We start from the raw sequence: 70,084 nt of genomic DNA on the forward strand, positions 1-70,084 counted from the left end.
GAGCTGCTGGACCTGCTGCCGGGCTTGGCTGAGCTCTCCCTGAGTTTGGAGCAGTGCCTCTGACAAAGCCCTCTTCTCCTTCTGTTCTCCCAGCAGGATCTGCACAGAAGAAAAGAGCAGAGGGATTCACACTTCTCCTGCACCATGTGTGTGGCAAGAGGCAAAGACTGATGGGCTCACGCGCTCTCAGAGCACTCGGCTGCTGCTCCCGTGGGCCACTGCCTGCCCCAGGGGAGATACAGCTTCCCAGGAAGTGACTGAAAACACAGCCCAGAAGACATCTTCCTGAGCTGCTGCACAGCTACCCCAGACATGAGGGGAATGTGTTGCTTGGGGTTTTTTGGTGCTTTCTTGAGGAATTTTAGCACCCCAAGCCCCTTTTTGCACATCCCCATTTTTCAATTACATGTTAACTATGGCTTTAAGTGACTTCTACTTTTTCATATTATGCTTCTACTCAATTTTACTGAATTTCCTGAGACTCTTAAAGGAGTTTTGGCGGTTTCCTTTTGATTTTGCCACCTTTTAGTGCACCATCTGCCTTTTCCACCTTCCATTGTTTAAATGTAACAAAAATATAGCCTTGAGTATTTCATATTTATTCACATTTATTCCATTTTGTCCGTTTAGTTGAAATTACAAGGAGGGTTTGGATCATTTTGGGTACCCCCCCAGGCAATTCCTGAGGGGAGTTTGTCTGAGGCGGGAGCTGCCCCGCCATTGTCAATCACTGAGAGGGGCTCGGCTGAGGCAGAACTTCTCCCTGCCCACCCCTCACCGATCGCTCTCGCCCCTGCCCTGCTTCCAGTGGACCCTTGTGGCTCTGAATTTTCCCCAGCTGCCACAGTCTGTGCTGCCTTATACTGGTTTATTCTCCTCCCTCCCCCGGTAGTGGAGCTCCAGAGCCCTCCAGCACCACCCCCCCAGAGCATAAAATTCACATCGCTAGAGGTTTGTGTCCACAAAGCAGACAGAGGAGTCCTGTAAATGTCATGAAAGAAACAACATGAAGACACCAAGGTCAGTGAAATAGAAGTCAAGTTCCAGATGGGAGGAGAATGAGAAGATGCCTTAGTCTTTGGATGAAATTCTTTTATAAAGCCATTGTGATGGACATGATACACTAGAATATCCCTTTGATTCATGAAAAAAATATAGAGAGATGGAGTGTTCAAATTGCAGACATGAGCATAGGCATTCGTGCTGAAGCAAATAGATGTTGAAGTAGCTGTGATCTCATGAGAATCCTGAACAAAACAGAGATGAGAGTGATGAAGACCTTTTACCCCCAGGAAAAGAAGAAGAAAACCTTTGTTTTCCAAAATGAAGATGATCTCAGAGATAGATGAAGAGGACTTTTGCTTTTAAGCAGCTCATCCTTAAAATAGTACCCCATGAGTTTAACATGGCCCATGAACACAGCTGTGGAAAAGCTGCGTGAGATGGGAGGGACTTCACAACTGCAGATTCCTGGGTGGCTGCTATTCATGAGAATTTGTTGAGGGTTAAGTTTCCTGTAGAATTTTCCCCCCCACCCCATAAGTTGCTAGGAGACTAAATACTGATAGTTTAAGGGTGCTCAACCCGGACAAAGGAAGTTGATCACTTAGTTTTGGGGGAGGGAAAAAGCTCCCGGGAGCTGAGGGTGGTGGGCTCACTGCTCTTGGTTTTCCGGGGAGGACGGTCAGGTGACGGGTAGCTGCGTGGAGTCCACAGTAAACAGAGGAGTCTGGTCCTGGGAATTCTATCATCTGTTGGAGCGCCCAGGAATTCGGAGTTTCTTCGCTGCCCTGCTGGATTTTGGGGTCAGCCTGGGTCCAGCCGCTGCGGGTTCTCCGTCATTGCTCACTTTGCCTGCCAGGACACCCCCCTGCCTGCTGGGACAATCCACTGCTTTCAGCCATCAGCGCCGGAGTTTCCACCGTTTACCCCTCGGGGTTCTTGGTTCTGTTTTACTATTATTATAATTGCTGTTGTTGTTTGTCTGTCTTGTTATATTTACTAGTAAAGGACTGTTTTTCCTTTCCCCATAGCTCTGACTGAAAAGTTTTGTTGGTTTTTTTTTTTAATCTTCTGAATTATAATAACACGGAGGGAAGGATTTGAATTCCTCATTCCTAGAGAGACCTGCCTGAGGGGGCCATTTCGGGGGTGCAGCTCCTGCCAGCCTCCCCTGCAGGGGCTGAAGCCCCACAGGTCCTTGGTCAGGATGCCCCCACCAGCTCCCACCTGAAGACCACCAGGGTGTCCCCTCAGGCCATGGCCATGTGTGAGTACCAGTGGCACTGGGGGGAGGAGAGGGGGAAGGAAGAGAGACAGGGAAAGAAGGGTTTGTTTGGGGTCAGGGAATGTGATATGGGGTTTGGAGGGGGCTTTGCAGAAGTTATGGGGAGCTGGGGGGACTTTGGGGGAGTTATGGGTAGCTGGGGGGGTTGATACAGGGGTTGGGAGGTCTCTGGGGTGTTTCTAGGGGCTGACAGGAGGGTTTGGGATGGCTCTGTCAACATTCTGGAAGGCTGAGGGAGGTGACATGGGAGTTTGGGAGGCCCTAATTAGCTTTAAATCTGCCCTGGGCAAAGAAGTTAATATTCGTAATGCTGTTAGAAATGAAGTGACTTTTAGATACAAGGAAACGGGGACAAAGTTGTTGAAGCCAAAGAAAACTGTTCATTAGTACCGATTCAGCTGAGCCAGGCTAGGGTCTCCCTCCTGGGAGCTGAACACACACACACCTTCCGATAAAATGGGTACATTATAGCCCTTCCCAACCGGGGTGGTCCCTGTCCCCTTTCCCATTACCTGGATACTCGGGAACTGACATTCTCTCCGACCACCTACTTTTCTGTCCCCTCCCCTCTCATCCTACTGCGTTTTTAGTCAGGTCTTCAACCCCACCCCTCTCCCAGCTCACAGCAACATCCATCGAACCATCCAGAACATATCCAAACCACAAACAGCAAGACATAGAGTCAACAGCTTTCATTCTTTAACTTAAGAACCTTTTGGTCTCAGCAAAATATCACCCCATCCCTCACAATCCTATAAAGTGTTTGTCCTTCTTGCCAATGTTCAGGAGTTTAGCATGACCTTGGCTGAGGAGCAGTCCATGTCAATTGGTAAAGCTTACTAAAAAATATCAATTGATTTAGCTAGTTGCAATGATCATGGATCATGTGTTTTACAGAGGGCACATAGTAAGGGAGGACATGGATTGGCAGATCAGGAAGTCCCGGGTACCACCCAAGTACCTCAGGCAACGGAGAAAGGGAATGAGGAGAAAAGAAGGCTACTTGCTCCAACTAATTGAGAGAGACCCCATTGGACGCATGCCTTATGGACGCTGTCCTTTTGCTTGACTCAAGGTACTTTTATAGGACTCCTCTGTCTGCTTTCATCTAGCGATGTGAATTTTATGCTCTGGGGGGGTGGTGCTGGAGGGCTCTGGAGCTCCACTACCTGGGGAGGGAGGAGAATAAACCAGTATAAGGCAGCACAGACTGTGGCAGCTGGGGAAAATTCAGAGCCACAAGGGTCCACTGGAAGCAGGGCAGGGGCGAGAGCGATCGGTGAGGGGTGGGCAGGGAGAAGTTCTGCCTCAGCCGAGCCCCTCTCAGTGATTGACAATGGCGGGGCAGCTCCCGCCTCAGACAAACTCCCCTCAGGAATTGCCGGGGGGGGTACCCAAAAATGATCCAAAACAGCCTCAAAACCACCTTGAAATTTCAACAAAATGGACAAAAATGGAATAAATGTGAATAAGTATGAAATATTCAAGGCTATATTTTTGTTATGTTTAAACAATGGAAGGTGAAAAAGGCAGATGGTGCACTAAAAGGTGGCAAAATCAAAAGAAAACCCCAAACTCCTTTAAGAATCCCAGGAAATTCAGTAAAATTGAGCATAATAAATATGAAAAAATATAAATCCATTAAAGCCATAGTTAACGTATAATTAAAAATGAGGACGTGTAAAATGGGGCTTGGGGTGCTAAAATTCCTCAAGAAAGCACCAAAAAACCCCAAGCACCACATTCCCCTCATATCTGGGGTGGCTGTGCAGCAGCTCAGGTAGAAGACTCCTCTAGTAGCTCAGGGGAGGAGCAGCAGCCCTCGTGCTGAGGCACAGCCTGTGGACAAAGGGGTCAGTGGCCCAAGTTTTGGCTTTGGAAATCAGAGTTGGGTTCCTACATGCTGTTAGAACTCTCTCTAATAGCCCTGTGGTGGCTGAGGGATGTACATGGGAAGGGTTTTCCAGCCGTGAACTGAGCTTGTTGATCATCTGAGCTCTGTTCAGGGGCACTCTGGGAGCCTGTTCCTTTCCCCTTCCCCAGGGGCTGGAGCTGCAGGCTGTGTCTGCCCCAACAGCCAGTATCGCGGGGCTGCAGATGCTCTTGCCCCTGGTCTGCCCCTAGTGAGGAATCTTTGATGAAAGAAGCAACACTTCTGCCTAGAAGACCTAATGATACATTGTCAAAGACAGAGCAGAGGAAAAAAATGCACTCGTGGCTGTTGCAGGATTCTTAATCTATTTTATGAGCCTTAAACACTGCAGCTCTTGGGATGGGGGAAGAGCCAGGGACGGCCTGTCCAACAGCCCCCGGAATGCTGGGCTTCACACCCTGGCAACCGTCAACAGGCCATGGAATGTTGGAGGTTGGACCTTGGCAACAATCAACAGCTCCTGGCTATTGGGGTTTGGACCCTGGAGCTGTCAACAGCTCGTGACCATTGCGGCTTGGACTTTGCAAAGGCCAACGGCATTTTGATTGTGTGCTATTGACCCTGCAAGGGCCAACGACCTTTCGATACTGGTGTTTAGACCCTGCAAAGGCCAAGGGCCTTTGGAGATTGGGGTTTAGACCCTACACAGGCCTTTGGCTATTTGGGTTTAGACTCTGCCAAGGGACACATCCTTTGGACAACTGGGTTTAGACCCTGCAAAGGCCAAAGGCCTTTGAACAACTGGGTTTACACCCTGCAAAGGCCAAAGGCCTTTGGACACTTGGGTTTAGACCCTGCAAAGGCCAAGGGCCTTTGGACACCTGGGTTTAAACCCTGCAAAGGCCAAAGGCCTTTGGACACTTGGGTTTAGACCCTGCAAAGGCCAAGGGCCTTTGGACACCTGGGTTTAAACTCTGCAAAGGCTAAAGGCCTTTGAACACTTAGATTTAGATCCCTCAAAGGCCAAGCACTTTTGGACGCTGGTGTTTGGTCACTGCTCGTGTCAAGGGGCAGATGGAGACTCGACGGGTAAGTGAGAAAACCACTGCTCTCCTTGTCCCAAGCCCTGCGGGGGCCTGGGTGGGCCTGGGCTGGGCCTCGCAGAACAGTTCCCTTTGGGAATAGCAAGGGATCAGCAGCTGGCTGTTCCAGAGCTGCAGCAGCTTTGGTGCTCACCGTGGGGACAGGCCTGGGAGGGAATGGGGGCCTCCTGGCTATCCCAGAGCACCCCACATCTCCCCCTCTGTCCTTGTCCCACTGGAGGCCGTGGGCACGAACAAGGGAGCAGCTTTTCATTGCCTTCCCCTTAGCCCAGTTTACAGCACAGCATCAGTGCTTCCCAGAGGCAAGAATGGGTTTCTCCCAGGCATGTCTGAGATGATCCCCAGAGGCCTAGAGGTGGCCACTGGGATAACAGGAAGATGCTGGAGCACCTGTGCCAGGGAGAAAGGACACAAGAGTTGAGGCTGTCCAGATGGAGAATGTTCTAGGATGAACTTAGAGCCTCTTCCAATGCATGGAGTGGCTGCAAGAGAGCTCGAGAGGGACTTAATCCAGGAGCCTGCAGGGACAGGACAAGGGGCAGTGGTCTGCCACTGAGACAGAGCAGGGGTAGAAGGGATATTGGGAGGGAATTCTCCCCATGAGGGTGCTGAAGCCCTGGCACTGGTTGCCCAGAGAAGCTGTGTCTGCCCCTGGATGCCTGGGAGTGTTCAAGGCCAGGCTGGATGGGGCTCTGGGCAATTCCCCTTCTGGTGTTCTTAGAAGCGATGAGACACCTTCCAGCACGTTCATTTGTGCTGCTGTCAAACTACTGGGCTGAAAATATTCCCCAGGAGGGGAGGAAGAGCTCAGCTGGAATTGCTGTGCTCTGGGACAGGCTGGGAAGCACTTAGAGGCAACTGCCTCAGGGGCAGCCATGCAGTCTGAGTGTGCTCTTCCCTGTGCTCTTCCAGGGAGCTCGAGGGCTTTCTCACCGAGGACGCTCCTCAGAAGCACCTGTGGTGAGTAAACTGTGCTGAGCTGGCTGGGATTTTGAAACTGGTCCTCGTGGGATCAGAAGAGGCATCTCAGGGGTACTTTGGAATAGGAACAGAATACCTGATGGATAACAGATGGATGTGGGCTTTCAGGTGCTGTTAGACAACAGTGACAGCATGGCCAATTCCATCATCTGCACTGACAATTCTGGGAGCACCCTCTCAACTCTGGCATCCACTGATTCACAATATCCCTTTGAATAGATTCGCGAAGCCACAGAGAATTGTGAGCGCTTGCAGCAACGTTCTCAGCAAATGGAGGAGAAAGGCCAGACAGTCGGAAGCTACTGGGAGTACCTAGATTGTCTGATGGAGGAAATCAGAAGGTGAGAATTTCCCCTTTGTAATGGTTTTAATTCAATTCCCGGGCTGAAACACCAATGGATATAGTGGTTTCACATTCCTTAAATTCTGGTTGCCAAATTTAGTGTAGCGGTCTTAGTGTTCACTCTGTTCTTGTGGGAGAAAGATTGGGAGAAAAAGCAAAGCAGGCTCAAGCTTAAAAATAAACAAATAGTTTTATTAACACACACTAAAAGAATGGAAAATAATAGTTGGGAAAAAACTAAAACAAAACAGCAAAACAGAATGAGACTTTTAAACCACTCTTCTCTCCACCTACCAACTGCTAACTTTCCCACAAACAACATAAAGAGACAAAACCTGTGATTTTCTGACAATTTCACCATTTAAAAATAGTCTTTCATCAATTCTTTAGGAGAGGAGTGTCTCTTAGAGTCACAGATCCCACTGACAACCTAGAACTGTTCTCTTGTGGGTTTTAACTGTCACAAAAACAGCTGCCCAGGGAAACCTGCTTTCGTGACCCCTCACATTAGCAGTTTCCCAAGCGGCTTATGGGTCATGGGTCTTAGACTTTTGCAGATTGGGGTGTCAGCTTTTAAAGATTAATAACTCCAGAGGCAAAGGATTCTTCATCTCAAGGAACAGAGATATCTTCTCACTTCTTCACTGGCGCAGCGAGCTTCTCATCTCCATCTCTGAGCATCTTATGGGATTAATATCACTTAGTCTATCACAAACACCTTTGCTCAAATCAAATCTAAACAATCATCTCCCCAAATGGATATATTTTCCATGATTTAAAGGGATAATTTACATACAAAGTTCATTTCCATGGCTCAAGAAGAAGTCCAGCCTAAAATGGAATGGCAGACTCCTCAATCCCTTGTCCCAATAGTCCTTTCACTCTCACTCCACTGACTTCATGCTGTTTCTTCTCTATGTTCACTCTGTCCCTTTCTTTTCTCTCAGGGAAGGGTTAGGCCTTTTAGGCTTCATGTTGCCAGGAAAGGATTAAATCTGCCCAGGCCTGCAGTGGCCATGTGCTCTCTGCCAGCAGCAGGCTCCTTCTCTCCCCAGCTACAACTAGGCCAGTCCCTGGTTTCCTCCCTCCACTCTTTTCTTTCTCAGTCTGGAATCACCAAGGCAGGGGGGGCGGCTGGAAACTCTGCCCACCCCTCGGTGACAATCGGGGCGGCGTCGGCCTAAACGGGGCCCATAGCTTTTATCAGGAGCCTGACCAGGCCTCGGGGCCAGCTTCCAACCCCAAAGGGGGGGCGGGGGGTGGGGCAGCAGGCCCCAACTCGATGTTACCCGTTATGCCAACCAGGGGGAAAAGGGCTGACCTGCCACAAGTCAGGGTTTATATACGGGTACTGCCCAAAGTCGCATTTGATATTCTCAGTCGCCAAAACAGATGCCAATATCCCAGACTAGCCTTCTGATAGATCCCTGTCCATTCTAAAGCAGTTCCAAGGATCTGACAGGGAAAAACATTCCTCATTCCTCCCTAATTAAAAACTAAACTGTGCCAACCCAGGACAACCACTCGTCCTCCTGCATTCTGCAGGAAATCTGCTTCCAGGTCTGGGAGTTCAGAGGTGTCCTGGGTGAAGTCACCCATCCTGCCATACGTAGTCCTCAGTGTAGCTCTCAAGCATCATCCTGTCTGAGTTTTTCATGCTCTACTGTGACTCTCAAAGCTGTCTGGGAGGTGCACAGCCATTTGGAATTGAAGACGCCTTCTTCTCGCCAGTCTGCTTCCCTGAATTCTGTTCTTTGTGTGCCCCTGCCCAGCCACTGCTTCTCACTGAAGGAAGGCAAAATCCTGCCTTCCTTTCCCTTTGCCTCTGGAGGATTTCCTTGGAAGGGAAAGAGCAAGGTCTTCCTTAGCCCACTGCCCCCTGCTCCATCCTGGAGTGCTGAAAATGGGATTGGCGACTCTCCAGGCCTCTTTGTCCTTCTGACTGAGCCTTGCCTCTGCAGTGACTGTGAAAACTTAGAGAAGAGCAAGAAAATGCTGCAGCAATGCACTGGAATCCCAGAGCCAGGAGCCTTGTGTCTGCATCAGAAGAACACCAAGCAACGGAAGGAAGCGACAGCCCAGGCAGAAAAGGCAGAGCAGCAGGACAGGATGAAGGTTGGTTTTGGAAATGAGACTGGTTTTCTGTTGGAAACTTGTCTTGCCCCTTCTTGTACAATGGAGGACTTGGCTGCACTCGAGGGAGAAGATCCACAACCGCAGAGCGAGCGGGAAGTCAAGAGGCAGACCTTGGAGGAATTGCAGCTCCCACAGGATCTGCTGGAGCAAGAGAAGGATGCTATTACCATGGCTCTGGACACCTTATTCCTAGGCAGCACCTGTGGGACTGGGAGTTGTGCCAAGCAGATCAGCCCAGATACTGTTCCTGGCAGTAGAAGACAGGGACACTGCTGTGCACACCAGGCTCAAGATGACATATGCATTTCTTAGCCAGGGAAATGCATGTTCCTGAGCAAAGTGTTGTCTGCTTCTGCAAAATTTGTTGCTCTGGGCAGCCACAGAGCCTCTAAAACAGGGAAGGGAGCTGGGGATGGGTCTGGAGCACAGGTGTGATGAGGAGCAGCTGAAGGAGCTGGGGGGATCAGCCTGGAGAAAAGGAGGCTCAGGGGCACCTTCTTGCTCTTTACAACTCCCTGTGGCAGGAAGGTGCAGCCAGGTGAGGGTCAGGCTCTGCTCCCATGGGAACAAGGGACAGGACAAGAGGAAACGGCCCCAAGTTGTACCAGGGGAGGTCAGGATTACAGGATAGCTGCAAGAGAAGGGTTTGTTTCTGATGGTCTCTGTCAGACAGTCTCAGTTCTGGGGTATGTGGTAGGTTTGGCAAGTACACAGCAGAGGTTTTGCTTTTGAAGAGAAGAGCTGAAAAACACGGCCTAGTTCTCAGGCTTGAATACCAGCAAGGCCATTAGTCACCTTCTTTGTGTAAGACAAGAAAGCGGTCTTGTTGGTGTGAACTGCTGCACAAGAAGAGTCTGCATTGGCCACATCAGCCAGGCTTCCATCAGTCACTAAAAACGGACTTACCACAAGAGCCTTTCCCTGCCAAGCATGCCCTCATTGCAGAGAGCTGGTCTGAAAAATGGAGGAGGTGACATTTGGATGTGGCCCTTGTTCTACAAGGGGAAATACTGTATAATTTCCCTTGCTTCATAAAGCAAAATCCTTTCCCCAACCTTCCTGAAAATGTCCAGCACTTAAATAGATCCTGATAGAAATTTTGGTTTTTTCCAAGTGAGAGTTGTGGAAGATGCAGTAATTTGGGGTGACAAGAGGGCGTTTGGAGTAGGGATGTCTGTTAGGAAGGAGCTGTCTGGTCCCAGGCAAGCCAGCAGGGCCTGACACAGCACTTGCAAGGGAACAGTGCCTGGTGCTTTTAGAGCCCAGGCTACCTGAGCTGCATAGGGCACATGCTGTGAAACTTGGAGCCCAGAGCACAGGTGCTCCTTGTCCTCTGGCTGCCTGCGAGGTGGCACTGGCTGGCTCTGCCCAGGGCTCCTGAGGAAGGGCTCCAGCTGTTCCTTATCCCACTTCCAGGTTTCCCAGGAGCAAGAGTCATTGAGCAGGGCTCTGGAGCAGCTGCACCAGGAATGCTCTGGCCAAGGGCACGCACTGGCCCAGGTGTGCAGAGAGAAGGAGCTGCTGGGCCAGGAGAAGGCTGCCCTTGAGGGCCAACTGGCAGCCATGGAGCAGCAGCAACATGACCTTTCCAAGCAGCTGGCAGAGAGCAGGTAAAGGCAGGGAGCAGACCCTTTTCACATGTTTTTACATTCCCTGGACAGAATATGGAAGAGTCTCAAGGGAAAAAAAACCAAAAAGACACAATGTGAAAATTATTTTTCTGACATCTGAAGCCAGCAAAGCTCTCGCCAGCCTTGGGCTCCTTTTGTGCCACTGAGCACACTCCTGTGGGAAGACAAAAGCAAGCCACGCAGCCCTGAATTGAGTAGTAGTTAAACCTTGCAGATGCTGAGTGAAACCTCAAGTTTCTCTTGGGTTTGGTTCCTTCTTTGGGCCATTGAACATCCCTCATTCCTTACAAAGTAGCTTGACATGATCCTGATCTTTGGAACTGAAGATTCATCTTCAGCATTCCAGGCTCTTACCTTGGGATGTTGGGAGTAGCACCAAGCCAGAGGCTGCTGCTGAAAATCTTGGCGGCCTTCTGCTTCCAAGCACAGTCTTGAGAAGTGTGGGACAGGTCCTCGAGATGGTTAGAGAGCAGCCGGGAAAGCTCTTTGGAATTCTCAAGAACCTCTGAGGATTCTTGCTGATTGTTGATGGGCACCCACCTGCCAAACCTGCCCAGGTCCCTCTGGATGCTCCCTCTCACTCTGTAAAGGAGGTCGCCCAAGTCACTTGGGCGACTGCCTGTTTAGCCAGCAGTGCTAAAATAAAGGTGGCAAGCCTACTCCTTGACCTTGCAAGAGTTTGAGCTGCAGTCTCAGCATTCAGGTAGTTGTTGTTCAGACAGAAATCACTCTGTTCCAACTTTTGCACATGCTGCCATGACCATGAGATTTTCCTGTATCATGCCAAGTTGTTCTGAAATCTTTTAAAGACAGGGTGTCAGGAAGATGATGTACCTTCATGTCCATTATCAAGAGCATAAAAACATCAGGACTCAGCCAAGAAAAGAATCTGTTCTGTCTCCCTCCAGAGCAGCTTGGAAGCTCTGATTAGAGAAGGGCTGTGAGCAGGGGCGGGGCTTTTGTTCATGGGCCCAGCCTGTTTGGGCACAGCTGTCCTAGGTCAGGAACAGCAAGTGAAGGCTGAGCTGTTGAGGTCCAGTTGGGCTGGGCTGCCTGTGCTGTGCCAGGCCATGAGGAAGGCCTGGGCACTCCCTCAGAGGGCCCTGCTTTGCCATTGAAATGGCCCAAATGTGTCTTCTCTGGATGAGTTTCCATGTGCCTCCTTTTCCATCATACTCAGGTGTGGGGATCTTGAGCCATGTTGTCCTGGAGTAACTGCCCGTGGGTGTCAGGAGCAAGCAGGTCATGTCTCTCTGTATTTGCAACTTGTAGGTCAGCAAAGGAGAGCCTGGAATCCAGCCTGTTTGCTGCTCAGCAGCAGATATCTCAGCTGGAGATCACCAGAAACCATCTGGAGGCTCAAGTGCTCACGGTCATGCAGGCCAAGGAGGTGATAGAAGGTGAGAGCGTCGTGTGCTTTGTTTGTGGTGCTGCCCCTGCCTAGGCAAGCTGCTGTAAAGCCACCTCTGTACACAGGGCTTGTGAGGAGTGGTGGGACTGGAGCCACTGAAAGGGCCTGAGGTCAGTAAAGTCAGCAAAGACTCTGACTTTTGCTGTTGGTCATGTTTGTAGGACAAGTGAAGCGCCTGCAACATGAGCTGGAAGCAGAGAGAGCTCTCAGGAGGCAGGAGCAGGAAGACACAGCTCAACAGCTCTTGCAGGCAGAGCAGCAGTGTCATGAAAGCCTCAGGCTTCAGGGAGCTGCTCAGCAACTGCAAATAAAGGAGCTCATGCAAGACCTGGTAGGGGACAATACGCTTCTGAATTGTCCAAGCCGGTTCTGTGGGTTCGTTTAGCACAAGCAGAGCCTGAGGATGTTAAAGGGCAGCAATCCTCTGCCAGAGGCCTCCTGCTGCTGGGCCAGGCAGCAGAGCCAGCAGCTCGCACTTGGTGGCGCCTGAAGACTGTCAGGATGGTCCTGGGACAGTAAATGCAGCCATGGAATCAGTGAGGGTGAAAGGAGAGTTCCAGAGCAAGTTGGGCACTGCCCAGCCAAAGCGAGGCAGCCCAGGGCAGGATCATCCCCGAGTCCCACCTCCCACGTGGAGCAGATGCCAGCATGGAGCAGAGACCAACAGTGCTGCTGACTGCGGGCCTGGGAACAGGGTTCCTTTCTTGCTGTGCTTCCAGGGTGGGCACATGGATCAGCTTTGGGCTGGAAGCAAATGGAACAGGCCTCTTGTCCCTGATCCTTCAGTCCTTGTGACTGGGACATGGGAGAGGGGAAGGTGACACCTCCTTTTCGGAGTGGTTGGACTCAATGCCTGGGAAGGTCTTTCCCATCAGAAATGATTCCACGAGTCCTTGATTCATGCACGTGCTGAGCCTCCTTTTGAATTCCCTGACAGGACATGGTTTCTGGAGGGCACAAAGGCAGTGCTGTTGTCTTTTCAGGGTGGGGTTCGTGGGAGGGATGAAGCTTCACCTTTTTCAGCAAGGAGCATGCCTGGGACTTCATCCTTCAAATTTCTCCTCCCCTCTTCAGGCAAGTGAGCGTGAAAGGCACCGTGCAGAGATGCAGGGGATACTGGAGGAATGGGAAAGAGAGAAGGCCGAGAGAGAGCAGGAGCACGAGAAGGTGCTGTTGGAGATGAGGCAGAAAGTTGCCACCTCGCAGGCCCAACAAGAAGAGGAGAAAACTAGATTTGAGAATGCCAAGCAAAAGGTAATGATAGTGAAAGGAGAAGTGGTGTGATTTTTTGCAAGGCTGGAGCTGTGGGAGATGGCAGGATATGGGGCTGTGTGGAGCATGCCCTCCGTGTCTTCTGCATTGAATCTGGGGAGGTGAAAGGTGAACGGGGCTCTCTTTGGGACCAGGAATGAGCCCCCTCACAGGAAGCCAGGGAGAAAAACATCAGCTTTCAGTTGAGATTTGTGTGCTGCTCTTGTGCTCTGTTTTTCCAAGATTTACTTCAGAGTATCTTCACTGCTATCTTTCCTCTCCTCTTTTGGTGTGTACTGGTAGGTGTTCAGAGCCAAAGGGAGTTTGTAGGGCTTTGCTTTTGTGGGCACAGGGAGGGCAGAGCAGGAATGCTGACAAGAGGAAAAATCTTCTTAAAGACTCATCTGGAGTATTTCTGAACCGTAACCCAGAGATGTCTTCTGGGCTGTGTTTTCAGTCACTTCCTGGGAAGCTGTATCTCCCCTGGGGCAGGCAGTGGCCCACGGGAGCAGCAGCCGAGTGCTCTGAGAGCGCGTGAGCCCATCAGTCTTTGCCTCTTGCCACACAGATGGTGCAGGAGAAGTGTGAATCCCTCTGCTCTTTTCTTCTGTGCAGATCCTGCTGGGAGAGCAGGAGAAGAGGGCTTTGTCAGAGGCACTGCTCCAAACTCAGGGAGAGCTCAGCCAAGCCCGGCAGCAGGTCCAGCAGCTCAGGCAGGAGGTGAAGGAGCAGCAAGAGAAGGGGCAGGTAAGCCTGCGTAGCAGGGAACAGAATGCAGGGCAGGGACAAGGGCACAAAAGGCAGCTCCTGGGAATGAAGGAGGCAAGGGCTGCTTCAGGCCCTTGGGAGCACAGAGCCTGGTAAGCTCCAGAGCTCAGCCCCAGGAAAGGAGACTTGCAGTGGAAGCAGATCTGGGGAGAGAAGCCAAAGGAAGTAGCTGAAGGAATGGGATTTTGAGACAGCAAGTGGAAAAGGCTGAGCCTGAGGGCACGTCTCCAGAAGTTGCTCCGCATTTTGTTGCCAGACCATCAAGGCAGAGCTGCAAGGTGAGCTACAGGAAGCTTGGAGTGAAATCCAGGCAGCACAGAGGAGGCACAAGGAAGAACAAGAAGGCATCAAAGAGGAAATGAATCTCCTCCTTGAGCAGAGGGAGGCTCTACAAAAGCAGGTGAGTGAAACAGCAGTGGCACTGCCGTCATCCAGCAAGGGGTCTGTGCCCTTCTTGCTTTCCCATGGCAGAGCAGCAGCTGATGGGGTGATCCATCGTGCTCTGGGAGCTCCATGGCAGCTGCTCTGAAGGACACTCAGGGCTCTGCTGCATCTCAGCTGCTGCCCTGGACAGCTGGGCTAGTCCTCTGGGCTGTTGGCCAGCAACCATCAGCATGGATTCCTTCTGGCCTCCTCTTGAGAGCCTTGGTTTGGAAGGGCTGTTTCAGGTGCCTTTGGGGGGGGGCACTTAGAGATTGAAGCAAGTTGTCCATATCCATTGTGAATCTGGTGCTCTCAGGGCAGGGAGCAATGGAAAGTTGTCTTCTGCCTTTCAAGCAGCCTCTGCTGTGCCTGACAGTGACAGGCTGTGGCTGTAGCCTCTGATTGCTGTGTTCTGTTTGACTGGAGGTGGGAGAGTTGACATCTCAGCTGGCAGCCTCCCGAGAGTCCCAGGAAAGAACTGTCCAGAGAGCCCAGCAAGAAGTGAATGAGGCCCAGGAAGAGTCAAGGCAGAAGCTGTTGGAGGTTGAGCATGTCCAGAAGATGCTGGAGGAGGCAGAACATCAGAACAAGGAGCTGCAAGTGCACCTGCAGAACTTGGAGAGGGAAAGGAGTCATTGGGAAGAAGCAGCACAGCAAAATTCAGAGCTGCAGGCTTCCGTGAATGCCGTAGAGAGTGAAAAAGCCAGGTAACTGAAAGCCTGTGGGACTCTGCATTGTGGTGAATGGATTCCCTCTTTGCCATCTTGGCACCTGCCAGGGGCTCTGGCAGCATTTCTGAAGTGGCAGATTCTGAACTCTCCGTGCAGACACGTCTCATTGTCTGGATGTTGTGTTTCATTTTCTTGCCTTTAAGCCTTCAGGGAGAGTTTTCCTGCAGACCAAGACTTTTGGGGTAGCTCTTTCCCTCTAGGGTGTGTGTTGTGTTGTTAGGTTAGGTGGGTGCGTTAACTCTGCCCAAGCTGCAGTGTATGGAGCTGGATCCATCCATCAGCTGCACCTTGGCTCCTGTGACTTGAAGCCTTTGGTATCTGGATCAGCCTGGCATCTGATGCCTTTGCTAGCCAGAACCGTCCTAAGGCCCTGATTGCTGACCTAGGCCAGATTGTCCTCAGAGACAGCCAAGAAACAAGAATGTCTTTGTTGCATTGTTCCTCATAAAATATGCCCGGGTGCCTGGAGGGGGTCAAGCAGGGTCCCTGACACCCTCCACAGTCACAGGCACTACTGACTGTGCAAAGAATGCCACAAACAAGACCAAGGTTAGGGAGGCTCCTCCAGCTGACCATGTCCTGCCAGTCTTCAGTGCCGCTGCATTCTTCTTCTAAGAAGAAGACACAGGAGAGGCAGGGCACTCGTGCTTGCCTTCTTGCAGGTTTCTGCATCTTCCATCAGGTTGTGCTGCAAGCCTCCATTGCCACTTGTGCCTTTGGCCTTTGTTTCTCCTGCTGAAAGTAGGATGGGTGCTGGTAAATGTTAGGGAACTTCCCAGAGATCCCCTGGCTGTAGGGTGCTGCTCCTCCTACCTGGACATACAAGATGGGGCAAGGAAATGTCTCTTCCATGTAGACCAAACCTCCCCCCGTTTTGGAGCATGGTCAGTCAGAAGAAAATTGTTCCTCTCCCCTAATGTCTTCGTGGCAAGACTTTGTTAGGTTTGTACTCACATTCCCATCTGGAAAAGAAGGTGAAGCGTGTTGGGAGAAACTCCCTGTTCCTTCAGGAACAAAAGCAGAGTGGGCACATGCTGGGCTGTGACTGCAGGGGGAACAAACAGCCAAGTTGTTTTGACAAACCTCATCAGACCGAGCAGTGCTCCCAGAGGTGGTGCAAGTCCTAAGAGTTTATAAAATGTGGTATCGTGTAGTAATGACTTGCATGCTTCCCTTCTAGGCTGATTCTGTCTCTGGAGGAAAAGGACCTTCGCCTCAGAACGCTGGAAGAAGAGAACCTGGCACACAACAGTTGGATGTCTCAGCTTCGTTCTACTCTTCAGCAGGCCCAACAGACCTCTTCAACTCGTGCAGGACGACTGCAGGAGCTCAACACCCAGGTCAGCAGTGCACTGGCATCCTCTTCTGCCGTGACACACAACACCACCTTTGGCTTGGAGGCCCCAACCTCTTTCCCCTCCCAGCAGCACCCAGCAGCATCCAGCAGCATCCACTGCCGCTGTGTTCTGCCTTGTGCTGCTGCTGCACCCTGAGGCCAAGGCTGGATCTGGTGTGTGCTGCTGATGTTTTCCCCCATTGTCTGCCGGGTCCCAGCAGGAAATCTGGGAGCAGAAGCAGCAGCAGCAGCAGACTCCTTTGGAGCTCCTCTGTCCCTCTGTTAGCAGTGTTGTCCCAGACAGAGTTGGTGCCTGTGGTGGGCACTGAGCAATGTGGGGACACAGACGTGGCTATGGCAGGCTGGGGAGGGCACTTCCAGCACAGCCAGCTCAGCCGGTGTTCAGAGCTGCAGCCTCAAGGATGCCCATTGCCTCCCTTTCCCTGTTTTCTCTCCCTTTGACTCCATTGGAATCCTTGCTTCTGGGCCTTCTCTTTCCTGTGTGTTTTTTGCTTCAAGTCATTTCTCCTTTGTTGCTCTCCCTGCTTCCCACTCAGCAGCCTCAGGAGCAGCCTAGTCCCTGAGGTTCTGTGCATCCCTCCTGCAGATCCAGGCCCTGCAGGCCGCAGTGCAGATGGTGGCTTCCCAGGCAGCTCGAGAGAAGCAGCTACTGCAGGAGCTAGAGAAGTCCCGAGCAGAACAGAGCTTGAAGGACTCTGTGCATGCGCTGCAGTCTGAGGTGTCCCAGCTACGTGTGACGCTCCAGAGGTCGGTTGTCAAAGCTGTTTCCTTGGAGATACAGTGTAGATCCTCAGAGCTGGAGCTGAGGAAGACACGGGATCAGATGGATATCCTCAGGGCCCACAATCAGGAGCAGAAGCAGGAATTGGGGAAAAGTGAGCAAGGTACAGCTTTGTCCTCTTCCATCCATTGCTTGTCCCATCCTGTTTTGCCAGCAGGCATCTCTGGTCCCATGGGGAGGAAAAGGGCAGTGCCCAGAGATGGCAGAGGGGAAAAACAACCAGTTGGAGATTTATCCATCCAAGTGCCAGTGAAAGCTTTTTCTCAAGAAAGATGCTGTGGCTGGCAGTGCCATCTGGCTGTGCTGTGGCTGACCCCGTTCACAGCTGGTGCCTTTCAGGTGCCCTGTCTGTGCTAAGGAGCTGTAGCTGGATGCCTCAGCTCAATTGCCCCAAACTCCAGGCCCTGCCAGAGCCTCCAGGCTATTGGCCTCTCTGCAGCAGGGCTGTGCAGGCATCCCGGCTCCTTTGTCTTTTTGGATTGCTCCCTCTGCACAAGCCCAAGAGCAAACACATGTTCCTATTGCTCTGAACCTTGCCCCTTTCATTCCTGCTTTTCTCTCTGCCTGGAAGTTTCCTTCACTTCTGTCAGTTTTGGAGTCCTTGTGGGTTTAGGGCCTGGCAAACACTGGCAGGCAGAGAAGACAGTGCTGTTGTGTCTGCAGGATGCACATCAGTTTGCCTTTACTTTACTTTTCCCCTTCTCCTCCTTCCCCTTTTCTGCTGCAGATTTGTGGAGGGCAGAAAACAAACACACCACTCAAGAAATTGCCCTGAAGGAAGAGGCCAGTGAAAGACAGGAAGAGGCTGTGACTCTTTGTCAGAAGGTGCCATCCGTGAAGAGGAAATTGGAGAGCCTGGAGAAAGAAAGGAAGGATGTGCAGGTGAGATTGGCAGATGCCACAAAGGGCCATTTCCTGGCTATGATTGGACCTTGTATTACCAGTTCTAAGGAGCACCTTTTTCCAGTTTAACTTGTCTAATTTTATTGTTCTGATTAAGGGGGAAAAGATGTTGTAGTCATGACAAGGCCAGGTAGTGCTGGGGCTGCTGATTTTCCTCCATGACAGAGTTTTGTGCCCTAGGAGCTTCAGTTCTAAATGTCTCCACTGTCTCTCTTGACATTGAGAGATTTAGGCAATTCATCGTGTCCAAACCCATGTTCATATTTCTAAATATCTGGACCTGGAAGGAGGAGTGAGAAGATCAAGTTTGCTGTTAATAGAAAGGTGTTTGGCCTTGGCCATCAGAGAGCAGCCAGTGGGGAGAGAAGAGAGGAAAGCCAAGTGCTGATCCAGCTTAGGACCTGTGCGTGCAAAGGGAGAACTCGTGCTGAGTGGCAGCAGAGAATGACAGACTGATCTGGCCATTGCTGCTCCGAGAGGGCAGTGGGGCTCTCAGCGATGGTGCCATGGAAACTCTAGTCAAAAAGCACTGCTGTTGGCCCAACCCCATGGAATGAAGTGCTGGGGCTGTTTGCTCTTCCCTTCCTCCCTGATGGAGAGCACATCCTCACGCCACTGCCTAAATCCTGCTTAGCACAGACTTGGAATCCTGGCTGCACTTTTGGCAGCTCCTCCCCAAAGGAACACGAGTGGAGCTGCAAGGGGTCATGGAAAGGCAGAAAGGAATCTGGGAAGGGCTGAGTGATCTGGGAAAGATGCAGCATCAAGGGAGGGCCCAGCAAAGGTCTGCAGCATCCTGAGGGGCAGAGAGAGAGGGGCAGCGCGTGCCTGCCCTGCAGCAGAAGTCCAGATCTGGTATGAAAAGCAAACCCAGAGAGGGAATGAGTGACCCTTTTTCTCCTTGTTTTGGCAGCATGAATGGGAATTGTACCAGCAGCAGATGAGACATCTGGAAAAGAAGGATGAAATGCGTGCACCCCACATTCCTAGTTGGAATGAAATAAGCCAGCCAATGGCTGGAATGGAGAGGGAAGGCATGCAGGAAGACTTGGAGCATGGGGCTGCTGCCACTTTGAAACAGAGAGGAAGAGGAGAACTCGAAGGAAGAGAGAATGCTCAAGTCCTGAGTGCTGCTCTGTGTAAGAGTGAAATGGCCAAAGGGACTTTGAGGAAAGATTCAGCAATCCTGCAGGGAAGGGATCCTGGCACAGGCATGGGCCAGTCTCATCTCCAGGTAGGCACTGGCAGTGACCTTCAATCCACAACAATATGCCTGGATTATCCCAGTGATGTTTCCCATAGAGAGGTGGGACTCTCTACCCCTGTCAGTCCAGGCCTGCTCGGGCAAAGCAGCCTGGGCTGCAGCAGGCAGCCTTTGTCAGTGTGCCTGGCTCCAGCCACAGACCACTGAGTGCCAGATTGTTTCCTGGCATGCCTGGAATGACTGATACAACTCTGGAGCTTGCTGCTCAAATCTGCTCCAGGCCAAAAGGTGGGCATGGGGAGCTGCTTCTCCTGTGCCCACACGAGGGGTGGCGACATGTGGCGATTTGGTATGAGAAGGAACGGAGCAGGTGAGCAGAGTGATGGACTGAATGCAGCAGAGTTTTGGACTACGGCCTGAAAAGCATCTGCCCTGCTGGTGCTTACAGTAGATTGTTTTGGCGTTGGTGGAAGATGCAGTAATTTGGGGTGACAAGAGGGAGTTTGGAGTAGGGATGTCTGTTAGGAAGGAGCTGTCTGGTCCCAGGCAAGCCAGCAGGGCCTGACACAGCACTTGCAAGGGAACAGTGCCTGGTGCTTTTAGAGCCCAGGCTACCTGAGCTGCATAGGGCACATGCTGTGAAACTTGGAGCCCAGAGCACAGGTGCTCCTTGTCCTCTGGCTGCCTGCGAGGTGGCACTGGCTGGCTCTGCCCAGGGCTCCTGAGGAAGGGCTCCAGCTGTTCCTTATCCCACTTCCAGGTTTCCCAGGAGCAAGAGTCATTGAGCAGGGCTCTGGAGCAGCTGCACCAGGAATGCTCTGGCCAAGGGCACGCACTGGCCCAGGTGTGCAGAGAGAAGGAGCTGCTGGGCCAGGAGAAGGCTGCCCTTGAGGGCCAACTGGCAGCCATGGAGCAGCAGCAACATGACCTTTCCAAGCAGCTGGCAGAGAGCAGGTAAAGGCAGGGAGCAGACCCTTTTCACATGTTTTTACATTCCATGGACAGAATATGCAAGAGTCTCAAGGGAAAAAAACCAAAAAAGACACAATGTGAAAATTATTTTTCTGACATCTGAAGCCAGCAAAGCTCTCGCCAGCCTTGGGCTCCTTTTGTGCCACTGAGCACACTCCTGTGGGAAGACAAAAGCAAGCCACGCAGCCCTGAATTGAGTAGTAGTTAAACCTTGCAGATGCTGAGTGAAACCTCAAGTTTCTCTTGGGTTTGGTTCCTTCTTTGGGCCATTGAACATCCCTCATTCCTTACCAAGTAGCTTGACATGATCCTGATCTTCGGAACTGAAGATTCATCTTCAGCATTCCAGGCTCTTACCTTGGGATGTTGGGAGTCGCACCAAGCCAGAGGCTGCTGCTGAAAATCTTGGGGGCCTTCTGCTTCCAAGCACAGTCTTGAGAAGTGTGGGACAGGTCCTCGAGCTGGTTAGAGAGCAGCCAGGAAAGCTCTTTGGAATTCTCAAGAGCCTCTGAGGATTCTTGCTGATTGTTGATGGGCACCCACCTACCAGACCTGCCCAGGTCCCTCTGGATGGTCCCTCTCACTCTGTAAAGGAGGACAAGTCACTTGGGCGACTGCCTGTTTAGCCAGCAATGCTAAAATAAAGGTGGCAAGCCTACTCCTTGACCTTGCAACAGTTTGAGCTGCAGTCTCAGCATTCAGGTGGTTGTTGTTCAGACAGAAATCACTCTGTTCCAACTTTTGCACATGCTGCCACGACCATGAGATTTTCCTGTATCATGCCAAGTTGTTCTGAAGTCTTTTAAAGACAGGGTGTCAGGAAGATGATGTACCTTCATGTCCATTATCAAGAGCATTAAAATGTCAGGACTCAGCCAAGAAAAGAATCTGTTCTGTCTCCCTCCAGAGCAGCTTGGAAGTGCTGATGAGAGAAGGGTGAGCAGGGGCAGGGCTTTTGCTAATCGGCCCAGCCTGTTTGGGCACAGCTGTCCTAGGTCAGGAACAGCAAGTGAAGGCTGAGCTGTTGAGGTCCAGTTGGGCTGGGCTGCCTGTGCTGTGCCAGGCCATGAGGAAGGCCTGGGCACTCCCTCAGAGGGCCCAGCTTTGCCATTGAAATGGCCCAAATGTGTCTTCTCTGGATGAGTTTCCATGTGCCTCCTTTTCCATCATACTCAGGTGTGGGGATCTTGAGCCATGTTGTCCTGGAGTAACTGCCCGTGGGTGTCAGGAGCAAGTAAGTCATGTCTCTCTGTATTTGCAACTTGTAGGTCAGCAAAGGAGAGCCTGGAATCCAGCCTGTTTGCTGCTCAGCAGCAGATATCTCAGCTGGAGATCACCAGAAACCATCTGGAGGCTCAAGTGCTCACGGTCATGCAGGCCAAGGAGGTGATAGAAGGTGAGAACCTCGTGTGCTTTGTTTGTGGTGCTGCCCCTGCCTAGGCAAGCTACTGTAAAGCCACCTCTGTGCACAGGGCTTGTGAGGAGTGGTGGGACCGGAGGCACTGAAAAGGCCTGAGGTCAGTAAAGTCAGCAAAGACTCTGACTTTTGCTGTTGGTCATGTTTGCAGGACAAGTGAAGTGCCTGCAACATGAGCTGGAAGCAGAGAGAGCTCTCAGGAGGCAGGAGCAGGAAGACACAGCTCAACAGCTCTTGCAGGCAGAGCAGCAGTATCATGAAAGCCTCAGGCTTCAGGAAGCTGCTCAGCAACTGCAAATAAAGGAGCTCATGCAAGACCTGGTAGGGGACAATACGCTTCTGAATTGTCCAAGCCGGTTCTGTGGGTTGGTTTAGCACAAGCAGAGCCTGAGGATGTTAAAGGGCAGCAATCCTCTGCCAGAGGCCTCCTGCTGCTGGGCCGGGCAGCAGAGCCAGCAGCTCGCACTTGGTGGCACCTGAAGACTGTCAGGATGGTCTAGGGACAGGAAATGCAGCCATGGAATGAGTGAGGGTGAAAGGAGAGTTCCAGAGCAAGTTGGGCACTGCCCAGCCAAAGCGAGGCAGCCCAGGGCAGGATCATCCCCGAGTCCCACCTCCCACGTGGAGCAGATGCCAGCATGGAGCAGAGACCAACAGTGCTGCTGGCTGCGAGCCTGGGAACAGGCTTCCTTTCTTGCTGTGCTTCCAGGGTGGGCACATGGATCAGCTTTGGGCTGGAAGTAAATGGAACAGGCCTCTTGTCCCTGATCCTTCAGTTCTTGTGACTGGGACATGGGAGAGGAGAAGGTGACACCTCCTTTTCGGAGTGGTTGGACTCAATGCCTGGGAAGGTCTTTCCCATCAGAAATGATTCCACGAGTCCTTGATTCATGCACGTGCTGAGCCTCCTTTTGAATTCCCTGACAGGACATGGTTTCTGGAGGGCACAAAGGCAGTGCTGTTGTCTTTTCAGGGTGGGGTTCGTGGGAGGGATGAAGCTTCACCTTTTTCAGCAACGAGCATGCCTGGGACTTACTTCATCCTTCAAATTTCTCCTCCCCTCTTCAGGCAAGTGAGCGTGAAAGGCACCGTGCAGAGATGCAGGGGATACTGGAGGAATGGGAAAGAGAGAAGGCCGAGAGAGAGCAGGAGCACAAGAAGGTGCTGTTGGAGATGAGGCAGAAAGTTGCCACCTTGCAGGCCCAACAAGAAGAGGAACAAAGTAGATTTGAGAATGCCAAGCAAAAGGTAACGATAGTGAAAGGAGAAGTGGTGTGATTTTTTGCAAGGCTGGAGCTGTGGGAGATGGCAGGATATGGGGCTGTGTGGAGCATGCCCTCCGTGTCTTCTGCATTGAATCTGGGGAGGTGAAAGGTGAACGGGGCTCTCTTTGGGACCAGGAATGAGCCCCCTCACTGGAAGCCAGGGAGAAAAACATCAGCTTTCAGTTGAGATTTGTGTGCTGCTCTTGTGCTCTGTTTTTCCACGATTTACTTCAGAGTATCTTCACTGCTATCTTTCCTCTCCCCTTTTGGTGTGTACTGGTAGGTGTTCAGAGCCAAAGGGAGTTTGTAGGGCTTTGCTTTTGTGGGCACAGGGAGGGCAGAGCAGGAATGCTGACAAGAGGAAAAATCTTCTTAAAGACTCGTCTGGAGTATTTCTGAACCGTAACCCAGAGATGTCTTCTGGGCTGTGTTTTCAGTCACTTCCTGGGAAGCTGTATCTCCCCTGGGGCAGGCAGTGGCCCACGGGAGCAGCAGCCGAGTGCTCTGAGAGTGCGTGAGCCCATCAGTCTTTGCCTCTTGCCACACAGATGGTGCAGGAGAAGTGTGAATCCCTCTGCTCTTTTCTTCTGTGCAGATCCTGCTGGGAGAGCAGAAGGAGAAGAGGGCTTTGTCAGAGGCACTGCTCCAAACTCAGGGAGAGCTCAGCCAAGCCCGGCAGCAGGTCCAGCAGCTCAGGCAGGAGGTGAAGGAGCAGCAAGAGAAGGGGCAGGTAAGCCTGCGTAGGCAGGGAACAGAATGCAGGGCAGGGACAAGGGCACAAAAGGCAGCTCCTGGGAATGAAGGAGGCAAGGGCTGCTTCAGGCCCTTGGGAGCACAGAGCCTGGTAAGCTCCAGAGCTCAGCCCCAGGAAAGGAGACTTGCAGTGGAAGCAGATCTGGGGAGAGAAGCCAAAGGAAGTAGCTGAAGGAATGGGATTTTGAGACAGCAAGTGGAAAAGGCTGAGCCTGAGGGCACGTCTCCAGAAGTTGCTCCGCATTTTGTTGCCAGACCATCAAGGCAGAGCTGCAAGGTGAGCTACAGGAAGCTTGGAGTGAAATCCAGGCAGCACAGAGGAGGCACAAGGAAGAACAAGAAGGCATCAAAGAGGAAATGAATCTCCTCCTTGAGCAGAGGGAGGCTCTACAAAAGCAGGTGAGTGAAACAGCAGTGGCACTGCCGTCATCCAGCAAGGGGTCTGTGCCCTTCTTGCTTTCCCATGGCAGAGCAGCAGCTGATGGGGTGATCCATTGTGCTCTGGGAGCTCCATGGCAGCTGCTCTGAAGGACACTCAGGGCTCTGCTGAATCTCAGCTGCTGCCCTGGACAGCTGGGCTAGTCCTCTGGGCTGTTGGCCAGCAACCATCAGCATGGATTCCTGCTGGCCTCCTCTTGAGAGCCTTGGTTTGGAAGGGCTGTTTCAGGTGCCTTTGGGGGGCCACTCAGAGACTGATGCAAGTTGTCCATATCCATTGTGAATCTGGTGCTCTCAGGGCAGGGAGCAATGGAAAGTTGTCCTCTGCCTTTCAAGCAGCCTCTGCTGTGGCTGACAGTGACGGGCTGTGGCTGTAGCCTCTGATTGCTGTGTTCTGATTGACTGGAGGTGGGAGAGTTGACATCTCAGCTGGCAGCCTCCCGAGAGTCCCAGGAAAGAACTGTCCAGAGAGCCCAGCAAGAAGTGAATGAGGCCCAGGAAGAGTCAAGGCAGAAGCTGTTGGAGGTTGAGCATGTCCAGAAGATGCTGGAGGAGGCAGAACATCAGAACAAGGAGCTGCAAGTGCACCTGCAGAACTTGGAGAGGGAAAGGAGTCATTGGGAAGAAGCAGCACTGCAAAATTCAGAGCTGCAGGCTTCCGTGAATGCCGTAGAGAGTGAAAAAGCCAGGTAACTGAAAGCCTGTGGGACTCTGCATTGTGGTGAATGGATTCCCTCTTTGCCATCTTGGCACCTGCCAGGGGCTCTGGCAGCATTTCTGAAGTGGCAGATTCTGAACTCTCCATGCAGACACGTCTCATTGTCTGGATGTTGTGTTTCATTTTCTTGCCTTTAAGCCTTCAGTGAGAGTTTTCCTGCAGACCAAGACTTTTGGGGTAGCTCTTTCCCTCTAGGCAGTGTTGTGTTGTTAGGTTAGGTGGGTGCGTTAACACTGCCCAAGCTGTAGTGTATGGAGCTGGATCCATTCATCAGCTGCACCTTGGCTCCTGTAACTTGAAGCCTTTGGGATCTGGATCAGCCTGGCATCTGATGCCTTTGCTGGCCAGAACCATCCTAAGGCCCTGATTGCTGACCTAGGCCAGATTGTCCTCAGAGACAGCCAAGAAACAAGAATGTCTTTGTTGCATTGTTCCTCATAAAATATGCCCGGGTGCCTGGAGGGGGTCAAGCAGGGTCCCTGACACCCTCCACAGTCACAGGCGTTACTGACTGTGCAAAGAATGCCACAAACAAGACCAAGGTTAGGGAGGCTCCTCCAGCTGACCACGTCCTGCCAGTCTTCAGTGCCGCTGCATTCTTCTTCTAAGAAGAAGACACAGGAGAGGCAGGGCACTCGTGCTTGCCTTCTTGCAGGTTTCTGCATCTTCCATCAGGTTGTGCTGCAAGCCTCCATTGCCACTTGTGCCTTTGGCCTTTGTTTCTCCTGCTGAAAGTAGGATGCGTGCTGGTAAATGTTAGGGAACTTCCCAGAGATCCCCTGGCTGTAGGGTGCTGCTCCTCCTACCTGGACATACAAGATGGGGGAAGGAAATGTCTCTTCCATGTAGACCAAACCTCCCCCCGTTTTGGAGCATGGTCAGTCAGAAGAAAATTGTTCTTCTCCCCTAATGTCTTCGTGGCAAGACTTTGTTAGGTTTGTACTCACATTCCCATCTCGACAAGAAGGTAAAGCGTGTTGGGAGAAACTCCCTGTTCCTTCAGGAACAAAAGCAGAGTGGGCACATGCTGGGCTGTGACTGCAGGGGGAACAAACAGCCAAGTTGTTTTGACAAACCTCATCAGACCGAGCAGTGCTCCCAGAGGTGGTGCAAGTCCTAAGAGTTTATAAAATGTGATGTCGTGTAGTAATGACTTGCATGCTTCCCTTCTAGGCTGATTCTGTCCCTGGAGGAAAAGGACCTTCGCCTCAGAACGCTGGAAGAAGAGAACCTGGCACTCAACAGTCAGATGTCTCAGCTTCGTTCTACTCTTCAGCAGGCCCAAAAGGTCTGTTCTAAATATAGGAGAGATCTGCAGGAGCTCAACACCCAGATCAGCAGTGCACTGGCATCCTCTTCTGCCGTGACACACAACACCACCTTTGGCTTGGAGGCCCCAACCTCTTTCCCCTCCCAGCAGCACCCAGCAGCATCCACTGCTGCTGTGTTCTGCCTTGTGCTGCTGCTGCACCCTGAGGCCAAGGCTGGATCTGGTGTGTGCTGCCAATGTTTTCCCCCATTGTCTGCTGGGTCCTAGCAGGAAATCTGGGAGGAGAAGCAGCAGCAGCAGCAGACTCCTTTGGAGCTCCTCTGTCCCTCTGTTAGCAGTGTTGTCCCAGACAGAGTTGGTGCCTGTGGCGGGCACTGAGCAATGTGGGGACACAGACGTGGCTATGGCAGGCTGGGGAGGGCACTTCCAGCACAGCCAGCTCAGCCGGTGTTCAGAGCTGCAGCCTCAAGGATGCCCATTGCCTCCCTTTCCCTGTTTTCTCTCCCTTTGACTCCATTGGAATCCTTGCTTCTGTGCCTTCTCTTTCCTGTGTGTTTCTTGTGTCAAGTCATTTCTCCTATGTTGCTCTCCCTGCTTCCCACTCGGCAGCCTCAGGAGCAGCCCAGTCCCTGAGGCTCTGTGCATCCATCTTGCAGATCTGGGCCCAGCTGGACGCTATGAGGCAGAAGGCAGATCGTGAGGCAGCTGAAGAGAAGCAGGTGCTGGAAACTGAGGTGTCTGAGCTGCGTGTGAGGCTCCAGAGCTCTGAAGAAAGAGCAGAGGCCGTGGCCATGCAGTGTAAGGCAGCAGAGCTGGAGCTGAAGAAGACAAAAGCTCAGAGAGACCAACTAAAAGCCGAAAATAAGGAGCTGCTGAAACAGTTGGAGGAAAGGGAGCAAGGTACAGCTTTGTCCTCTTCCATCCATTGCCTGTCCCATCCTGTTTTGCCAGCAGGCACCTCTGATCCCATGGGGAGGAAAAGGGCAGTGCCCAGAGATGGCAGAGGGGAAAAACAACCAGTTGGAGATTTATCCATCCAAGTGCCAGTGAAAGCTTTTTCTCAAGAAGGATGCTGTGGCTGGCAGTGCCATCTGGCTGTGCTGTGGCTGACCCTGTGCACAGCTGGTGCCTTTCAGGTGCCCTGTCTGTGCTAAGGAGCTGTAGCTGGATGCCTCAGCTCAATTGCCCCAAACTCCAGGTCCTGCCAGAGCCTCCAGGCTATTGGCCTCTCTGCAGCAGGGCTGTGCAGGCATCCCGGCTCCTTTGTCTTTTTGGATTGCTCCCTCTGCACAAGCCCAAGAGCAAACACATGTTCCTATTGCTCTGAACCTTGCCCCTTTCATTCCTGCTTTTCTCTCTGCCTGGAAGTTTCCTTCACTTCTGTCAGTTTTGGAGTCCTTGTGGGTTTAGGGCCTGGCAAACACTGGCAGGCAGAGAAGACAGTGCTGTTGTGTCTGCAAGATGCACATCAGTTTGCCTTTGCTTTTTCCCTTCTCCTCCTTCCCCTTTTCTGCTGCAGGTTTGCAGAGGGCAGAAAAGAAACACACCTCTCAAGAAACTGCCATGGAGAAAGAGGCCAGTGAAAGACAGGAAGAGGCTGTGACTCTTTGTCAGAAGGTGCCATCCCTGAAGAGGAAATTGGAGATCCTGGAGAAAGAAAGGAAGGATGTGCAGGTGAGATTGGCAGATGCCACAAAGGGCCATTTCCTGGCTATGATTGGACCTTGTGTTACCAGTTCTAAGGAGCACCTTTTTCCAGTTTAACTTGTCTAATTTTATTGTTCTGATTAAGGGGGAAAAGATGTTGTAGTCATGATAAGGCCAGGTAGTGCTGGGGCTGCTGATTTTCCTCCATGACAGAGTTTTGTGCCCTAGAAGCTTTAGTTCTAAATGTCCCCACTGTCTCTCTTGACATTGAGTGATTTGGGTGATTCCTTGTGTCTGAACCCATGTTCATATTTCTAAATATCTGGACCTGGAAGGAGGGGTGTGAGAAGACCAAGTTTGCTGTTAATAGAAAGGTGTTTGGCCTTGGCCATCAGAGAGCAGCCAGTGGGGAGAGAAGAGAGGAAAGCCAAGTGCTGATCCAGCTAAGGACGTGTGCGTGCAAGGGGAGAACTCGTGCTGAGTGGCAGCAGAGAATGACAGACTGATCTGGCCATTGCTGCTCCGAGAGGGCAGTGGGGCTCTCAGGGGTGGTGCCATGGAAACTCTAGACAAAAGAGGTCAAAATCCACACCCGTTGGCCAGACTGCAGGGAATGAAAATCTGGGCATGGGGAGCTGCTTCTCACATGTCCACACAAGGGGAGTTAACACATGGAATTTTGGATTCTGTTTGCAAAGGCATGGAGCAGGAGAGCAGTGGGATGGACTAAAGTGAGCAGAGTTTTGTACCAAGAGGGCTGACCAGCAGCTGCACTGTTGGTGCTTTGAGGATGCTTCCTGAGATGGAGGTTTCTGAGGGACAGCTTTTGTGGTGTTTGAAATAAGGGAATCATCTCCCTTCTGAATACTCAGCAGGCTGTTGGAGCAGAAGGGAAGCAGGTGTCAGAGCACTCCAGGGAGGGCGTGGAATGTGTGCAGGATCTGGTTGCAACATCAGCAGAAGTCAAGACAGAGAAGCGTGAATCAACCACTGAGCCCAGGAGAACTGGCGAGCTGGTAAAGTGGGCTGCCTGTGCAGAGCCTCAGGCTCCTCTGGGACACAACATGTTTGGCCAGGCAGTGCTTTGGAGACCTCTGCTTGTTCCCTTGCCTCTCCCTGTGCCTGCTGTGGGCACACGCTTTTGTTTGTTCTCTCTCTTGTGGCAGCCTGTGGCTTTCACAAAGGCACCTTCACTCTGTTGCCTCCCTCCCTGGCCCCGTGTCCCCAGACACACACTGGCCTCTCTTGCACAGCCCTCAGAGAGAGATTTTTGTCCCCAGTGTTGTCTGGTGCAATTCAGGGTCTCAGAGCAGAGATCTCCTTGCTTTGATGCCCAGAGTTCCTTTTGCTCTGTGTTTGCTGACTGGTTTCTCTCACCCTGTCTCCCATCCAATGTACAGGTGAAACCTGAAGGAAGAAGAATCAGAAGTTTTAAGAGAGTGTTCCTCCCAGACTACATAAAGTTGCGTGTCTCTGACTCTGACCAGGAGACTACGTCATCGTCTCAAGAAGATGAATCCTCCAGTAGCTCAGGGGAGCAGTAGCCCTCATGCTGAGGCACAGCCTGTGGAGAAAGGGGTCAGTGGCCTAAGTTTGGGCTTTGGAAATCAGAGTTGGGTTCCTACATGCTGTTAGAACTCTCTCTAATAGACCTGTGGTGGCTGAGGGATGTACGTGGGAAGGGTTTTCGAGCCATGAACTGAGCTTGTTGATCATCTGAGCTCTGTTCAGGGGCACTCTGGGAGCCTGTTCCTTTCCCCTTCCCCAAGGGCAGAGTGTTGGTGAGGGCTGGAGCTGGAGGCTGTGTCTGCCCCGACAGCCGGTACCGTGGGGCTGCGGCTGCTCCTGCCAGCATGGGCTTGTCTGAGCTGCGCCTTGTGCCTCTTTCAGGTGTCCCTGCTGCAGTCACAGGCGGCCCAGAACCAGCAGGACCACCTGGAGAGCTGTGCTGGGAGCAGGCAGGACACTCCTGTTGAGTCACAAGGTGCAGAAAGGCCCTCCCTGCTTCCTCAACTTCTCGGAGAAGAGCCAGGGTGCAGCTGGATGCAGTTACAGTCTTAGCAATAGTTTGTTTTTAAGGATAGTATAGGTGTAATTGAACCTTTATACAACTGTGTTCCATAAGATGAAGAATATATTTATAGACAAATAAAGAGTTTATTATGATCACAGTAAACAAAAAGATCTTCATCAGATCAGAGTTATTTATAGAAGCAATTCTATTCAAGTCAGCAAAACCAATTCTTAATTAAAGATTGATCACCCAAAGCATTGACCTGTTGTTGGTGGCAGTGGATGTCAGCTGTATAGGAATCATGCCAGACTGGTGTGACCTACTGTGAGAAGGAGTACTCTGAGGCAGATAAAAGCTGGGGTATCGAGATCAAAGACTATTCTTCAGACTATAGATGCCCCTGTTTTTTGGAGATCAGGAACAATTCCTGGGCAAGGGCTGAAACTGTGCTTCTGTGAGTTCCTTTCCCTCCTAGGTCAATTTTTCCATTAATGATAGCAGATTGTTCTGGTTTAAAAGACAGATGTCTGCCAAGAAATTTGGGAATCTTCCTGGAATGGAAAGATAGTTCCCTCCCTCCAAATTATTATAACTTGAAATTACAGGACTTCCAAACAAAGATATGGAAAAAGAGTAACAGTTCTTTACTGGAATATATATATATGTGTGTGTGTGTGTGTGTATGTGTGTGTGTGTGTAACAAGAGAGAACACACAACAACAACACCCCCCCCCCCCCAAACAAGTAACAGACTTTTCCCACCCATTAAGCAGTTCTCACTTTGCTGTAGTTATGACCACAACTGGGCAGAGAGCACTGCTGGCTTCAGGCAGGCACCAATGTGAGCTCTGAGCCACCCCAGGGGTTTACAGCAGCCTCAGGGAGAGAGAGAAGGTGGGGGCCTGGTTTTCCCAGGTTCTCACCTGTCTGTTGCAGTATCCTGGCAGTGGAAGCTCTGGTGAGGTTCCAGTCAAACAGCAGCTGGGGCTCCCTCTCTCCAGGGAGAGAGAGAATAGGTGGGATGGCGCGGTTTCCCCTGAAGAACCCGCGCAGATGGTGAGGGTCTTCCTTGCGACGGCAAGTGTTGAAAAGTCCCTGTCCACCAGCAGCTGCTGCAAGCAACGGGCTTGCCTATGGGTGGCAAGGAGAATTCTGAGGCAGTGCTGGGTCCAGCACCAAAAACTGTCCAAACTGCCCTGCTCCTAGCATAGCCGGCTGGTTCTTTCCTCAGCCAGCCAGTGCCCAACCCTGCCCTCCCTCCCTGGAAGCTTCCAGTGGAATGGGACGGTCATTGGCCAGTTCTTTTGTATCTCAATTGCCCCATGGTAATTCTCCAGGGCCATCAACTGCCCTCTCCTTGCCACATCCCCCTTTTCAGGTAACAAATGGGAGAAAATTCACCAAACTCACCCTCCCACTCTCGCCTGCAAATGCACAATATTTTCCATCCTGAATTTTTTCCCATACCAACATGTTACATGAGACTTTGGCTTTTAAACTATATACATATGTTGCAGACAGGTAAAAGATGTTATAAAAGAAAGGTCTTATAAAATATGGATTAGGCCCTGCTACTTTAGCTAACTGCAGATAACGTGCAAGTTCTCATACAAAATGATCTTGAGCATAAGTTTGTTAGCATAACAATCTATTCTCAGGGAGAAAAATAAGTGCACCTGCATAAACATTAGATCTGTTCCATGAGAACCCACAAAGGAAAAATGTAAACAGCCTGAACCTTAGCACGGACACACAAATCACCTTCTGACCAATGAATGTAGTAGTAAGAAAACTACCAGCCAATGGGATGTAGTTTTGTAGGTTTGTTGAACCCTTCCCAGGTGTGACGGTGTCTCGGGTGAGGGCAAAGAGGGGAAATTGCTATTTTTGTAAATTTATGGGCAGCAACCAATGTCAGCACCATCACCGGCAGCGGGCAGAAAACAGAGAGAGCAGGCAGATCAGATCAAGCAGCAATGGATCTCAGTATCACCCGCTGGCAGCCAGCAGAAACGCTGAAGGCAGGCAGGTCTGATTCTAGTGTCAAGTTACAACATGGCAATACCCCTGGCTACATAAACACACACACCCCAACACCCCCACGGCCAGTCCTCCAATCCCCCCACCGGAAGGGAAGAGAAAGCCCTGGCTCCACTCTCTGTGGGATCCTGGGTGGAGTTTACACCTCTCCTGATAGCCCTGGGTAGCAAACAGTGACAGTTCCTGGCACAAATGATAATGGGATATCCCCATCACCGTGGGTCACCTCCCAAGACAGTGTGAAAGTAACCCCCTGAAAGCCCAGAACAAACACCTTGAAATGTATTCCAACAATGATCCTGAATCCTTCCTGGTCTGGATAAGATGTCTGTGTTTCAGAACTCCTTGTGACAACACAACAGTAGATAACACATCCAACTTGCCAGAGGTTGAAGGAAGGAAAAGCAACATGTTTGTTTTGCCAGAACCAGATGCTGTGCTTTAGTTCATTGATATCGCTACGTTTTAACATTTTGAAATAAGAACTGATTCGCTCCAGCATTGAGCCAAGAGTTACCTCAGAGACTGACTCAGTGAGGTGGGTATTTGCTTTATTCAGTTTCAGGTTCACCAGTTTCTGTTTCCTGGGTGGCACACCCTTTTTGTAGTGGTTTGTGTTATAAATATGTTCTATTCGAATAATCTCTGTTTTAGTTACTTAATTGTTAAGTAATTTCATTAAGATTGTTAATGCTAGTTCTGTATAAAGAATTTGCCTTATTCCTGTTTTAATATTGATTAATCACCTTATTTACTTGTTTGTTAATTAAGAATTCACCTTATTACCTGTATCTCTGCTCCCATTCGCTGGAGAGTGTCTGAATATGCAAATAAAACGAACACTAGAATTCTGGGAACAACTTAAGAACAAGAGACTCTAAAAAGCAGGGAACCAAAGTAAAATCCAAGACTGAAGTCACACTTCAGACTAGTGCAAAAGGTACGGGAGTCTGCCAAAGCAGCTTTATTTAGTCGCCGTGCCCTGAGAAGGAGTCCCCCATCGCTGGATGACCCCTGATCAGTGAAGCGAAACGGACTCCCCAGCATGGGAAAAAGCCCGTGAGGGGAGGTGGGAGTCCCCAGCTTTGCTGTGAAACAAAGCTGTGTGTACCTCCTCCTCTGCGTTGCCAAGAGAGCAAACAAGCTCTCCCCCAAGGCCAAGCTTGATAATAAAGAAACATACAAAAGAGCAAGTCTCTGACTCTCTCTTTTTTTCCAGAACAATTTTTGGGGGCTCGTCCATGGGATCTGGTCACTCCTGAAGAGGGACCAAAGACAGGACGGCCGCTCGCCCTTCAGACCTCTGGGACAGCTGGCCAAGCGGGAGCAGCCTGGGACCGGCAACGAGGAGGAGCACCGGAGGGTGAGCATTCCGGCGGCGGGTAAAGGAGACGTGCGAGTGGGAGTGTGAGAGAGTCGGGGGCTGGCAGCTCGGACCCCCGGAACTGAGTGTGGACCCCTCGGTACTGCGGTTTTGGACCCCTGCGAGGGGGCCGGCCAGGAAAAGGGGGAAGCGAAAGAAACTAGTGCATGAGGCGTCTCCTTAGGGGCAGAAAGAGCCCCTCCCCTGGGCGTGCAGGGGAAAATAGAGTGTGAGTGGCACGCATTAGGGGCAGGTCCCCCCCGGTTAAGAGCTAGAGTAGTCTAGGAGGGGTTAGAATCCCTGGAGGGGCGGGAAAACCGTACCAGGGTTGACGGGGTGTCCCCAGACGCTGCGGGTGCCGAGAGCTCATGAGAGTCCCTGCTTCCCAGGACTGAGCCAGACGCACCAGAGAGGCTGTGCTGCCACGGTCTCAGGGAGGAAGCCGTAAACCCATAGCCCGAGGACACCGGGGTGGGGAGTCAGCTTGGAGGCAAGGCGGGCATCCTGCACACACACACTCATCCCTCTTGCCGAGGCTGCTTCGCTGGGGAGAAGTAGTCAAGCCAGTCCTGGTGGAAGGCAAAGGGGTCGGGCCCTGCTCGGGTTGATCCTTGGAAACAAGGAAGGGATACCCCCCCAGGTAACCCGTGCGGAGTCTTGACCTCTTACCTCCATTTCAAAAAGTGAAGAGGGGAACGGTACTAGTGACAGGGCAGTCTAGTCCGGGGTTCGGACTGAAGGTGTCCGGCCCAGCGGGGGCTAAGGCGTGGGAAGGCCCTGAGGCCCGGAAGGGGATGCCAGTACTAGGGACCCTGTCATGCGCCGCAAAGCGTGTCCAGAGTCTCAGGGGTGAGGCAAGGCGCGGGGGTACATAGGAGGTGAGGTCATTAGGACTCACCTCAAAGGGGTCAGAAGAGAGTCCGAGTCCCTGGTGTAAGTAAAGTGTGAGTGTCCAAGAAAGTGAAGAAGGTTGGAGAAAGTGAGTAGAAAGAGAGAGTTTGTTCCCTAAATGAAAGCAAAAGTGTAGGAAAGAGTAGAAAAGCATAAAGTTTAGAAGTTTTATGTTGAAGTGTTCAAGAATTAAGTCAGAAGATTTGAAGCAGAGTGAGAAAAGCCGAAGAATTTTTTTTTGCTTAAAAACCTGTGTTGCCCATCAGTAGAGGGCAACTTTGAAATTTTTTCAGTTTAAAGAAAATGGGACAACGTACAAGTAAGAAGAAGAAATCCCAAAAGGAAAATAACAAAGTGAAGAGTATTCCACCTGGTAGTCCCTTAGAACAAGTTTTAGCTAAATGGGATTCTTTAGAAGCCGCAAAAGGACTAGATCAGGTTAAACCGGTGTTTTATTGCACAGAAGTCTGGCCAAAATGAAAATTACCAGGAGAGTGGCCATGGTTTGGAACACATGTTGAGTGGATGTGCTATCAGTTAAATCAGTACCTAAGAACTCAGGAAGATCCAGATGTAAATCAATTAGCCAATGCTGCTTGTTGGCAACAGAGAGCCATGAGTAAAGAGAATATAAAAGTCTGCAAATTAAAAGAAAAAGAAAAATATGAAAGAAAGGAAGAGAAAGAAGAAAGAAAAGAAACTAATAAAAGATGGGACCCTCTAGACCATTTACCCCCTCCAATTTACCCAGAAGTGCCCCAAGTCCCTCAAAATCCTGTCCCAGTTCCACTACTAACTTCCCCGAGTCAAACTCAAACTCCTTCAGAACCCTCTCTTCCTCTTCCCCCAGTGGTTCCATCATCACCGCTCCTTAACACCTCTCCTCCCCAGTCCTTAGTACCTTCTCCCCCTTCTCTCCCAACAGCCCCTTTGCCACCTCCTTCCAATAGTCAAGGTTCTTTAGCCCCAGTTATAACCCCTTCAGTTTCCCAAAACACAACCTCTTCCCTAGCCCCTCTTCCTCCCACAGTACAATCCTCTGCTTCTCCTCCTACAGATTTTACTACCTCCCCCTCACCTACAGTAATTCCCCTGCCACCCCCTAATTGGGAGTTAACCAAAACCCCTACAGACTCTCATGAGTCATCCTATTCTCCTGGAAATCCCCAGGCATTCCTAACCCAGACAGTGTTATCAGTTGATAATGTAAGTGAAGGACCCTAGTGTAACACCAGATCAAAAGCCTTAAAGCCAGAAAGACTTTTTCCCCTCAGGGAAGTGCCTATGGGAGGAGTGATTGGAGGGGTAGGATTTGTAAATGCCCCATTAACAGCCTCTGAGGTAAGAGGATTTAAGAATGAGTTAGGAAATTTAGTTGAAGATCCCATAGGTATTGCCACACAGGTAGACCAATTCCTTGGACCCAATGTTTATACATGGGGAGAGTTAAATTCTATATTAAACATCTTGTTCTCCCCTTTAGAAATACGAATAATCAGAACAACAAGTATCAGAATTTGGGAAAGGGAAAACAGGTTAGGGCCACCTGGAGATCATAAATTACTGACAGCTTACCCAGGGTGAGACCCAAATCGAAAAGAAAAGAGACAGAGGAAGAAGTTAAAGATGTAAGTATACAACTTCTAAACTTTTTTGGAGAAAAGGGGTAAAAAGTATCTCAAAGTACACTACAGTTTATGGAAACTGAAGTCACTTATTTAGGACACATAATTGGAAAGGGGAGTAAAAGGTTAAGCCCTGCAAGAATTTCAGGAATAGTATCTCTATCACCTCCAAAAACTAAGAGAGACATAAGGAAACTTCTAGGCCTGTTCGGATACTGCAAGCACTGGATAGATAAGTACACTCAAGGGGTCAAATTTCTTTATGATAAATTAATAGACCAGGAACCAATGAATTGGACAGAGAGTGATGAGAAGCAGCTACAAGATCTAAAAGAGAAATTATCCTCAGCACCAGTTTTAAGCTTACCAGATCTTAAAAAGGAGTTTGATTTGTTTGTAAACACTGAGAAAGGAATAGCATATGGAGTTTTAACCCAAGAATGGGGAGGATACCGAAAACCTGTAGCATTTTTATCAAAACTATTAGATGCAGTGGCCAGGGGATGGCCGGCTTGCCTCCAAGCCGTTGCGGCTGCAGCTATTTTGATAGAAGAGGCTCAAAAGTTAACATTACAGGGAAAGATAAAGATACATACTCCACATGATTTGAAAACAATCTTAAGCCAGAGAGCTCAAAAGTGGCTCACAGATTCTAGAATCCTAAAATATGAAATTATACTGATAAATACAGATAACCTAGAACTAACAACATCAAAAAGCTTAAATCCAGCCCTATTTCTCTCTGGTGAGCCCACCAAAGAGATAGAACACCATTGCCTAGAACTCATTGATATGCAAACAAAAGTGAGAGAAGATTTAGAAGACACACCCCTTCCCTATGGGAGAGTATTGTTCACAGATGGGTCATCCCGAGTGGTGGAAGGGAAAAGAACATCCGGATACTCTGTGGTTGAGGGAGAGAAAATGGAAGTCTTGGGAAAGTTACCAAGTAATTGGTCAGCGCAGTGCTGTGAAATATATGCACTAAAGAGAGGGCTAGACTTACTTAAAGATGACCGAGGGACCATTTACACAGGCTCTAGATATGCATTTGGTATTGTGCACACATTTGGGAAAATTTGGGAAGGACAGGAATATTTAAATTCAAAAGGGAAAGACTTAATACACACAGAATTAATAAAGTCAGTGTTAAAATCTTTACAAAAACCAGTAGAAATTGCAATAGTTCACATAAAAGGGCATCAAAAGGGAAATATGCCCGAGATAAGGAGAAACCAGTTAGCTGATAAAACAGCCAGAGAAGCAGCTTTAGAACCAGGAGAACCAGTAAAAATCCTCAAATTGGAGAAAATACCAAGAAAAGAAGAAGAAGGGATAGAGCAGGTGTTTAGTGAAAAAGAGCAGAAAGCTATAAAAGAATTAGGATTACACCAGGGGGAACACGGAGTGTGGTTAACAGCTGACGGACGGAAATTTTTGAATAAAGCCCAAAAAAAACTTACAGAAATACATGATTTAACCCACTGGGGAACCCAGGGGTTATGTGACCATTTCCTAAGGGAAAACCTATGTATTGGAGTACACGAATTAGCAAAAGCAGTTACTCAAGGATGTATAATATGTCAGAAAATAAATCAAAAAGTTATGAGAAAAACTGAGCCTGGAGGGAGAGAGTTAGCCTGAAGGTCCTTCCAGAATGTGCAAATTGATTTTACTGAGATGCCCCCTGTTGAAGGTTACAAACACTTGCTAGTGATCATAGATCACCTTACCCATTGGGTAGAAGCATTCCCTACAAAAAGAGAAACAGCAGAAGTAGTAACAAAAATAATATTGGAAGATATCCTCCCTCGGTATGGGCTGATAAATAATATTGATTCAGACAGAGGGCCACATTTCACAGCACAAATTCTACAACAAGTAACACAAGCCTTAGGGATAAAATGGAGGTTACACACCCCATGGCATCCCCAAAGCTGAGGCAGAGTAGAAAGGATGAACAAGACCATTAGAAATGTACTGACTAAACTAATAGCAGAAACTCAACTAAATTGGCTTAAATGCTTACCCCTAGCATTATTACGAATCAGAACACAGCCACGAGCAGATATAGGAGTGTCACCATATGAAATGTTATTCGGGCTTCCCTTTTTGTTATCTCCTTATAGTTCTAAAGACTACCTGGAAGGAGAGGAAGTCACTAGAAAATATCTAAAAACCATTGGACAAACCCTAGAAAATCTCAGAAAGAAAGGCTATCTTCCTCAAACTTCCCCTTGGGATGCAAATGTGCATAATATCAATCCTGGAGATTGGGTATTTGTCCGGTTGTGTCCCCGCTCCGGGTGGGAGCTAACCTCCAGCTAGCTCGGGTCAACACGGACACAAAGTTTCCAGTTCGTTTTGGCTTCTCGGCTTGGCAGCTGGACCCAAAGGTGACAGTCAATAGCAGCAGAAGAGAAAAGGCTGGCTCTCAGCTTAGCAGGTTAAAGGATGTTTATTAGCAGAGATCTCCAAGCTCCGAGGCGAGCGGCTCGGAGCTTCCAGGTTGAGAACCCCGCGGCTGAGAGAGCTTCTAGGTGGAGAACCCAGCGGCTGAGAGAGTTTCCAGGCTGAGAACCTGGTGGCTGAGAGCCCCGCGGCTGAGAGAGCTTCTAGGTGAAGAACCCAGTGGCTGAGAGAGTTTCCAGGCTGAGACAGCTTGCTCCTCCCTCCCACCCCCTCTAAGCGGGGGAGGGTCCCAGGGAGGATACAAAAAAGACCACAAATCAGGGGTTTCAGGGGGTAACAAGGTGTGCCCACCCCCAAGCTTCAGACCACTAAAATCCAGAGCCAAAGGAATTTCCCCCAGGCTACCTATCACCTGAAGCCCTCTGCCGGAGATTTCACAATCTGGGAGGGACCCCGGGAGTGATAGGCAAGCTGCCCCAGAGAGGGGGGTTGGGGCAGAAGGGATGTTACATGTCATGTGAGGTATGGGATGATTGACACAAAACACCTTATTATACAGACAACACAAAAGGGATACAGAATTGGGGATACAGTGAAACGAACCATAACATAAACTTCTTACAAAAATCTAATAAAACAGTTCTGCACCACCACAGGTATTGATTAAAACGTGGACTAATACCCCGCTGACCCTGAAGTTTGAAGGTCCCTACCAAGTACTGTTAACAACTCACACAGCAGTGTGCACTAAAGAAAAAGGATGGACCCACATCACCCGAGTTAAAGGGCCAGTACCCCCTCCTGGAGAGAACCCGAGTTCAGCACCCTCACCGGATGAAACCGAGTGGAGAGTAACACCACACCTGAAAGACTTGAAATTAACCTTTAAAAAGAAATAAGAAATAACAGAGACTGTGAAAACCTTTTTTCAGTTGCTTCTCCCATAATCAACGAACTCAAAAAAGGGGTGGGGAGGGGGGGGGCACAATAAGAGTAAATTTATGTAAACCTAGATCAGGTTTTTTTGTAATTAGCAATTTAGATAAGTTTAAGTAATAGATATATTAAAAAAAAGTATAAAGTTTTTTGTATTAATTTTACATATAGTTTAAGTTTTATAAGTAAGAATTTAAGTAAGTTTAAGGGTTTTTTGTTAATTTTTAGATTGTAAGTTTTTTAAGTAGCAATTTAAATAAGTTTAAGTAATAGATATATTAAAAAGGGTTAAGGTTTTTTTGTATTAATTTTAAATATTGTTTAAGTTTTATAAATAATGTTTTAAATAAGTTTAAGTTTTCTTAGATGTTAATTTTAAAAGTTGTTAAGTTTTATAAGTAGCAGTTTGAACAAGTTCAAGTAATAGATAAATTAAAAGAGTATAAGTTTTTTTTAGAAAACAAAGGTGAATCTCCTACAGAACATTCTCTAAAGGCAACTAAATTAATAGGGAAGGGAAGTGGAAGCACGTAAGAGGGTTCTTTAGGAGACCTCTCCACTCCAAGAGGCAAGGCCGGGTGGAGCAAGAGATCCAGGAAGGATGGCCCATACCGGACTCTTGGGAGGGATCGTACTGATGATGTTCATAAAGCACACCTATGAAGCAAAAGCCTGTACTAACTGCTACCATCCAGTGTACGATGGAGAGGATCTCAGATCCTTACTCAGGGTCCATACTAACGTGAACCCAAACTGCTTTGACCACTCCCAGTTGAATACTTGCCAAGAGGATGGAAAGGTTTATTGGACCACAAAAAACACAGCTAGTTATGCACAGCGCCTATTTGGGGAATGTCCTATAGGAGACACTTGGTTATGCTTTGAAGCAGATCAAAAAGGATTGAGAGATATAATAAAAGAAAAAGTGTTGACAACAAAATTTGAAAAAAGCCTAGACATCCTGTCAGGAAAAAACCTGTTCATTGACTTAGTAGAAAGAATCAGTCGAGAATTAAATTTAACCAAGTGCTGGATATGTGGAGGTACACAAATGTCTGAAATATGGCCTTGGGAGGGAATCAGTTTAAGCCCTCTAGAAATTCTAAAATGGAAACAGACTGAACAGAATACACGAAGTCTAAGAACAAGAGGAAGAGAAAAGTGGGATCTCAAATCTAAAATCATTGGGGAAGAATGTATCATGAGGACAGGAACCAGGTATCAAACCCGTGTAGGAAAATTAATGTGTAAAAAGTATATAATAGTGATAAACTCAAGTGCTAAATGGGTTCCCAAAGGGCCTAACAAGTATTGGTCAACTGAGAACACAGAAAAATGTATCTATAATGAGAGGTATGAATTATATGAATGTATTGACAAAGCTATAAATCCTTTTTGGGGGATAAAAGAACTGTCTCGTTTTTGGCAACAACCTTTTGAAACTAGGGAAGATTACTGGGAAGCTCCAAATCACCTGTTCTGGATCTGTGGGGATACTGCCTATACAGAATTGCCTGGGTATTGGTCGGGAAGCTGTACAATAGGGATCATAAAGCCAGCTTTCTTCCTATTACCCAAGAGATTAGGAGCACACCTAGGAGTCCCAGTATATGACAATCTGGGAAAAGTCGAACGAAAGAAAAGAGATACTCTAACAATTGGTGGAGACCAAAACTGGAAAGGAAAAATATGGACCCCAGAAGAAATCATTAAAACCTATGGACCAGCTATGTGGGCACAGGACGGGTCCTGGGGGTATCGCACTCCAATCTACATGTTAAATAGAATCATCAGGCTCCAGGCTGTCCTAGAAATGGTATCTAACAGAACAGCTCTTGCATTAGACCACATCAGTGACCAACTAACACAAACAAGAGCTGTAATATACCAAATACGTCTGGCTGTAGACTACCTTTTAGCAGATGAAGGAGGAATCTGTGGTAAATTTAATTCGTCTGAATGTTGTTTAGAAATTGATGATAAAAGCGCAGTAATTAAAAACATCTCAAAAGAAATCAGAAAGCTAGCCTATGTGGGAAATCAAGAGTGGACTCCTTTAATGGACACCAACTGGTGGAATAGTTTTTGGTCATTCAAGGGGGATTGGTGGAAAAAAGCTGGGTTTATGATAATTTGCTCAATCACCGGGTTAATGTTTTTACCCTGTCTAATCCCATATCTAATTTGAACAATTACCTCCACAGTCCAAGCCAGTATCCAGATCCCTAAAGCAACCAGTCAGAAACAAACCAAAATGATGGTGATAGAGAGTCAAGAACCTGAACATGAAAATGCCAAAGAAATATACGAGAAGTTCCAAAAATGTAGAAAAATTTATTTTCAAGAAGAAGAGGTAACAAATTGATGCGAGCTAAAGCTCGATCAAAGAAATAGAGGGGGGAGTTGTTATAAATAAGTTCTATTCAAATGATCTATGTTTTAGTTACTTAATTGTTAAGTAATTTCATTAAGATTGTTAATGCTAGTTCTGTATAAAGAATTTGCCTTATTCCTGTTTTAATATTGATTAATCACCTTATTTACGTGTTTGTTAATTAAGAATTCACCTTTTTGGCTGTATCTCTGCTCCCATTCGCCAGATAGTGTCTGAATATGCAAATAAAAAGAACACTAGAATTCTGGGAACAACTTCAGAACAAGAGACTCTAAAAAGCAGGGAACCAAAGTAAAATCCAAGACTGAAGTCGCACTTTAGACTAGTGCAAAAGGTACGGGAGTCCGCTGAAGCAGCTTTATTTAGTCGCTGTGACCTGAGAAGGAGTCCCCCATCGCTGGATGACCCCTGATCAGTGAAGCGAAACGGACTCCCCGGCATGGGAAAAAGCCCATGAGGGGGTGTGGGAGTCCCCAGCTTTGCTGTGAAGCGAAGCTGTGTGTACCTCCTCCTCTGCATTGCCAAGAGAGCAAGCAAGCTCTCCCCCAAGGCCAAGCTTGATAATAAAGAAACATACAAAAGAGCAAGTCTCTCTCTCTTTTTTTTTCCAGAACAATCAGGGCCTTAGGATGGTTCTGGCCAGCAAAGGCATCAGATGGCAGGCTGATCCAGATCCCAAAGGCTTCAAGTTACAGGAGCCAAGGTGGAGCTGATGGATGGATCCAGAAACATACAAAAGAGCAAGTCTCTGACTCTCTCTTTTTTTCCAGAACACAAGGACACTGCGACACAAGCCTTTAACATCGGCCCCTGCCGCTGTAAAAGCCGCTTCTCAGATCCTGGCTCCTGCAATTCCCAAGGCTGTCACGGCCTTCAGAGCATGAACATGGATTTTGCATCCCTGTGGCCTGATTCCGGCTCTCGGCCCAGGAGTCCCTGTGGCTCCAGCAGGAAGAGTGGCAGAAGGTTTTCTGCCTGCTTTGGTGGCATCACTGCAGGGCTGCTGCTGTCAGAGCTCCCTCTCTGCTGCTGACAGCTTTGCTCTTGGGTGGGGACACCACTCTGCAGCAGCCCAGGATGACGAGCAGTGCCCAGTGCCGGGAGCGGTGTCAGCGGGACCCCCCGCACACAGGGACCTCCAGCCCCAGGAGCCCTGAGCACGTGGAAACCACAACTGAGCAAACGCTGCCTGTGCCCAAAGCAAATGCAAAGAGAGCTGGGGTGTGACAAACAAGGACAATTTATTTAGAGAAGAGCAGCAAAAAATAATGAACTACAGAACGTATTTCCAATATAAGAATCATTACAACAATAAACAACTACAGAATGTATTTACATTACAAGAATATTTAAACTAACAAGCTATAGAACATATTTACACTATAAAGCTCTATATAAAACCACTCACCTAACAAACGTATTTACAGTATAGAGGTCCCATAGTGTGGCAGACCATCCGGCAATCCCTGAGGTGCCGCCTCACTTCTTGGACAGAGGCGTCTTTATAAAAACTCCTTGACCTGTCCAGGGCACAGGCACACCCAGGATGTTGGTTATTAAAGCTCTTTTAGAGTTGCCACCTGAGCGAAAAGCTGGCAAAGCCACTGAGGGTGACACCGGAACGGAGAGGAGACAGGTCTCCTCGTCTTCCAGATCCTTCGTTATTAGGCAGGAACCATTAACGAAGAGACCCCGAGGGCTGAGGGGAATGGGGTTATATAGGGGCATAGAGGGGCGGGGTTTACAACTTGGACCAATGGGGAAAGCGCCAATCAGGGGAAGGATCCAAAACTGACCAATCAGGAGGGGGCACCATGAACTGGAGACACAGCAAATGGAGAACAAGGATTAACATACAGCCCTGAGTACATAGAATAAATGGCAGATTGCTTGCTGCTGGCTCTCCAAGGGAGGGTGAGCTCATCTGCAGATGGCCTAGGGGCCACCACACCACAGAACAATAGGAATCTAAAAACCATATTTACAGAAAAACCTAACAAATTCTGAAATGGATGTTCTAGACATAAGAAGTTGAACTTTTTGTTAAGTAGTGTAAGTATATAAGCATGTACCTTGTAAGTTTCCTTTCAGTTTGTAACTGTGTATGGTTCAAGTAGTTCCCACGGTTTTGTACAGGTTGTGTTACAAAAGCTTACCTTTGAATATTATAAGTTTCATTTATATTCACAACTTTGTACGATTTGTAACAGTTACACTTGAAGAGTTGTTAGAACCTTGGCAATGTTGGCAATGCTTTCTAAGGACTAATGCTGGAGAGAAAGAGAGAAGAAAGGGGGGGGGGGGGGAGATCTTTCCTTCCCCCCCAGGAGGCTCCGGAATGGACTGTGACTCCAAGCCTTGATTGGTGGACAACTGACCAATTGTTCAAAGGTAGGAAAGAACGACTGGTCCAGAAAGACTCCTGTTAAAGACCAATCAAACCTGAGAAAGGGAGCCAATCACAGCAAGGATCCAAAACCCACCAGTCCCTGAGGAGAAAGAGACTATAAAAAGCGGACTGACAGCCCTCAGGGGGCAGGGGGGTGAGACTGTAATGTTCCTGAACATACATTGTATCTGGCTTGTCGAAAAGGGTGCCAGACTAGCTCAAACCTGTTTATTTCTTACATATTTATACATTTGTGGGTCTGGTTGTGGATTGGCTTCTGGGGTTATTACCCCTCCCCGCACTGGCCAGACTAGTTGTCAATTACATTATTTTCAGGCTAGAAGTATGTAAACAAAGGACAGGGAAGGAAAACAACAGGTTTGTTTATGTTCCTATGCGTGAGAAAAGCAAAAACTGCTCCTAATATTGTGCAGAAACTAAAGAAACTGACTCCATCTTATGAACAAGTAGAAGGCTTTAAAAAAACTCAGAAAAACCAGGGTGACACAGGAGTTTTGTGGCCTCATTCAGAACAATTCTGGGGACCCATCTGGGATCCCAAGCCTGGAAGCGGTCTGGAAGAAGACCGATCCCAGTAGCGTGCCTGGAGGAGTTTTTCCCAACTGAGATCATTGCCTTCTCCTCGACCGTGGACAGTACAGCTGGGATTTCCCAAAGGGCTAGCAGGGACACAGCAACCCAGATTGAAAGACCCTCTGAGAGGGAGCGAGGCTCGCAGGACACAGGTCGGTTCTGCGAGTGGGGATTCGGCATCGGGTGATACGAATTCAAATTGGAGTGCGAAAGGAAGAAGTGCCAGTGAGAGAGTGTGTGTGAGAGTAAGAGTGTATGAGACGGTGTGAGAGTAAGAGCGTATCAGAGTGAATGAGAGGAACGAGTGCACCCTGAGGTACCCCTAAAGAGTGGGAGAAGGGGGAGCATCATTCCGTTCACCCCCCTAACTCGCGCAGGCTCCCGTTCCTCCATTGAAGGAGGCTCCGTGGGGTACCTTGGAGTAGGCTTTCCCCGGGTGAGACACCAATGCACAGGTGGGACCCAACGGAGAAGGAACCAAGGATACCTGGAGGGGATAATCTCCCTTTACTAGACCATAGAGGATTGGTCTAGGGAGAGGGAGCTAGGACCCTTAGGGTTGGGAAAAATACTCCCCTCCAGAGACTACTAAGTTAAAACAGCCACCAGAGAGGGGATTGCTTCCCTTCTGGCGGGGGGGGGGGAGGAAGGTGCCTGACATAAGGGGGAATTAGGTCCTTCTTGAGTTAGAAATCCCAGAAGGGGGTTTGTAGCGAAGGGGAGCCTTAGAGCCTCTCAAGGGGGTGGTCTGCGGTGCGAAGATTGTCCATTGGGAGGGGTAGGGCAAATTCCCCACAATTCGGTGACAGGCTGATAGAGCCATTTTGTGTGAGGCAGCTGGCTGTGGAAGGACCTCTTACTCCTTAGGAGTAAGGAGGGTGTTTTAGAACCTGCCAGAGTAGGGGAGTTTTTGTTTAGTTTATAGTTTGTGTTCGTTTGAGTTGTGATGGTGTACTTGGTGGGTGAGCTTCTGGGGTGAGGCTACCCCAAGAGTCCCCAGACTGCCCACCAAGAGATTCTTGCTGTGAGGTGAGAATGTCATTAGAATGTCATTTTGTGTTTCTGGGTTCTGTTCGCGCCTTCTTTTTTTTTTTTCTTTTTTTTTTTTTTTTTTTTTTTTTTTTTTTTTTTTTTTTTTTTTTGTGGAGCAAAGACACCATTTTGTTTTTGGGAGTCTGTTTGTGAGGAGAAGTAAAAAGAGATCTGAACTGGACGGTGACTGATTGCGAAGTGAACGGTCACCATCTTAGACTGTGAAAGACATAGAGAGGGCAGTGCTGGTAGGCGGTACCCGAAGGGCGGAGCCAAAGAAGTGGAAATTCTCTTTGTCTCATTATTACGACTGATTTTTTCCCAGTTATAGTTTGCCTTACCTATACTACCATTTCTTTAATGATTTTTATATTTTATTTACACAAGTCACTATTTTCTTTAGTTCCTATAAATTATTCAAATAAGCCACCTTTTTTTTTTTTATTCCCATAATTTATTCATATTAGCTGCCAAACAAGCCCCAACATTATCCACCCCGAATTTTTTCCCCATACCAACATATTATATTGAATTTAAACCTTTAAATGATATACACATATACATGCGAATATGGATACAGGCACAGTCACAGTGTTCACCGAAAAATAAGGTCCCCTTGAGGTATGCAGTGGGTCTGTCCATCCTTTTGCATCACCCACCATGTGCAGCAAGGTCCCTGAGCAAAAACAACCCCACAAAGTGGGATTGTCTTTGCTGGAGGCAGAATGAATCCGAACAGCTTTTCCCAGCATACCTCTCATGTGTACCACTGGAACCTTATCTCCATCTCTTGTTCTCAGGGGCTCAGATTGAGTGGGGCCTGCTCAGTTGGTGGACCCTCGAGTGTTCACTAACCAGGTGGCCTTTGCTAAATTAATCTCCCAGTTCTTGAAAGTCCCCCCACCCCATGCCTTCAAGGTGGTTTTAAGCAGGCCATTGCACTGTTCAACTTTCCCGGCTGCTGGCGCATGATAAGGAATATGGTACACTCACTCAATGCCATGTTCACTAGCCCAGGTGATTATAAGGCTATTCTTGAAATGGGTCCCATTGTCGAACTCAGTCCTCTCAGGGGTGCCGTGTCTCCACAGGATTTGGTTTTCAAGGCCCAGGATGGTGTTCCGGGCAGTAGCGTGAGGCACAGGGTAGGTCTCCAACCATCCAGTGGTGGCTTCCATGGTCAGCACATAGCGCTTGCCTTGGCGGGTTTGGGGAAGGGTGATGTAGTCAATCTGCCAGGCTTCCCCGTACTTATACTTGGACCATCGCCCGCCATGCCATAGGGGCTTCACCCGCTTGGCCTGCTTGATGGCAGCACACGTCTCACAGTCATGGATAACCTGAGAAATACTGTCCATGGTTAGATCCACCCCTTGGTCTCGTGCCCACTTACAGGTGGCATCTCTGCCCTGATGACCTGAGGCATCATGGGCCCATCGAGCTAGGAACAACTCTTCCTTGTGTTGCCAATCTAAGTCTATCTTCGACACCACTATCATCGCAGCTTGATCGACCTGCTCGTTGTTTCGGTGCTCCTCATTAGCCCGACTCTTGGGGACACGGGCATCTACATGATGGACTTTTAAAGGTAGCTTCTCTACCCCAGTGGCAATGTTCTTCCACTCATCTGCAGCCCAGATTGGCTTTCTCCTACGCTGCCAGTTGGCCTTTTTCACCTGTCCAGCCAACCCCACAGAGCATTGGCTACCATCCACGAATCAGTGTAGAGGCAGAGCTTTGGCCACTTCTCTCTTTCAGCAATGTCCAGGGCTAGTTGAACAGCTTTGAGTTCAGCAACTGGGCTTGACCCACCTTCTCCTTCAGTGGCTTGTGCAACCTGGCATGTGGGACTCCATACGGCTGCTTTCCACTTCTGGTTCATCCCTACGATGCGGCAGGAACCGTCTGTGAAAAGAGTGCAGCGTATTTCTTCTGCTGGCAGTTGGTTGTATGGTGGAGCTTCTTCAGCACGTGTCGCTTGTTCCTGCTCCTCTTCATCTGTGAGACCAAAGTTTTCACCTTCCGGCCAGTTTGTAATTATCTCCAAAATCCCAGAGCGATTTGGGTTTCCAATGAGGGCGCGTTGAGTGATTAAGGGCAATCCATTTGCTCCATGTGGCATCAGTGGTGTGATGGGTGCAGGGTACCTTTCCTTTAAACATCCACCCCAGCACCGCTAGTCGAGGTGCCAGCAGGAGTTGTGCTTCTGTGCCAATCACCTCTGAGGCAGCTTGAACTCCTTCATAGGCAGCCAAGATTTCCTTCTCTGTGGGAGTGTAGTTGGCTTCGGACCCTCTGTAGCTTCGGCTCCAGAATCCCAGTGGTTGGCCTCGAGTCTCCCCAGGCACCTTCTGCCAAGGGCTCCAGGACAGGCCATTGTTCCCGGCTGCTGAGTGGAGCATGTCCTTCACCTCTGGTGCCGTCCTGATTGGGACAAGGGCTACTGCATGAGCGATCTCCTGCTTGATCTGGGCAAAGGCTTGCTGCTGTTCAGGGCCCCAGTGGGAATCATTCTTCTTGTGGGTAACCAGGTAGGGAGGGCTCACAATCTGACTATGCTCGGGAATGTGCATCCTCTAGAAACATATGGCACCTAGGAAAGCTTGTGTTTCCTTCTTGCTGGTCGGTGGGGACATTGTGGTGATCTTATTGATGACCTTAGTGGTATCTGATGCCGTCCATCTTGTCACTTGACTCCCAGGAACTGGATCTCTCGGGCAGGTCCCTTGACCTTGCTCTGCTTGATGGCAAAACTGGCTTTCAGGAGAATTTGGATGATCTTCTTCTCTCCTTCCTCAAACACTTCCATTGCTGTGTTCCCCCACACAATGATGTCATCGATGTACTGTAGGTGCTCCAGAGCCTCACCTTTTTCTAGTGCAGTCTGGATTAGTCTATGGCAGATGGTGGGGCTGTGTTTCCACCCCTGGGGCAGTCGGTTCCAGGTGTACTACACGCCCCTCCAGGTGAAGGCAAACTGAGGCCTGCATTCTGCTGCCAGAGGAATGGAGAAAAATACATTAACAATATCAATTGTGGCGTACCATTTTGCTGCCTTGGACTCCAGCTCGTACTGGAGTTCCAGCATGTCCGGCACAGCAGCGCTCAATGGTGGAGTCATTTCGTACAAGGCACGGTAGTCCACAGTCAGTCTCCATTCTCCGTCAGACTTGTGCACAGGCCAGTGGGGGCTGTTGAAGGGTGAGTGAGTTTTGCTGACCACCCCTTGGGTCTCCAGCTCACGGATCATCTTGTGGATGGGAATCATGGCATCTCCATTTGTCCGATACTGTCGGCTGTGCACCATCAAGGTGGCAACTGGAACGCGTTGCTCTTTTACCTTTAGGAGTCCTACTGCAGATGGGTTCTCCGACAGTCCAGGCAAGCTATTCAATTTCTTAATGCCCTCTGCCTCCACAGCTGCTATTCCAAAAGCCCACCTGAGTCCCTTAGAGTCTTTGTAATAGCCCTTCCGGAGGAAGTCTATGCCCAAAATATGCGGGGCCCCTGTGCTAGTCACAATTGGATGTTTCTGCCACTCCTTCCCGGTCAGGCTCACCTCAGCTTCCAACAGAGTCAATTCCTGTGATCCCCCCATCACCCCGGCAATGGAAATAGGTTCTGTCCCCACATGTTCCGATGGTATTAGTGTACACTGTGAACCAGGATCAACTAAAGCTTCATATTTCTGTGGCTCTGCTGTGCCAGGCCATCGGATCCACACCGTCCAATAGACCCGGTTTTCCCGTGCCTCTCACTGGCTAGAGGCAGGGCCCCTCTAGCACCGGTCATTATTTCCTTCCTGGGCATGCATGGTAGAGGTTCCTTCACAGGGATCTGACGTATCATCCTCACTTCTATAATACCTGGCAGCCTGGTCATGTGATGTCGAGGCTACCTTCATCTTAGTGGAACCCCCTCGGTTAGTGTTTCTCTCCTTGAGCTCACGCACCTGTGCTGCCAGGGCAGAAGTGGGTTTCCCATCCCACCTTTCCATGTCTTCCCCATGGTCACGCAGAAAGAACCACAGGTCAGCTCGTGGGGTGTACCCTCTCTCTCTAGCTGGGGGACTTTGAGCTCTGACTCTGGGGCCTGTAACTCGCACCGGTGCCACATGGGAACTGTTCCTCCTCATCTCCTTCCTCATCTCCTCCATCTTCTCCCTCATCTCGTCCTTCTTCTCCCTTATCTCCTCTCTGAGTTCCTTAGCCACGGCAGAGACCTAAGCCTGCATTGGGCCACTGATCATACTCTCGTAATTTCTGAGCTTGTTGGCTACAGAACCCACTGTCTCTCGGTTGTTATCAGGATGAATTGTTGCAATGAATGTGGTGTATTGAGATGGTCCTAGAGCTGCCAGATTCCACAGCATTTGCCCTGTGCACCTGACTTTGTCGGGGTCATTATCATGCTGTCCACCCCTCCAAAAAAGTACTTACAATACTGCCATTTCTCTCAGCTTTTGGATCCCCTACTCAAGGGTCTTCCAGCACATTCTATGATGGTGCTCCTGCATTCTGTCTCTGTGGACAAACCTCCCCCTAAGACTCATGAAAAGCCGCTCCCAAAGGGAAAGAGGCCCTGGCTCCCTTACGAATACCTGATTCACACCTGAGTCCTGGGTCAAGGGTCCCAAATTCCTTGCCTCACCACTATCTAGTTACATGCCTGTACCTATAAGGTTCCAGACCCGAAGTCACCAGGTTGTATAAGCCTCACGTCCCTGTTGTGCAAGATCTTTTTGCAGATTACGGAGACTTTCATATGTCAGGGACTCAGTGATGATCTCAACCCCTGACTCCCCTGCGGGTTGTGAGGGCCCTCCTTTCTTATGCTTGTTGCCTGGGTGCTCTGATGTCACCTTATACTCCTTTGTTTCCACAGGGGCAACTGCTGCTGGCTGTGGCTGCCCCTGTGGTTCAGCTGGAACCTGGACAGTTGTAACATCCATGGGTTCCGCTGCTGCACCATCAGACTCTCCTTTGTCGGGGCAGGGGGAGGGTTTCCCACCAGCTGGGGCTAATGAGGCCACTACAGGGGCAAGGTACTCACTCAGCATCTGGCCCATCTCACAGATCTCCTTCACCCAATCTGGGTGGTTTATTTCTGAGGCAGGCTGTGGGGCAGGGTCAAGCTGTGGGACAGGGTCAGGCTGTGGGATGGGGTGAGACCATGGGGTAGGGTCAGGCTGTGGTGCAGGGTTAGGCTGTGAGGCAGTATCCTTATTCCCTAGGGTAGGTATCAGGGTGGTTATCCAGGTCAGTCTCCCCTTATCTCTAAATGCTAAACAGAACAGGCATACCAGCAACACCAACCAATGTATGATATCATTAACATTCAGAGATTTGAACCCTTCAAAGACTGGTGGGGTAGACCCAAAGAGCTGGGTGAAGGGTTGGGAAAAAATTTCCCTCGGTGTCATTTCTTCACAGTAGGTACTGTTGTTATAGTGACCCCAAGAACACAGTGTATGATAGCCCTGAGTCTATGTGCCTGCCTTCCAGAGGAAATTAAAAATCCACGAATTCCTCACCTTGTTAACCCATATAGCAAACTGGATGACAGCCACAGTAGCCTTAGTTATAGTGCCCATGTTTAGGTAAGGGCCCGCAAATGGGAGAAATACGGTCACCACCACATGCCACCGGAACCAGGGTTAAGCCAGACCACATGATAACAGTACACAACAATGTAGGCACTTAAGAACTGTTATTCCTTTTTCTCTCAATGCCCTCGTGCCCCACTATTGGGCACCAAATTCTGCTTGGTTTGAAAAGACAGGTATCTGCTAGGGAGAGGCAAGGCCTCTCTAGGAATTGGGGAATTCCAATCCCTTCCCTCCGTGTTATTATAATTTGGAAGATTAAAAAACCCCAAACTTTTCAGTCAGAGCTATGGGGAAAGGAATAACAGTCCTTTACTAATAAATATAACAGGACAGACAAACAACAACAGCAATAATAATAATAATAAACAGAACCAAGAATCCCGAGGGGCTTTGTCTCACAAGCCTGGGGCAGTCTGATCTCTTGGGATCCCAAGAGCACCAAGCCAAAATGGTGGAAACTCCGGGGCTGATGGCTGGAAACGGTGGGTTGTCCCAGCAGGCAGGGGGGTGTCCCGGCAGGCAAAGTGAGCAGTGCTGAAGGAGCTGCGGTGGCTGGACCTGGGCTGACCCAGCTCCAGCAGGGCAGGCGAGGAGCTCCAAATTCCTGGGTGCTCCAGCAGATGATAGAATTCCCAGGACCGGACCCCTACATTAACCGTGGAATCCACGCAGCTAGCCGTCGCCCGACCGTCCTCTCTGGAAAACCGAGAGCAGAGCGACCACCACTCTCAGCTCCCGGGAGCCTTTTCCTCCCCCTCAACTAAGTGATCTATTTCTTTTGTGTGGGTCAAGCACCCTTTAAGCATCAGTATTTAGTCTCCTAGCAACTTATGGGGAGAAAAATTCCACAGGAAAACTTAACCCCCAGCAGGTGTAAAATGACATTTCAGGAAAAGAGGTGGAATGGCATCCACAGATTTGTTGGAGGTAGACAGAAAGGACAGCAACATAATAGCAGTCAATTTTCTTGCAGTCTCTGAATGTACATGTATTAAATATAATTGCATAGAAAAGTTAGTGCAAGGTAAAAGTAAAGAGGCATTTTTTTGATTCCATGTTAAGCAGACACGTGATAAATCAGTAGCAAAAGTACTGCTAATACTAGATGTATCTACAGTATTCTGATCCAGGGTAGGAAGTCAAATTCCTCCTACCCATTCTGTTCCTTTGTTGCTGAGGGGGGCCTCTGGATCTTAGCAGGTCAGAGGCCGAACTAGAGGAGTTTGAATGATGTAGGCCCAGCAGATTCTCCCCTCTTCCATTTGATGGCAGCAGAGCAGTAGGAAGACAAGATTCATTGTTGGTATTCTTGGCTGGGTTTGATGTATCTTGCTGGAAGAAAATATGGTCCTGTGGGCAAAGAAACACTTGTGTAACCTCTTCCCCAAGCTAACAGTGGAACTGGACCTTTCCACTGACCATTGTGTACATACGTAAGAAGTATGTAACTTCTGAATGAACTCCTTCTCCATCAGTGGTCTAACCTAAGAATCTTTGATTAAGTCGTCTCTAGTGGAGAGATTCAAAAAATTTAGAACATAGATTGCTTTGTCAAACTCCTCCTGAAGGAGCATGCCTATTGGATTTCTCCTCCTTTGCTTTCATAGTAGGGTTTTCAATGTATAATGTGCCTTTTCCACTACAGCATGCCCCACTGGAGAATGGGCAATACCTGTAATGTGTTTGATACCCCAAGTGTGGAAAAATTCTTGTGTTTTATGAGATGTATGAGGAACTCTTATCTTTTTTTATCTGTTGAGGAATTCGCATCATAGCAAAAGTGTGTAGCTAATGTTGGGTGGCATCTCTCGATTTCTCACCTTTGTGTGCTGTTTCTACTATGAATCTTGAAAAGGTATCGGTAGAAACATGGAGATATTTAAAAGTCCCAAAGCTCGATATATGTAGTACATCTGTTTGCCAGAGGTCATTAGGTCTCAGCACTTGCCGGTTTGTACCTAATGTTTGTGGCAAAGAAAGAGTCTATTGACATTGTGAGTAAGTATTCAGTAGTGTCTTGGTTTTGAAAGACAGTTGTCTTCCAAGGAAAGCTAGAGCCTCCCTTGGAATGGAGAATCTAAATCTCCTTCCCTCCAAATTATTATCATTTTGCAATTAAGGGCTTTCAGGCAAAGATATGGGAATAGGAGTAACAGTTCTTTACTAGGAATATTTTAAAAGAGAAAATACAAATGTAGTAGTACAAAAAAGCAAGCAAGAAAGCAAACAAAAATCCTGGAAAAACCCTGACAGAGTCAGGGATATGGCTTGGCACCTTGCTAGTTAGGGTGTTGGAAGCAGTCCAATTAAGTCCTCCTGGAGTAACAGATGTGGTTCTGAGGAGTAGAGATGGTCCTGTAGAAAGTCCAGTGGTGATGAGATGGGTCTGGTCTTCGTCCAGGAATCCAGTGGAAAAACCGGATCCCTTGTGGTCTTCAGTCCCTGTTTTTATCTAGCTGGGAACAGCTGGCTCCTCCCCCACTGTGTGGAGTATCTCCCAATGGGATGATGGAATGTGTCATGTCACTGGTGGGCCCTAATGGCCCATTATCAGAAGAGGTTCCCATGGAGGGGTGGTGAAAGAGATAAGAAACACTGCCCCACCTGGATTTAATGACTGGGCCATTATCAGAAGGCATCCGCTACCCTCCCCCCTGGAGTTACAAGAGAAAGACAAAACATCTCCCAAAAAACAGCTTTCAACAGATGAAATAGAATACACATTTTTAGGTTACATAATCCAAGACGATTAGTCCAGTGCTTGTGGCAAAGTTAAACTGAAATGGTTGGCTAGTGCTCAGGCATTTCGTTGATAGAAATCATGAGAAAGTTTTGCCTGCCCTAACTTTGTGGTATAGTGACTGTCATGGTGAGGGCATCTGCCCCTGCAATAGGTCTGGGAAGAGTGGTGTGTGGCGGGAGGCACAGAATATAATATTTGTGAGACCTGTGTTATTTTGGTTTGAAAGACAGGTGTCTGCTAGGGAAGGCAGGAGCCTCCCTTGGAATGGAAAAAAATGTTAACCCCCTTCCTCCAAATTATTATCATTTTGAAGTTAAGGGGGCTCTCAGGCAGAGATATGAGAGTAGGAATAACAGTTCTTTACTGGTATGTATAACAAGACAAACAAACAACAACTCTGGCATTAACAGCAAGCAGAACCAGGAACCCAGTGACAGCCTCCTCGGCTGTAGGCACCTTCCCCTTTGGTGCAGTTCTGGGCACAGCCAGCAGGGGCGCCGGTGGCTCCCGGCCGGGCAGGGTGGGTGCGATGATTCCCCCGCGGCTGCAGGGGGCGCTGTGGCGCCAGCTCGGGGAGCGTGAGGCAATGGCAGCTCGGCCAAGATGGGACGGGATGGAGGAGAGGCCTTGCTTCAGAGACCCCTGGGGCAGTCAATCCTGGTGGTCCAGCAGGACACTGAGGAGCACCAAGCTGGGATGGCAGGAATGAGCAAAAACCCTGGGCTAGTGGACGAGATGTATCAGAAACTCCGAAGCTGTGGCTGGAACCGTGGGACATCTTGGCAGGCAGGGGGTGCAGGGCTACCGTGTAGTGAAAACTCAGAGCAGTGCCTAAGAAGCAGGGGGGGCGGGACAGCGGCAGCCTGGCTCCCAGCAGGGCAGAGAGGAGTGAGCCCAAGATCCCGGGCACCCAAGCAGATAGGGATACGTCCCTCTTTTAGTTAGGTGAATGTTGGTAAGATCCCAGTTCAGTGGCTGCTCTTACAAGCAAAGGCTCGCCCCATGGCACAAGAAACCGCGCTGGGCTGGGCTTTGGTGGCAGCAACAAATTCCCTTCCTAAGCAGGGGCCCAAACCATTCTCTTCCAAAAGGCGAGAGTGAGATTGAGCTAGCAGCTGCCCCAGCCCCATCCCCTGAGGCCTGGCCACCTCCCAGTTGTCTCAAGTACCCAGCCATCAGTGCTTCCTAGCAATGCAATGGAAAAAATTCCACAAGTCAAAAGGAAAGAAACCACGCCCCTACCACCTGTGAAGTAAAAAATTGTACAGACTGGTTAATAACACAAAAAGGTCTTTGTTAGAGACTTCCTTCAGGAATGAATGCTCAATTATCTCAACAATTCCTTTAACATAACGAGAATTATGACCAATGTTTATAGGTTCCTGTGGAAAAAAGGTCAGATGCTTCTACCTCGGCTGCCAGTTCAACCAATTGTGTAGATCTAGGCTGAAAGGTTATTGAACACTCCCACTGCCCCATATCATTTTTCTGCAGGCTTATAGTTTTGTGTGTCTTTCTTGATCCATCAGTGAACACAGTCTTTGCATCAGGTGTTGGGGAGGATGAAGCCAAAAAACCCTATAAATATGATTGCCTATATTCTGAGAATGTGAAACCTGTAGGTGAGATAGAATTGAAAGTAAGTTTTGATGTTTGAGATGTATTAGATACTGGATGTCTGGGAAAACAGTTATGTGACCAGCTGAAGGTTACCTGCAGCCAGACCCAGAGGTCACATGGGATGTTCCGTCTCACCCCCCAATGTATGGTTCATCCCACACCTGTAACCCTCCCCTGAAGTATCAGGTATCTGTAACCCCATTGGCACAAGTCTTGTTTCAGCCCACCTTGAAGACCCCTGATAAGGGCTCCCAAGGGGGCTGGAAGGGCTCTTTGCTTGCACCCTTTCCCGAGGACTTTCCTCTCTTGGAATTTCTTCTCCCTACCTCTCCCTTCCCCCACCTCCCTAGGCCTTGCCACGAGCTGCAGCCTGGCAGCTCAGAGCAAGGCCCCACTTCCCTTACAATAAACCTCATCTTCTAAGACCTAATTTCAGAGATCTCTCATCTACATTTCTCTGCACCATCCTGGAGTCTACAGCAGCAGGAAGAAGATATGTCTACAAATGCTGCTGGATGCTGCTGGAAGGGGAAAGAGGTTGGGGCCTCCAAGCCAAAGGTGGTGTTGTGTGTCACGGCAGAAGGGGATGCCAGTGCACTGCTGACCTGGGTGTTGAGCTCCTGCAGTTGTCCTGCACGAGTTGAAGAGATCTGTTGGGCCTGCTGTAGAGTAGAACGAAGCTGAGACATCTGACTGTTGAGTGCCAGGTTCTCTTCTTCCAGCATTCTGAGGCGAAGGTCCTTTTCCTCCAGAGACAGAATCAGCCTAGAAGGGAAGCATGCAAGTCATTACTACACGATATCCCATTTTATAAACTCTTAGGACTTGCACCACCTCTGGGAGCACTGCTCAGTCTGATGAGGTTTGTCAAAACAACTTGGCTGTTTGTTCCCCCCGCAGTCACAGCCCAGCATGTGCCCACTCTGCTTTTGTTCCTGAAGGAACAGGGAGTTTCTCCCAACACGCTTTGCATTCTTTTTGAGATGGGAATGTGAGTACAAACCTAACAAAGTCTTGCAATGAAGACATTAGGGGAGAGGACCTATTTTCTTCTGACTGACCATGCTCCAAAATGGGGGGAGGTTTGGTCTACATGGAAGAGACATTTCCTTCCCCCATCTTGTATGTCCAGGTAGGAGGAGCAGCACCCTACAGCCAGGGGATCTCTGGGAAGTTCCCTAACATTTACCAGCACCCATCCTACTTTCAGCAGGAGAAACAAAGGCCAAAGGCACAAGTGGCAATGGAGGCTTGCAGCACAACCTGATGGAAGATGCAGAAACCTGCAAGAAGGCAAGCACGAGTGCCCTGCCTTTCCTGTGTCTTCTTCTTAGAAGAAGAATGCAGCGGCACTGAAGACTGGCAGGACGTGGTCAGCTGGAGGAGCCTCCCTAACCTTGGTCTTGTTTGTGGCATTCTTTGCACAGTCAGTAACGCCTGTGACTGTGGAGGGTGTCAGGGACCCTGCTTGACGCCCTCCAGGCACCCGGGCACATTTTATGAGGAACAATGCAACAAAGACATTCTTGTTTCTTGGCTGTCTCTGAGGTCAATCTGGCCTAGGTCAGCAATCAGGGCCTTAGGATGGTTCTGGCCAGCAAAGGCATCAGATGCCAGGCTGATCCAGATCCCAAAGGCTTCAAGTCACAGGAGCCAAGGTGCAGCTGATGGATGGATCCAGCTCCATACACTGCAGCTTGGGCAGTGTTAACGCACCCACCTAACCTAACAACACAACACTGCCTAGAGGGAAAGAGCTACCCCAAAAGTCTTGGTCTGCAGGAAAACTCTCCCTGAAGGCTTAAAGGCAAGAAAATGAAACACAACATCCAGACAATGAGATGTGTCTGCACGGAGAGTTCAGAATCTGCCACTTCAGAAATGCTGCCAGAGCCCCTGGCAGGTGCCAAGATGGCAAAGAGGGAATCCATTCACCACAATGCAGAGTCCCACAGGCTTTCAGTTACCTGGCTTTTTCACTCTCTACGGCATTCACGGAAGCCTGCAGCTCTGAATTTTGCTGTGCTGCTTCTTCCCAATGACTCCTTTCCCTCTCCAAGTTCTGCAGGTGCACTTGCAGCTCCTTGTTCTGATGTTCTGCCTCCTCCAGCATCTTCTGGACATGCTCAACCTCCAACAGCTTCTGCCTTGACTCTTCCTGGGCCTCATTCACTTCTTACTGGGCTCTCTGGACAGTTCCCTCCTGGGACTCTCGGGAGGCTGCCAGCTGAGATGTCAACTCTCCCACCTCCAGTCAAACAGAACACAGCAGTCAGGGGCTACAGCCACAGCCTGTCACTGTCAGCCACAGCAGAGGCTGCTTGAAAGGCAGAGGACAACTTTCCATTGCTCCCTGCCCTGAGAGCACCAGATTCACAATGGATATGGACAACTTGCTTCAATCTCTAAGTGCCCCCCCAAAGGCACCTGAAACAGCCCTTCCAAACCAAGGCTCTCAAGAGGAGGCCAGCAGGAATCCATGCTGATGGTTGCTGGCCAACAGCCCAGAGGACTAGCCCAGCTGTCCAGGGCAGCAGCTGAGATTCAGCAGAGCCCTGAGTGTCCTTCAGAGCAGCTGCCATGGAGCTCCCAGAGCACAATGGATCACACCATCAGCTGCTGCTCTGCCATGGGAAAGCAAGAAGGGCACAGACCCCTTGCTGGATGACTGCAGTGCCACTGCTGTTTCACTCACCTGCTTTTGTAGAGCCTCCCTCTGCTCAAGGAGGAGATTCATTTCCTCTTTGATGCCTTCTTGTTCTTCCTTGTGCCTCCTCTGTGCTGCCTGGATTTCACTCCAAGCTTCCTGTAGCTCACCTTGCAGCTCTGCCTTGATGGTCTGGCAACAAAATGCGGAGCAACTTCAGGAGACGTGCCCTCAGGCTCAGCCTTTTCCACTTGCTGTCTCAAAATCCCATTCCTTCAGCTACTTCCTTTGGCTTCTCTCCCCAGCTCTGCTTCCACTGCAAGTCTCCTTTCCTGGGGCTGAGCTCTGGAGCTTACCAGGCTCTGTGCTCCCAAGGGCCTGAAGCAGCCCTTGCCTCCTTCATTCCCAGGAGCTGCCTTTTGTGCCCTTGTCCCTGCCCTGCATTCTGTTCCCTGCCTACGCAGGCTTACCTGCCCCTTCTCTTGCTGCTCCTTCACCTCCTGCCTGAGCTGCTGGACCTGCTGCCGGGCTTGGCTGAGCTCTCCCTGAGTTTGGAGCAGTGCCTCTGACAAAGCCCTCTTCTCCTTCTGCTCTCCCAGCAGGATCTGCACAGAAGAAAAGAGCAGAGGGATTCACACTTCTCCTGCACCATCTGTGTGGCAAGAGGCAAAGACTGATGGGCTCACACACTCTCAGAGCACTCGGCTGCTTCTCCTGTGGGCCACTGCCTGCCCCAGGGGAGATACAGCTTCCCAGGAAGTGACTGAAAACACAGCCCAGAAGACATCTCTGGGTTACTGTTCAGAAATACTCCAGATGAGTCTTTAAGAAGATTTTTCCTCTTGTCAGCATTCCTGCTCTGCCCTCCCTGTGCCCACAAAGGAAAAGCCCTACAAACTCCCTTTGGCTCTGAACACCTACCAGTACACACCGAAAGAGGAGAGGAAAGATAGCAGTGAAGATACTCTGAAGTAAATCTTGGAAAAACAGAGCACAAGAGCAGCACACAAATCTCAACTGAAAGCTGATGTTTTTCTCCCTGGCTTCCTGTGAGGGGGCTCATTCCTGGTCCCAAAGAGAGCCCCGTTCACCTTTCACCTCCCCAGATTCAATGCAGAAGACACGGAGGTCATGCTTCACACAGCCCCATATCCTGCCATCTCCCACAGCTCCAGCCTTGCAAAAAATCACACCACTTCTCCTTTCACTATCATTACCTTTCGCTTGGCATTCTCAAATTTACTTTGTTCCTCTTCTTGTTGGGCCTGCAAGGTGGCAACTTTCTGCCTCATCTCCAACAGCACCTTCTCGTGCTCCGGCTCTCTCTCGGCCTTCTCTCTTTCCCATTCCTCCAGTATCTCCTGCATCTCTGCACGGTGCCTTTCATGCTCACTTGCCTGAAGAGGGGAGGAGAAATTTGAAGGATGAAGTCCCAGGCATGCTCCTTGCTGAAAAAGGTGAAGCTTCATCCCTCCCACGAACCCCACCCTGAAAAGACAACAGCACTGCCTTTGTGCCCTCCAGAAACCATGTCCTGTCAGGGAATTCAAAAGGAGGCTCAGCATGTGCATGAATCAAGGACTCGTGGAATCATTTCTGATGGGAAAGACCTTCCCAGGCATTGAGTCCAACCACTCCGAAAAGGAGGTGTCACCTTCCCCTCTCCCATGTCCCAGTCACAAGGACTGAAGGATCAGGGACAAGAGGCCTGTTCCATTTGCTTCCAGCCCAAAGCTGATCCATGTGCCCACCATGGAAGCACAGCAAGAAAGGAACCCTGTTCCCAGGCTCGCAGCCAGCAGCACTGTTGGTCTCTGCTCCATGATGGCATCTGCTCCACGTGGGAGGTGGGACTCGGGGATGATCCTGCCCTGGGCTGCCTCGCTTTGGCTGGGCAGTGCCCAACTTGCTCTGGAACTCTCCTTTCACCCTCACTCCTTCCATGGCTGCATTTACTGTCCCAGTACCATCCTGACAGTCTTCAGGCGCCACCAAGTGCGAGCTGCTGGCTCTGCTGCCCGGCCCAGCAGCAGGAGGCCTCTGGCAGAGGATTGCTGCCCTTTAACATCCTCAGGCTCTGCTTGTGCTAAACCAACCCACAGAACCGGCTTGGACAATTCAGAAGCGTATTGTCCCCTACCAGGTCTTGCATGAGCTCCTTTATTTGCAGTTGCTGAGCAGCTCCCTGAAGCCTGAGGCTTTCATGACACTGCTGCTCTGCCTGCAAGAGCTGTTGAGCTCTGTCTTCCTGCTCCTGCTTCCTGAGAGCTCTCTCGGCTTCCAGCTCATGTTGCAGGCACTTCACTTGTCCTGCAAACATGACCAACAGCAAAAGTCAGAGTCTTTGCTGACTTTACTGACCTCAGGCCCTTTCCGTGCCTCCGGTCCCACCACTCCTCACAAGCCCTGTGCACAGAGGTGGCTTTACAGCAGCTTGCCTAGGCAGGGGCAGCACCACAAACAAAGCACACGAGGCTCTTACCTTCTGTCACCTCCTTGGCCTGCATGACCGTGAGCACTTGAGCCTCCAGATGGTTTCTGGTGATCTCCAGCTGAGATATCTGCTGCTGAGCAGCAGACAGGCTGGATTCCAGGCTCTCCTTTGCTGACCTACAAGTTGCAATTACAGAGAGGCATGACTTGCTTGCTCCTGACACCCACGGGCAGTTACTCCAGGACAACATGGCTCAAGATCCCCACACCTGAGTATGATGGAAAAGGAGGCACATGGAAACTCATCCAGAGAAGACACATTTGGGCCATTTCAATGGCAAAGCTGGGCCCTCTGAGGGAGTGCCCAGGCCTTCCTCATGGCCTGGCACAGCACAGGCAGCCCAGCCCAACTGGACCTCAACAGCTCAGCCTTCACTTGCTGTTCCTGACCTAGGACAGCTGTGCCCAAACAGGCTGGGCCAATGAGCAAAAGCCCTGCCCCTGCTCACAGCCCTTCTCTCATCAGCACTTCCAAGCTGCTCTGGAGGGAGACAGAACAGATTCTTTTCTTGGCTGACTCCTGACATTTTAATGCTCTTGATAATGGACATGAAGGTACATCATCTTACTCACACCCTGTCTTTAAAAGATTTCAGAACAACTTGGCATGATACAGGAAAATCTCATGGTCATGGCAGCACATTTAAAAATAAGAACACAATGATTCCCGTCTGAACAACAACTACCTGAATGCTGAGACTGCAGCTCAAACTCTTGCAAGGTCAAGGAGCAGACTTGCCACCTTTATTTTAGCACTGCTGGCTAAACAGGCAGTCGCCCAAGTGACTTGTCCTCCTTTACAGAGTGAGAGGGAGCATCCAAAGGGACCTGGGCAGGTTTGGCAGGTGGGTGCCCATCAACAATCAGCAAGAATCCTCAGAGGCTCTTGAGAATTCCAAAGAGCTTTCCCGGCTGCTCTCTAACCAGCTCGAGGACCTGTCCCACACTTCTCAAGACTGTGCTTGGAAGCAGAAGGCCCCCAGGATTTTCAGCAGCAGCCTCTGGCTTGGTGCGACTCCCAACATCCCAAGGTAAGAGCCTGGAATGCTGAAGATGAATCTTCAGTTCCGAAGATCAGGATCATGTCAAGCTACTTTGTAAGGAATGAGGGATGTTCAATGGCCCAAAGAAGGAACCAAACCCAAGAGAAACTTGAGGTTTCACTCAGCATCTGCAAGGTTTAACTACTACTCAATTCAGGGCTGCGTGGCTTGCTTTTGTCTTCCCACAGGAGTGTGCTCAGTGGCACAAAAGGAGCCCAAGGCTCACGAGAGCTTTGCTGGCTTCAGGTGTCAGAAAAATAATTTTCACATTGTGTCTTTTTGGTTTTTTTTCCCTTGAGACTCTTCCATATTCTGTCCATGGAATGTAAAAACATGTGAAAAGGGTCTGCTCCCTGCCTTTACCTGCTCTCTGCCAGCTGCTTGGAAAGGTCATGTTGCTGCTGCTCCATGGCTGCCAGTTGGCCCTCAAGGGCCGCCTTCTCCTTGTCCAGCAGCTCCTTCTCTCTGCACACCTGGGCCAGTGCGTGCCCTTGGCCAGAGCATTCCTGGTGCAGCTGCTCCAGAGCCCTGCTCAATGACTCTTGCTCCTGGGAAACCTGGAAGTGGGATAAGGAACAGCTGGAGCCCTTCCTCAGGAGCCCTGTGCAGAGCCAGCCAGTGCCACCTCGCAGGCAGCCAGAGGACAAGGAGCACCTGTGCTCTGGGCTCCAAGTTTCACAGCATGTGCCCTATGCAGCTCAGGTAGCCTGGGCTCTAAAAGCACCAGGCACTGTTCCCTTGCAAGTGCTGTGTCAGGCCCTGCTGGCTTGCCTGGGACCAGACAGCTCCTTCCTAACAGACATCCCTACTCCAAACTGTGGTGGTGCGCGGTTTGTTTTATTTGTTTTATGTACATTTATACAGTTTTCTGTAATGGTTCGTTCCTTGTACCCCCCTATTTCTGTTATAGTTCAGACTTGTTTACTCCCAAGTGCTCCCAGTTTGTTTTCTGTCAATCATCCCTTCCCCCTGTACCCAGGTTGTCAATCCTCTCTCTCTCCCCTTGGGCGCCCTGTCTATCACTCCAAGACCCTTCCCTGGCTTCTGGAAAGCTCCAGGGAGGGCGTCGAGAGATAGGCTGGGGCCCTGGAAATCCCCTCCCAGCATTTTGTGGTTGGTCCCCTGTTCTGTGGTTTACACCCCTGGTTACATCCCCAAGTTCTGTAATTGGCTGACCGGTTGTCGCCACCCCTGTTTCCACCCCCCAGTTAAAAGTTGCTGCACGCCTGCTCTCAGTGCTCTTCTGGGCAGCAGGACAGAGAGTGCAGAGCTCCGTGCTCCCTCTCCCCCAATAAACCAACATTGTATCCCATCCAGAGGAGTCAGCCTTTTATTCGGTTGCCGTGGTTGCCTTCCCATCATCGTGCCTGTCGCTGGAGTGGGGGATCCAAGTCCCCACAGGGAGGAGGTGGCTCGCCCAGCCTGCCACCCCGACCTTCCAACGTTGCCGCAGTGGGAACCAACTGAGCTAGCCTGTGGCTGCGCTGGTCTGCGCTTTTAGGACACTGCGACACCAAACTCCCTCTTGTCACCCCAAATTACTGCATCTTCCACCAGTGCCAAAACAATCTACTGTAAGCACCAGCAGGGCAGATGCTTTTCAGGCCGTAGTCCAAAACTCTGCTGCATTCAATCCATCACTCTGCTCACCTGCTCCGTTCCTTCTCATACCAAATCGCCACATGTCGCCACCCCTCGTGTGGGCACAGGAGAAGCAGCTCCCCATGCCCAGCTTTTGGCCTGGAGCTGATTTGAGCAGCAAGCTCCAGAGTTGTATCAGTCATTCCAGGCATGCCAGGAAACAATCTGGCACTCAGTGGTCTGTGGCTGGAGCCAGGCACACTGACAAAGGCTGCCTGCTGCAGCCCAGGCTGCTTTGCCCGAGCAGGCCTGGACTGACAGGGGTAGAGAGTCCCACCTCTCTATGGGAAACATCACTGGGATAATCCAGGCATATTGTTGTGGATTGAAGGTCACTGCCAGTGCCTACCTGGAGATGAGACTGGCCCATGCCTGTGCCAGGACCCCTTCCCTGCAGGATTGCTGAATCTTGCCTCAAAGTCCCTTTGGCCATTTCACTCTTACACAGAGCAGCACTCAGGACTTGAGCATTCTCTCTTCCTTCGAGTTCTCCTCTTCCTCTCTGTTTCAAAGTGGCAGCAGCCCCATGCTCCAAGTCTTCCTGCATGCCTTCCCTCTCCATTCCAGCCATTGGCTGGCTTATTTCATTCCAACTAGGAATGTGGGGTGCATGCATTTCATCCTTCTTTTCCAGATGTCTCATCTGCTGCTGGTACAATTCCCATTCATGCTGCCAAAACAAGGAGAAAAAGGGTCACTCATTCCCTCTCTGGGTTTGCTTTTCATACCAGATCTGGACTTCTGCTGCAGGGCAGGCACGCGCTGCCCCTCTCTCTCTGCCCCTCAGGATGCTGCAGACCTTTGCTGGGCCCTCCCTTGATGCTGCATCTTTCCCAGATCACTCAGCCCTTCCCAGATTCCTTTCTGCCTTTCCATGACCCCTTGCAGCTCCACTCCAGTGTTCCTTTGGGGAGGAGCTGCCAAAAGCGCAGCCAGGATTCCAAGTCTGTGCTAAGCAGGATTTAGGCAGTGGCGTGAGGATGTGCTCTCCATCAGGGAGGAAGGGAAGAGCAAACAGCCCCAGCACTTCATTCCATGGGGTTGGGCCAACAGCAGTGCTTTTTGACTAGAGTTTCCATGGCACCATCGCTGAGAGCCCCACTGCCCTCTCGGAGCAGCAATGGCCAGATCAGTCTGTCATTCTCTGCTGCCACTCAGCACGAGTTCTCCCCTTGCACGCACAGGTCCTTAGCTGGATCAGCACTTGGCTTTCCTCTCTTCTCTCCCCACTGGCTGCTCTCTGATGGCCAAGGCCAAACACCTTTCTATTAACAGCAAACTTGGTCTTCTCACACCCCTCCTTCCAGGTCCAGATATTGAGAAATATGAACATGGGTTTGGACACAAGGAATCGCCCAAATCACTCAGTGTCAAGAGAGACAGTGGGGACATTTAGAACTAAAGCTTCTAGGGCACAAAACTCTGTCATGGAGGAAAATCAGCAGCCCCAGCACTACCTGGCCTTGTCATGACTACAACATCTTTTCCCCCTGTCTTTGTTTTGAAAAGACAGGTGTCTGCTAAGGAGAGGCAGGCCTCTCTAGGAAATGAGGAATTTGAATCCTTCCCTCCGTGTTATTATAATTTGGAAGATTAAAAAATAAAACTTTTCAGTCAGAGCTATGGGGAAAAGGAATAACAGTCCTTTACTAGTAAATATAACAGGACAGACAAAAAACAACAGCAATTATAACAATAGTAGAACAGAACCAAGAACCCCGAGGGCAAACGGTGGAAGCTCCGGCGCTGATGGCTGGAAGCCGGGCGCGGTGGACTGTCCTCCGCAGGCACGGGGTGTCCTTGGCAGGCAGAGGTGGCAGTGCCGGAGAAGCCGCAGCGGCGGGACCCGGTCTCACCCAAAATCCAGCAGGACAGCGAAGAAACTCTGAATTCCTGGATACTCCAACAGATGGTAGAATTTCCAGGACCAGACTCCTTCGTTAACCGTGGACTCCAGCAGCCGTGGCCCGATCCGTGCTCCCCCCCGGAAGAAGAAAGAAAAGCCGCGAGATCCCCCCACCCTCCGCTCCCTCCGGGAGCTTTTTTTTTTTCCCTCCCCCAAAACTAAGTTATCAGTTCTTTTGTCCACGTTAAGCACTCAGCACTTAGTCTCCTAGCAACTTGGGAGGGGGAAAAAAATTCTACAGCAGACTTAAACCCCAACACCCCCTTAATCAGAACAATAAAATTAGAAAAGTTAAACTGGAAAAAGGTGCTCCTTAGAACTGGTAACACAAAGTCCAATCATAGCCAGAAAATGGCCCTTTGTGGCATCTGCCAATCTCACCTGCATATCCTTCCTTTTCCTCTCCAGGCTCCCCAGTTTCCTCTGCAGAGATGCCATCTTCTGATGAAGGGTCACAGCCTCTTGCTCCAGGGCAAGTTCTCCAGAGGTTTTCTGGTGTTCTGCTCTCTGCATCACTGCAGCAGGGAAGGGGAAGGAGGAGAAGGGGAAATGCGAATTAAAGGCAAACTGATGTGCATCTTGCAGACACAACATCACTGTCTTCTTTGTCTGCCAGTGTTTGCCAGGCCCTAAACCCACAAGGGCTCCAAAACTGACAGAAGTGAAGGAAACTTCCAGGCAGAGAGAAAAGCAGGAATGAAGGGGGCAAGGTTCAGAGCAATAGGAACATGTGTTTGCTCTTGGGCTTGTGCAGAGGGAGCAATCCAAAAAGACAAAGGAGCCGGGATGCCTGCACAGCCCTGCTGCAGAGAGGCCAATAGCCTGGAGGCTCTGGCAGGGCCTGGAGTTTGGGGCAATTGAGCTGAGGCATCCAGCTACAGCTCCTTAGCACAGACAGGGCACCTGAAAGGCCCCAGCTGTGCACGGGGTCAGCCACAGCACAGCCAGATGGCACTGCCAGCCACAGCATCCTTCTTGAGAAAAAGCTTTTACTGGCACTTGGATGGATAAATCTCCAACTGGTTGTTTTTCCCCTCTGCCATCTCTGGGCACTGCCCTTTTCCTCCCCATGGGATCAGAGGTGCCTGCTGGCAAAACAGGATGGGACAGGCAATGGATGGAAGAGGACAAAGCTGTACCTTGCTCCATTTCCTCCAACTGTTTCAGCAGCTCCTTATTTTCGGCTTTTAGTCGGTCTCTCTGAGCTTTTGTCTTCTTCAGCTCCAGCTCCGCTGCCTTACACTGCATGGCCACGGCCTCTGCTCTTTCTTCAGAGCTCTGGAGCCTCACATGCAGCTCAGACACCTCAGTTTCCAGCACCTGCTTCTCTTCAGCTGCCTCACGAGCTGCCTTCTGCCTCACAGCGTCCAGCTGGGCCCAGATCTGCAAGATGGATGCACAGAGCCTCAGGGACTGGGCTGCTCCTGAGGCTGCCGAGTGGGAAGCAGGGAGAGCAACATAGGAGAAATGATTTGAGACAAAAAACACACAGGAAAGAGAAGGCCCAGAAGCAAGGATTCCAATGGAGTCAAAGGGAGAGAAAACAGGGAAAGGGAGGCAATGGGCATCCTTGAGGCTGCAGCTCTGAACACCGGCTGAGCTGGCTGTGCTGGAAGTGCCCTCCCCAGCCTGCCATAGCCACGTCTGTGTCCCCACATTGCTCAGTGCCCGCCACAGGCACCAACTCTGTCTGGGACAACACTGCTAACAGAGGGACAGAGGAGCTCCAAAGGAGTCTGCTGCTGCTGCTGCTGCTGCTGCTGCTTCTCCTCCCAGATTTCCTGCTGGGACCCGGCAGACAATGGGGGGAGAACATCGGCAGCACACACCAGATCCAGCCTTGGCCTCAGGGTGCAGCAGCAGCACAAGGCAGAACACAGCAGCAGTGGATGCTGCTGGATGCTGCTGGATGCTGCTGGGAGGGGAAAGAGGTTGGGGCCTCCAAGCCAAAGGTGGTGTTGTGTGTCATGGCAGAAGAGGATGCCAGTGCACTGCTGACATGGATGTTGAGCTCCTGCAGTTGTCCTGCACGAGTTGAAGAGATCTGTTGGGCCTGCTGAAGAGTAGAATGAAGCTGAGACATCTGACTGTTGAGTGCCAGGTTCTCTTCTTCCAGCATTCTGAGGCGAAGGTCCTTTTCCTCCAGAGACAGAATCAGCCTAGAAGGGAAGCATGCAAGTCATTACTACACGATATCACATTTTATAAACTCTTAGGACTTGCACCACCTCTGGGAGCACTGCTCGGTCTGATGAGGTTTGTCAAAACAACATGGCTGTTTGTTCCCCCTGCAGTCACAGCCCAGCATGTGCCCACTCTGCTTTTGTTCCTGAAGGAACAGGGAGTTTCTCCCAACATGCTCTACCTTCTTTTTGAGATGGGAATGTGAGTACAAACCTAACAAAGTCTTGCCACGAAGACATTAGGGAAGAGGAACAATTTTCTTCTGACTGACCATGCTCCAAAATGGGGGGAGGTTTGGTCTACATGGAAGAGACATTTCCTTCCCCCATCTTGTATGTCCAGGTAGGAGGAGCAGCACCCTACAGCCAGGGGATCTCTGGGAAGTTCCCTAACATTTACCAGCACCCATCCTACTTTCAGCAGGAGAAACAAAGGCCAAAGGCACAAGTGGCAATGGAGGCTTGCAGCACAACCTGATGGAAGATGCAGAAACCTGCAAGAAGGCAAGCAAGAGTGCCCTGCCTTTCCTGTGTTTTCTTCTTAGAAGAAGAATGCAGCGGCACTGAAGACTGGCAGGACGTGGTCAGCTGGAGGAGCCTCCCTAACCTTGGTCTTGTTTGTGGCATTCTTTGCACAGTCAGTAACACCTGTGACTGTGGAGGGTGTCAGGGACCCTGCTTGACGCCCTCCAGGCACCCGGGCACATTTTATGAGGAACAATGCAACAAAGACATTCTTGTTTCTTGGCTGTCTCTGAGGACAATCTGGCCTAGGTCAGCAATCAGGGCCTTAGGATGGTTCTGGCCAGCAAAGGCATCAGATGCCAGGCTGATCCAGATCCCAAAGGCTTCAAGTTACAGGAGCCAAGGTGCAGCTGATGGATGGATCCAGCTCCATACACTGCAGCTTGGGCAGTGTTAACGCACCCACCTAACCTAACAACACAACACTGCCTAGAGGGAAAGAGCTACCCCAGAAGTCTTGGTCTGCAGGAAAACTCTCACTGAAGGCTTAAAGGCAAGAAAATGAAACACAACATCCAGACAATGAGACGTGTCTGCACGGAGAGTTCAGAATCTGCCACTTCAGAAATGCTGCCAGAGCCCCTGGCAGGTGCCAAGATGGCAAAGAGGGAATCCATTCACCACAATGCAGAGTCCCACAGGCTTTCAGTTACCTGGCTTTTTCACTCTCTACGGCATTCACGGAAGCCTGCAGCTCTGAATTTTGCAGTGCTGCTTCTTCCCAATGACTCCTTTCCCTCTCCAAGTTCTGCAGGTGCACTTGCAGCTCCTTGTTCTGATGTTCTGCCTCCTCCAGCATCTTCTGGACATGCTCAACCTCCAACAGCTTCTGCCTTGACTCTTCCTGGGCCTCATTCACTTCTTGCTGGGCTCTCTGGACAGTTCCCTCCTGCGACTCTCGGGAGGCTGCCAGCTGAGATGTCAACTCTCCCACCTCCAGTCAAACAGAACACAGCAGTCAGGGGCTACAGCCACAGCCTGTCACTGTCAGCCACAGCAGAGGCTGCTTGAAAGGCAGAGGACAACTTTCCATTGCTCCCTGCCCTGAGAGCACCAGATTCACAATGGATATGGACAACTTGCATCAGTCTCTAAGTGCCCCCCCCTAAAGGCACCTGAAACAGCCCTTCCAAACCAAGGCTCTCAAGAGGAGGCCAGCAGGAATCCATGCTGATGGTTGCTGGCCAACAGCCCAGAGGACTAGCCCAGCTGTCCAGGGCAGCAGCTGAGATGCAGCAGAGCCCTGAGTGTCCTTCAGAGCAGCTGCCATGGAGCTCCCAGAGCACGATGGATCACCCCATCAGCTGCTGCTCTGCCATGGGAAAGCAAGAAGGGCACAGACCCCTTGCTGGATGACTGCAGTGCCACTGCTGTTTCACTCACCTGCTTTTGTAGAGCCTCCCTCTGCTCAAGGAGGAGATTCATTTCCTCTTTGATGCCTTCTTGTTCTTCCTTGTGCCTCCTCTGTGCTGCCTGGATTTCACTCCAAGCTTCCTGTAGCTCACCTTGCAGCTCTGCCTTGATGGTCTGGCAACAAAATGCGGAGCAACTTCAGGAGACGTGCCCTCAGGCTCAGCCTTTTCCACTTGCTGTCTCAAAATCCCATTCCTTCAGCTACTTCCTTTGGCTTCTCTCCCCAGCTCTGCTTCCACTGCAAGTCTCCTTACCTGGGGCTGAGCTCTGGAGCTTACCAGGCTCTGTGCTCCCAAGGGCCTGAACAAGCCCTTGCCTCCTTCATTCCCAGGAGCTGCCTTTTGTGCCCTTGTCCCTGCCCTGCATTCTGTTCCCTGCCTACGCAGGCTTACCTGCCCCTTCTCTTGCTGCTCCTTCACCTCCTGCCTGAGCTGCTGGACCTGCTGCTGGGCTTGGCTGAGCTCTCCCTGAGTTTGGAGCAGTGCCTCCGACAAAGCCCTCTTCTCCTTCTGCTCTCCCAGCAGGATCTGCACAGAAGAAAAGAGCAGAGGGATTCACACTTCTCCTGCACCATCTGTGTGGCAAGAGGCAAAGACTGATGGGCTCACGTGCTCTCAGAGCACTCGGCTGCTGCTCCCGTGGGCCACTGCCTGCCCCAGGGGAGATACAGCTTCCCAGGAAGTGACTGAAAACACAGCCCAGAAGACATCTCTGGGTTACTGTTCAGAAATACTCCAGATGAGTCTTTAAGATTTTTCCTCTTGTCAGCATTCCTGCTCTGCCCTCCCTGTGCCCACAAAAGCAAAGCCCTACAAACTCCCTTTGGCTCTGAACACCTACCAGTACACACCAAAAGAGGAGAGGAAAGATAGCAGTGAAGATACTCTGAAGTAAATCGTGGAAAAACA

At 50.1% G+C, this 70,084-nt stretch overlaps 1 protein-coding gene across 1 annotated transcript; it reads left to right on the plus strand.

The window, feature by feature from the left end:
- The first annotated feature begins 5,234 nt into the window (after positions 1-5,234).
- LOC131378667 (centrosome-associated protein CEP250-like) lies at positions 5,235-29,749 on the plus strand. Its single transcript, XM_058422753.1, has 27 exons — positions 5,235-5,249; positions 6,464-6,585; positions 8,549-8,702; positions 10,140-10,333; positions 11,627-11,754; positions 11,927-12,096; positions 12,840-13,019; positions 13,650-13,763; positions 14,041-14,184; positions 14,634-14,914; positions 16,119-16,278; positions 16,882-17,179; positions 17,804-17,958; positions 18,893-19,213; positions 19,944-20,137; positions 21,424-21,551; positions 21,724-21,893; positions 22,641-22,820; positions 23,433-23,567; positions 23,846-23,989; positions 24,437-24,717; positions 25,920-26,034; positions 26,673-26,916; positions 27,536-27,690; positions 28,536-28,679; positions 29,064-29,241; positions 29,554-29,749. The coding sequence occupies exons 1-26, from the start codon at positions 5,235-5,237 to the stop codon at positions 29,205-29,207; spliced, it is 4,470 nt and encodes a 1,489-aa protein (XP_058278736.1). The 3' UTR covers positions 29,208-29,241; positions 29,554-29,749.
- Positions 29,750-70,084: the final 40,335 nt, after the last annotated feature.

Source organism: Hirundo rustica, chromosome 16, assembly GCF_015227805.2.
Source record: "Hirundo rustica isolate bHirRus1 chromosome 16, bHirRus1.pri.v3, whole genome shotgun sequence".
Taxonomy (NCBI): domain Eukaryota; kingdom Metazoa; phylum Chordata; class Aves; order Passeriformes; family Hirundinidae; genus Hirundo; species Hirundo rustica.

What these genes read in the sequence shown, in the direction of transcription:
- LOC131378667 (XM_058422753.1), top strand. An exon ending in TGGGCCAGTCTCATCTCCAG is followed by an intron (nt 19,214 to 19,943) that starts GTAGGCACTGGC and finishes TCCCACTTCCAG; the next exon opens with GTTTCCCAGGAGCAAGAGTC. An exon ending in AGCAGCAAGAGAAGGGGCAG is followed by an intron (nt 23,568 to 23,845) that starts GTAAGCCTGCGT and finishes TTTTGTTGCCAG; the next exon opens with ACCATCAAGGCAGAGCTGCA.